Source organism: Bombus huntii, chromosome 10 (assembly GCF_024542735.1).
Source record: "Bombus huntii isolate Logan2020A chromosome 10, iyBomHunt1.1, whole genome shotgun sequence".
NCBI classification, from domain to species: Eukaryota; Metazoa; Arthropoda; class Insecta; order Hymenoptera; family Apidae; genus Bombus; species Bombus huntii.
In genome coordinates this window covers 9,480-76,229 of record NC_066247.1, presented here as the reverse complement: position 1 = coordinate 76,229, position 66,750 = coordinate 9,480, and the positions used below count along the sequence as shown (strand labels likewise).

The window sequence follows — 66,750 nt, the reverse complement described above, 5'->3', positions numbered from 1 at the left end:
GAGAAATCAGAAGCCATTTTTATGAATATAAAGTTATTCGAAATGTTGTTCTCTATAACGTATTTGAAAGTCATTGAAATCAACGAGACATACCCTTTTCGGTATATTTACCCGTATATCCTTCGCAACATCGGAAAATTAGAAACGCACGAACGTGCATATTATCTCAAAACCTTTGCGAAATGATGGAATTCACCATTTAGGACTTTAAAACTCTTAAAATAGTTTGGCGGATGAGACCAGAAACTAGCAACTGCGACTATGGCACGTTATACGCTAGTTTTCAAATCGAGCCGAACGCTGTTATGTTTGTGCTCGTGTGTGCTAGCTGGCCTATTTTAATCTTTCCATGTTTACTCATTTTCATTCTCCTTTCACAACTATCCGTCACTCGAAAAACTCTTTCAGAGAATACTCACGATCGATCTGTCTCGACAGCATACACTACACGTATACATATAGAAAATACTTGCCATGTATTAGCAGAAAATATCATAATTCGAAAGTTTTAAAAGCGAATGATATTATATTCATTTAGTAAATTCCGAATTCTAGTAGTTACATCGTGTATCTCTACTATTAGAGTAGTAGGGAACGGAAACACGGCATCATAAATATCACCAGTATTAGTAATTAATATTGACATCAACTGTTCAACATATATCAATATATACATAATTGTTCTTTTAAGACATTTCAACGAATAAACAAATATCAACTGATTGTTCATCATACTAAGTGCGAATTGAGATTTGCAGGGCAGTTAAAACGCTTATAAATAATCGTGTTCCTTTCTCCCTCGTAGAGAAATATTCCGGGCTTCTCGAGCTGAATTCGCGACACAAAGTACCCGATGTATTAGCCCGGATTCACTAAGATAATAAGATTTGTTACCATCCGACGACCAACCTTCGTCAAACTTCCGTGCTTCCAGGCATCCTGACGGGCCTCCGGCTAGAATACTTATACATCCTATAGCCTTTCGGCGATTCACTTCAATTAATTCGCCGATTCAATCCACGGCCGCAAGAAACGATACGCGTATACTATAAGTAACAACCTCCCCGTCACGGTTTACGAATCCGATCTTGGCTATAAATTTCACATATCGCGATTCTCGATAGCTGTTGCGCCAAATAGAAACCGCTGTTAAATAGTATTATTAACCAGTAGAATTAAATGTTTCTTAGTTATATGTACCTATTTCACGTGCTAAAGGCTATCAGTGATCTTTCACTACGTATCTAACGTATCTAATCCACTATATCTATCGTGGTCACTCGTGACCAAACCAGTCGCGAGATTAACATTCGTATTATTTTCCTTCAAATATTTCAATCACATTTACATGTTTAACCGCGTAGCGATTACGCGTCGCTTTTTAAGTAACATGCTACGAGATCGAATTTTCTAGCCTTCCATTCCTAAAATCTGAAGAACATCTTGAAAGTTGAACGTCTCGATCGTTCAACCTCTTAGCTCCTTCCAAATTTTCTATGCACTGACCAAAAATATTTTGGGAAATGTGCATTTTTCAAGTCACTTATCTATCAACTGACATATTTTTCTTAAAAATAATGAAAATTTCATTACTAAAGTAAAACATACAACATATCTCTGTTAGTTAGTCCAAAAGAAAAACTTATTTTATAGAAATAAAGTGTCGTTAAATTTGTTAAAATCTTATTAGAAATGAAAAAATATCAGACAAAGGTATTTTTCGGGAGAACCACAGAGTCACTGATGTACAATAGCGGCTCTGGGTTAGGTATTAACGGCAAGAGGGTTAAAAGAGACGAGTGGTAAAGAAAGCGATTATCGACTACGAGTATAGAAGATGTAAGACGTGACAAAACAAATTACAATTACAAATAAAACTGTAGTCACGCAATTATATTTAAGCATGATCTATGTTCTTCGCCCGTTAAAATACCCTGATTTTTGTACAACTTATGAAATCTTAGATATTAGATCCTAGTGAATATTTAAAAACGATACACATTCACTTACGACACAGGATGCAAACTTAATCGATGATTCTGGTAAACCACAATAATTATGTAGGAAATTGATAATTGTAACACGCTGTTTGCCCCATTGTCCTGATCAGTGGCGGTCAATTAAACGTTTTAATTAACACATAAATCGATATAATAATTGAACAGGACGATAATTTAATAAGAAATGGGGACAAGACGTGTCAAAATGTACATCTATGCAAACAATATTATATCACGCATAAAAAAACGTTAAGGACTATTTTTAGAGTATTAAATTCTTTTGTTGTAGGTAATGCATAGTACCCCAAGGTACAGAGATCCAAAGTATAATTTTAAAAGATCAGCCGTTTACAATAACAACCATAATAACGTACTAATCTCAGTATTGCAAGAATTTCACCAACGTCGAACGACAAACGGCACAATACTTTTTCCTGGATAAATACTCTTTCACATACCAGAATCTCCTCATTGCACTACACTTTTTATCTCTCTGATAGATAGATTTCGATCAAAGTATCTTTTCATTTCAGGCGTATCTCGAATGCATTACGCTTATACTCCGTCCATAAATCTGGTACTATTTCTCATCTTTCCAAGTCGGCCACATTTCACGTGCCTATTCTAACAATAACAATAAACTCTGTTTGGGCGGTCGATTAGAAGCGATATAGGAACGAAACGACAATAATTTCTTCAAAATGAAGAAATGTATCTGTTATTTAATCTGTCGACTCTTTTTGTCCTCTCATCTTTTCCGCTGACGAGACAGCAGGCAGTGGTCTCTTTCCGATATCACGTACAGTGGATAGTGCACTTGACAGAATGCTCGGTTTATCAGCGTTCCTCGATTGAAACTCGTGAACAATAATCAGTGAACTACAGTAGATTTGAACTGGATTTGATCAGAAATGTCCCTAGACTCGTGATTCTCGATCGCATTGTCCTTTGCAATGGCAGTGATCGACGCTCTCAACAGGATTCCGAAACTGTCAAACCATATGATTTCATCGACTTCTTGACAAGAATATCTGTCTCGGCGCCATCACCAATGTACATGTAACATATTACGACGATCAATATGAATCTTCGTTAGAATTTAGTCAATTTAATTTATTTGTCAATATTTAAATGTTTTGCTTACTCACTACTTACTACTTACTACTTGCTACTTACTGTTACGGTACGTTTCCACGTGGCAGAAAGTCATGATTTTTCTCTTTATGAAGGAGAAGGGCTGCAATTGAATACACTGTTGTAACATTCAGTGTCATCGCTGTAAAGTCACAACTTAGTGTCACGTGTATATATATATATGACAATGGCAATTATCAAATATATATGTATACCTGTAGATATATCATAAAATTTCAGTAGGTTCATAGATTGCATGATCTTTCTTACGCAATAGACATAGTCTACGTTTATAAACCATATGTGTTTATGAGTTTCATAGTAATAAAAATGCGATAAAAAATGAATAGAATTTCAAACTATAATCTCTCGTTCTTCTTCTTCTTTCGTTGCCGTGTTTTGTTAAGCAGTAACAGAAAACGTAGCGGTTAAATTGTTTATTCGTTTATTCTTTACTTTCCTCTTGGCTGGTTACTGGTTTCTATCGGAGAGATACCTTTCATTCTTGTTGTTCCTTTTACGGCATAACACCATCTTAACTAACACTATCAACCATCGGCGATGGTGATGGCGATTCAACGAAGAACCAACGAATTAACCGATTAAAAATGAATGGAAAACTTTTCTACGGTTCCAACTGACAGCGATATAGCGCTAGAATGTCCAACTACTGAAATGTTATTAAAAATTACAGCTACGTTCTATACGAAATAAGTAATATGTAAGAAAAATGTGTAAAAATGAAGCAAGTAAATTATCGAAAGAATTTCAAAATATCGTAGCAAATCGTAACAAGAACAGAATTCGATAAAATCATAGCGTGAATTTCCGATAACAGATTGTATAAATGATTGTATACATTACATTACCGTAGTTAGAATTCTGAGCTTGATAATATCTCAAATGAGAATGCATTTTGCATATGTATATTCCAGCACAGCAGCAGTTGGTTACTCGCGCTGTTTTATAATATTAATGTAGTAGGATGTGAATATGATTAATGTTTCGTAAGATGTATTTTTCACACATACATATGTATATTAAACTCATAAGTAGATTGTAATACTGCCAAAGTAATATGTATACAGATTATAATTTACAGCAAATATTGGCACAATCGTCGACGATGCGGGAAACGAGAAGAGATCTCGTGAAACAACGATTCTCCCACATGGAATTCTTTATTACATTTCCAAAGTTCATCAATATTTAAAATTAATATGTGTTATAATTAAAACTGTGATCTATATAAAACAGTTGACCGAATTGCAACGAAATTCGAATCGAAACTAGTATGTAATAAGCTTAGCATTCGAACAGTTAGAAAAAAGGCGAAGAATTAAATCTAATAGCTCGCCTTATGTTTGAATGCAACGTAAATTTATATCTTTATATTTATTTTACATTGATGTAGCAAGTTTAGTAATATGATTTTTTATGAAAAAGACGACCCACGTCGACGAATAGCATTTGCATCGAAATGCATAAAATAACCGTAAAAAGCTGAGGATGTCCTGTACAGAATTAGAATTAGCTAGTAACTATTCACATCACAGCATATCGCAGCTGTATTCATAGAGTTAGCGTGGTTATTAATCGGTATCTATAAAGTAAATTCTGTTGTCATTTAGAAACGATTAACTGTCATACAAAAGGATATTACAAGCTGACAACGAACCTTAGACGATCGAGAAAGTAGAGCGAAATATTATTGTGTTTCGTACAATCTTCAGGTCTGAACCCATTAACTTTAGAATGATATAAATCGACGTCGAAAAATATATTAACGTAAAGTATCTAAGTAAAATGCTTGTCGAGGAACGATAGAAAATTTCAATCGAGCATCGTCCACGTGTAATTTATTCAATGCCACATCGTTGTAAGAATCTTATTCGTCAAAAAGAAAGAGACACCGTCTTTTCCGAACAAATCTAGCCTGATTTTTGTCTTCTACCACAGTTGATAGATTCTTGCTTTCTTACGCAAACAAAGCTACCGTTATTGTTTGCGTTTTATCACCACTCGTTTATCACTTTCCCATTGCATTCGTTATTTCAGGAAAGGACATCGTTGCCATAGGTGTTATTCGATAAAATAACTTTCGAGCAGTAGCGAGTACGTTATTAGGCTCGATTGACGTCAAGTACAGAACGCGAGTATCGTGACAATCGATCGACGATCGATATTTGATACGATGATCGGCACACGGTCCCTCTTTTGCATAATAAAATTACTGGCTAATCGTAGCGATGATTTCTTTTTAATAAGCAATGTTATCGCGTTCCTTTGCGCTCGCGGACGCATCAAGATCGAGCCTCGACGACCCTCGGTAACATTAATTAGACGTATTTACAAGCTCGCCAACAACAATTACATTTGTTGGCCAACGATCATTTCCCCTTGAATCGTCGCGTCGCGCTTAACTTGACCGATAACCCCGTCGAATTCGGAATACACATACATATTACAGCGATGCGTATCAACTTTCCTTCCTCTGTTTAGCTCCATTTCACACGAAAAGGGGTTTTCATTGGGCCACGAATATAGAAGCACGCTGGCTTTTTTCTACGATACACTAAATATCAACTTCGATTTCTTTCTATTTCTTCAATTAAGCCTTACATCAGTGAAAAAACCATACAAGAGCATTTTTCCCAAAAACGAGACACATACGAAACATGTGTATATATGTGACATACGTATCTAAATCTAAATACGACTTTATCGTATATTTTTTCACTTTTACGAGTACAAAAGTCTATGTGTTTTAACGTTTAGAAACATGCAAACTTCTCTATTAAACCATTTTAAGATTAAACTATTTTAAGTTACGGTTTCCTCGAATTAAATATCGTTTAGTATCACTTGTATCACTTTTCCTACGAGTTTCTCGGTTTAGTGTGCAACAAATCTTTCAGATTGGCTACTAGGACAACACAAACATCGTAAAAATTTCAAGTTTTCAAAATCATTACATTTTATTTGAACGCGAATCAGCTGGTCGTGTATTTCGGAAAATTTAATTACACCCACGTGACATTGAATGTTATTAAATATAGTTTGAACAGATCGCGATCCGCTGGTGGTTGTTCATAAATTGTCGTAATTATGAAATCGCCGGTGGAACCGTCGAAACTCCCGCCTCGTCGCACACTGTCAGTTTTCATTACAGGATCGACGCGTACCCGGTTTTCCTCCGATGCGTGATTTTCCACCACAGATACGAATCCGTACGAGCACGTTCGTGCAAAATCTTTCAAACCTGCCGCGTCGTCCGCGTTTATTTTCATGGATCGGTAAAAGATTACGGAATATGTATGTACGTCGAGCACATACTACGAACAGACATCGTTGGAAAGACAATTAAACAACGGACGAGCCGTGCACATAATTTGTGATAAGATAAGTATGTACCTATCTGGTATAACAATGGCGGTGCGGCAGAAAGCTCCGAAACAAAGTGTTTCAGATCATAAAGTAGTCGCTGGTTGTCCGTTGGTTCTTCGCTGGACAGAAGGCAAACGATCGGAACATAGAAGTAAATTTTAGTTGGTTGGAGTTTCGCTACAACGTTTCTACGATTGGAAATGTAGCCAGGCATAATATTTACCACGGTAGACGATGCACAGTTTTCAACATCCGCTAGATATTAACGATGCAGTATGTAGGATCGTATACTCCGCTTAAAATGCATTTTACACCATTAATTTGCGAACCATTTGCAAACCATTGGGGTTCGACGAAAATTTCATTCGACCCAATTACGCGGAACCGTGTACCAGATGAGTTTATAGATCGTTCGTGATCGTCGATTCGCCGACGCGATGGGTGAATATCTTCATTTACGTTTCACCAAACTACTTCACCCTTACCACGCCGCAGATTGCACTCTTTGAAATTTCCTCGACTGCAGCACTCTCTTTTCGCTACTTGCGAACGCTTTAAATCAAAGTTTCGACGCTTCCAAGCTTTCCTCGATCTCGATACGAATATTCGATAACGTAACGACGAGAAACGCTAGAGATACCTGTGTAACAACGAGTTAACAAGTCTTCCAAGAACTTGGACCAAGGTATATTAAAGAACGGAACACGTCCAAGTTCTTCGTTTTACAACTCGTGACAACTTTCTCTCAATTTCTTTGAACAATTGAGTTTTATATTTTTACGTATGTACGTATAGTGTGCACGCATACACGCACGCATTTCGCCGATTCCATGACTCGAAGAATAGTTGGACAGTTTGTAGTCGCGAGGCGACACAACGTCGCGTTTCAATTTCACAAGCGCTTTGCTCCGGCAGCAATTCATCCGTTTCATCTATTTCAAGTTGTATTCGTTTATTTTTACAATGGTAAATCTCAGATCTCGTTTCACGGTATCCGTTAATGCGTCGACAATTTATCATTTTATCGTATACGATACGATAGAAAGAGAAATAACGAGAACAGTGTTACTTCTTCGAAATGATTAACTTGTCACGTATTTTACAATAAAAATTTCACCTGTACACATAGATCGCAGGTAACAAGTTTCAATTGCTCGCGAAAAAGTAAAGAATATACGTTGTTATAGATTCGACGCGATATGTTTATCAGCGATATTGGTTTCGCGAAGCAAGACCAGTCCGATACTCCCTATAACCTAGCATATTGTAACTTGGAAAACCAATTGTAAGTCTGCTCGATGTCACTGTTAATGGACGTGCTAAAGCCGAAGCTGTTTCTCACGGTCTACATTTTCATAACACTTTTTTCGCCGTATACTACCTACTTATCCTATACTTCCCTTCCATTTTTCTTAAGCACTTTTTCTTAAACATTATTCGTTCGTTTCCTACGCTCTTTCCTCTTTATTCTTTTTTTCTTGTGTTTTTATCAGTGGGAAGAAAAATTTTGCGACAAAAGACTCACCGGTATGTCAAGATCTCGGCGTAAACTCGATTCGTTCGCGAATAATTTCACACGTCAATGACGAAACGTCGTTCTTCGTGAAATGTTGCACGCGATTTAAGGGTTGCCCGAGCGGTACGGGACGCGCGCTTCCACGATACTGATCGACGACGTCTCGCAATACTCGCGCGTCCTGACGCGACGCGACGCGACGCTTGGACGCAGAGCGCGTACTCGAAACGCTAACCTCCTCTAGCCTATCCGTGACCAGCCACTGGAGCTCTATTGCCAACTTCTCTCTACTTCGAACATCGACTTTTCCTCCTTTTATACTTTATACCATTCTTCTCTTCATCTTTGTTACTATACTTGTATCTTCGTTTTTCTGCGAGACCCACTTATCGTAAGATAAGAGACCTACTTGTGTCTCGAGATTGTTCCTAGATAATTGTTCTCTTTCATAATGATATATTGATCATAGTTTCCTTTGTCTGTTCGACATTTAGAATAAATCAATGAGATACGCAATTAAAAAGAGAAAAGTGAATCTCCTTTAATCTGACTCCTCGATTAATAAAACCAGTCACTAGTGTTTTAAAATTAAACGTCTCTACGGTATTATATACCGGTTACACGTACATAATCATCGTTTTGTTGTCGAATATGTGTTTACGAAGACAAGCACGATACAATAAATCGAAACTTCTAATTGTATTTTGATATTTGCAAAGCCTTTAAACCAATGAAATGTCGACCGAAACGGTTATGCTGGTTATTAAGTGATTTCATTCCAAGAGGATTTATAAATTAATTAGAAACCTTTGCGACTTGGATCTATACCATACTTGAAAATCTTTCCTATCTTTTCGTCACACGACCAAAATTAATGATATTTCCTTCAATAATCGCACGTAAAAGCTTCAAGGGATTTTTATCAAAGCAAACACAAAGGAGAACGCACCAAAAGACAAAACGACGCAATGCCATTTCAATAACGGTTTTCTGGTTTCACGAACGTGAAAAATAATTTTTCTATGAAACAATTCGACCACGGCATTCGTTTCACCGTGGTTGTTTGATTGCTCACGTTATTTCCATTCGCACGGATCGAGTAACAATCGCCAACAGAAGCAAAGTTTTCTCTCTTGCTGTCATGCTTCTTGCAACTTTCAGCTAAAAATCACGCGCATCGCCATTCCTTCAAAATGAAAATGTCTTTTTCCTTTATGGCCCCTTTCCTGTAATACTAAATAATTTCTCAAAATTTCGTTTCATTCGCTATTCGCGATATTCTTCGCTTTCTCGAAAGCCGGACAAACATTTCAATCGGTTGTCATTTCAAATAGTTGTATGAATTGAAAGAAAATATCAAAAATCTATAATTTGCTTCAATTTTCAAAATGATGTTACGAAATAAATTTACGCGTAATTATATAATTACGTACTAACGCAAACAGAACATGCGAAATGGTTATAAACGTGTCTAGGTTTTAAGAACGCAGAGAGATAACAGATAAAATAGTAGACGCGTAAAGATAATGGATCTCTCGAACGATCTCGAGTATAAAAAGGTTTTCTGATGACTGTATTATATAGTAAAACGTATATACAGTATTCATCGATCTATTATCTGGTAGAAATTATAACAGCCGCATGTATCTCTCATTCTATGTCTGAGATTTAACATATATAGCTATATATACGTATACCCCTAGATTCTAATCCTTTTAATTATCCCAACTACTTTAATTGCTAATAGTATCAAATTTTTTTGCTTTAACTACATTTTTTTCGTTTACTACTTACTGCTAGGCATGTTACATTCCTATTTATTATTCATGCGAGCTATATCATTGATAATACACGTTCATAGCAGTGGCCTCCTGTTTCAAAATAATTAACTTAATCGAAAGGTCGTACGTGACAAGAGAGCTGGTTGGGTGGTAATGTTGAATCAACATACGAATCTGACGTCTTCGAGCCGGATAGCTCGATTATAACCATAACCGAATTGGCAGCGAGGAAGTTCCAATCAGGAATTATCGAGCTTTTGATCGACCGATATCGGTCGCATGGCAATATGTATGTAATTTTCAATTACTTGTGCATACGCTACGTTAGCCACACTTCAAATTTTCATTTTGTTCTTGATGAGTACTTGTAATTTAAGCTACAGTATTGTACTTATTATATAGTCATTAAAATTATATTATATTATATTATATTATATTATATATTATATTATATTATATATTATATTATATTGCGGGGAGAAAAATCAACTATTTTAACCGAGTTTTGCTCCCTAACTCAAGGAACCTTCAAACATATCTATCAGCGGGCATGTTTTATTTTAATCATTTAAATACAATACGAATCGAAACGTAACAAAAAAGAAAATATATAAATACATCTCTTTAACAATACATTTACATCTTATAAACAAATCTCTTAGCATCTCTTAGAAAGAGCTGAGCAAGTAAAGCTATCAATACTGCTGCTTTAGAGATTACACATTCTTTTAAAGTTAACTTACTTAATTTCTGCATTTTAGTATTATTACGGCAATCGATTTAAACATAGTTCACCAAAGACTTGTTTCGTGATTCATTTCAAAATAAAGAACAATGTACTTGAATATTCAGAAATTAATCACTTTTAAATCTTATGGGATTTTGTATGGAAATAACTCTTACAGGTACATACTTATACTTACTCCATACACTACATACTACATCGACATATATATACTTTCTTTTGCAATTCACAAACAATAACAACATTCAGGCTGAAAATTTTCGCATCAATTATACTGTTTATTATTATTAGAGCTAATAATCAAGGTGCTAATTGCCCGTTTATCTCGATATCATTAGGTTGTCCGAAAAGTTTCTTTCGTTTCATAAGGTGATAATAGACGAACAACAATTTCTGTTTTATATTATTTTATTGAATTAGATATGATCCATTTCGTTATATTTCTATTATTATGTTCGTGCATAATTACGTTAACGTACATTATTTCGGCCATTCAAGTTTACATATGTAAGCGTTCGAATACTTTCGTCAGCCACTGTACAGTGGACTGTCGTACAACGCGGTTAATGCATGAATTCGCGTTGTACGTGAATTTTTCTCGTATAACGCGCATAATCTAAAGTAATACGTTTGAACTGATTATTGCTATGCCAACTTCTATTTTCTGTGTTTCATCAAATAGGATAGTATTTTAAAAATAAATGGCACATATACGAAGTTGATTAAAAATAATATATTATTAATGTACGTAAAAATCGTATCTTTTACTTTTTCTCCACAATTCAGCTGATCTAACATTGCAACTTTTTCTTTAATAGAAATGCATTTCTGTTTTAACATTTTTTTTCTTTTTTAATTTCATCCATCATGTCCTTAAATTAACTTCCTTTATAAACGTAATTTACAAAATACTTCTGTATTATGTATACATACGTATTTTAAGTGTAAGCTATCTCGAATCATGAATACATGACACTGATACGTTAGTGATACGTTATAGGAATTCGCGACACTGGCACGTTATAGGAATTCGCGTTGTAAAAACTTACGTTATACGGGAGTCTACTGTAATTAAGGAAATTACTGTTTTATGGAAGGGTGATGAGATTAGTATATTATTTCAATTCTTTATTCTCAATAATTCCACTGCCAAGCATATAAAAATATATGGCACCAAATTATACGTTATTACTACTAGTAATAGAATTAACATTCAATACGTTTTTGTTATCTAAATTTGATGTAGTTATGTAATATTAGAATGAACATAATAAAAATGTATAAAATATATAGATAGATATCTTTACATAATATTCTATAAAAAGTACCAAAAGAATTGTACACATGGATGTATTAAAAGTCTATAACGGAATATGTGTACATGTATTGTATATTTCATGAAATGCGTAAAAATACTGCTGTTAAATAAGATATCGTCTATTTAAAAAAAATTGATTAGAATAAAGTTTTGTACTTTAAAAGTATATGTTTAAATAATTCAAAATGCCATTGCATTGTACAAAATATTCCATTTATACGTATTAAATCTCTCCAATATATGTTCATAACTCTATATGGTCTTGAATTCTATTTTGTTTTTTAAATTCAATCTTTTAAAAAATATATATGGGTCGATTAGATTTTTTAATTAAAATTATATAAGAGATTTCAGAAAATTAATGTTATTTTTTTTTTCTTTTTTCATTTCTTCTTTACTCTTACATTTGAGTTTATAAAAAGTAAGCTAATAGTGCAATCAATTTAGATACTTGATCCATTATTAACCATTGTTTTATTTCCTGGCGTAAAGTATATGGAATCTAAGAAACATTTTGCGAAATCGCCAACAATACTTCTGTCTGGTATGCTCTGACTCATTCCATAAATTGCAAACTGAAAAAGGATATTGTATATGGTATTTATATAAAAATTACTTAATAGTTATATTTACCTTCCCATCAACAGGAGCATCTGGATTTTTTAAGATTATACTTAATTCAGTTTCAACATCATTTAAAAATTGATCTGCTACACCTAATTGTGTATGGACATATGTAACACAAAGATGTATGCCACATGGGAACTGAAGTGTATTCAAGTTCCATCCTCTTACATTTAGAGCTTCCGAAAGTTTATAAATGTGAAAATCATTTGACCCTAATGCTATAACCGAGGTAGCCGGGGTACCAAAAATAAATATTCCATCCAACTTTCTCAATCTGCGATCAATTCCAAACATTCGATTATACAGTTTAACAGATTTGGCAAGAAATTCAAATACGTACCGTTGTTCAATATATTTAGTAGTTTCTATAATTTTCCTTGTCGATTCTATATATTCATTATAACCAAAATACAATAATGTAGCCCAACATGTTGCTATAATTCCACCAGCTCTTGAACCACTTACAGTTGGTGAACCATATATACCACCAGGCCAATCGGTTGTTATAGTATATTGATAATGTCTTAACTTTTTATTTCTATAAAGAATAAGCGAAGAACCTTTCGGAGCATATGCATACTGAAAGAAACAAAATAATATAAAACACCTGTATTATTAAATAAAATTAATCAACATTGTATGTATAATTGTAATATTATTTATGTACTTTATGCGTATCAACCGATATACTTGTAACTCCAGAAAGTCTGAAGTCACAAGGTGGTACATTAAAACCTGCATTTGGCATGAAACAAATTAAAAATCCACCGAGACAAGCATCAACATGAACCGGAATATTGTATTTTATTCCTAGATCAGAAATTGCTTTAATGTTATCCATTGTTCCATACGGAAAGTTTGGTGCTGACCCTATTAACTATTATAAATATTACATTAATTCTAATGCATCAATTTGAATCTAATTTGAAAGTTATTTCCTATATACCATTATTGTATTCCTTGTAATAGCTTTTTCCATAGATTTAATACAAGCAGTATAGCTATGTTGGTTGACAGGGACAGAACGTACTTTAAGTTTTAAGTACTGAGCAGCTTTATCAAAAGCGGAATGTGCTGTTATAGGCATTACTATTTCTGGATTTTTTATACCTTTTACATTCCTTGCATAATCCCTATATGTTTTACATGCCAATAAGATTGATTCTGTACCACCGCTGGTCATCTGAAAACATTTTATTACATCTTAAGTTAGTTCGATCGGTCAGCATTTTAAAATGAAAACAACTTACAGTGCCACAAGAATCTTCATCTCCATGGAACAAATTACAAACTATTCTCACCACTTCTGCTTCCATCTTACATATACCAGGAAAAATATCAGGATGTAATGGATTTGTATATGATGCAATGCTATAAATATCTCCCATTAATTGTAAAAGATTAATATCAACTCTATATATAGCTCCAGACACTTTACCATTTCTCCAATCATAATCACCTAAATAACAATTATATATATTGGTATACTATAATAAGTTTTTTTCAATTGCTTGTTACCTAACTGAACACATTTTTTTATTCTTTCTAATATTTCTTTCGGTTCTAAACTTTTCTCTGGAAGTTTCACAATGAAAGGAATATCTTTTATTCTCTGTAACGTTTCTTGTTCGAACGTTTGATTAATCTTATCTAATTCTTGATCAATTTTATTTCTAATAGCAGGTATAAAATTCCTTAAACTAAACAGTTGCTTCTTTGCTCTTTCTACCAGACCTAGAAAACAAAATTTGCTATTCATTGCAAATTTTTAAATGTTAGTATACATTACAAATAATCATACTCTCATCTTGAAAGACAAAATTCCATAACCAAACTGTGGCAAGGATGGTTGTACTGGTTATAGTCACTATTTGCCATGGTTCTTTGGCTTCAAAATAATTATTAATCAGTTGTTTCATATTATTAACACCAAGAAAATATACGTTCATCTAAAAGAAAGATAATATTATCTATATGTATTAGATGTCTTTCATCGTTTCTACATGTTTTTCTTCCAAATTATCATAAAAATTTGATCAGTAGATTCGATACATGTTAACGTAGATATTGTAATTAAATAATCTTCAATGCAAAACAAGTGCTAACACTCTTTCTTTATTTCATATGTATGTATATACATATGTATATACGGCATACACACACATTTATACACTTGATCTTTAGCTCTTATTCTTCCTCTTTCTCGACACATTTCATTCCCTGATACTGTCTTTATCACTTACTATGTATTCTCCTTTCTTTCGTTAACGATTTATTTATGCGATTTTTCCCATGCAACGCCCCGTTTCAGAAAATTGATGAGTGAAATTCGGCATATTTAAAAAGAACACTGGGAATTTTTAATACATACCTCAATTTTTGATTATATTATAAATATATTAAAGCGAAACGTAAGTGCACATCCCGAACAGTTTACGAGGGATTGTGAGATAAGTTATAATACTTCGATAATTCAGTGTATCAGAACATTAATAGATAGTAGCCCCCACCCTTGCTTCTGTTACAGATTACAGACGAGACGGTGGTCTGTGCTACCATTGACTAAATACAGGATAGACTTACCTGACGCTATGATAAATATGAGACTTTCGTGTTTCACATTCTGAAATACCGACATCGAAAAAGATTATTGTTCCTTACGCCCTCTGCGATTTGCTACGGCAGATATGAGAATTACATATGTAATATTAAAGTCAGTTGTCGAAAGCGATAGAAATGGATCTGGCATTTTAGACTTTGCTCATATAGGAGAGTGGCGCGCGCTAAGAACGACCAAACAAGTGACGACAAAGCAGCAGAAAATATATTAAACTTATAGATTTATATAAAATAAGCCACAAAGTAACTGAGAGTTGACGCGTTATTTGGGATTCCACGAGTGATTGATTTATTTTCTGCTGCGTTGTCATTCACTTGTGTGATCGCTCTTGCCGCTCGACGTTCTCGGCACGATCAAAGCCTTACATGATGTACCGTGTCTCATATTTCCTCATACCGTTTATTCTATACACGGTTTATCATCAACTAATCCTGTTATCATTAACTTTTCGTCGGTGCCTGTATGTCGACCATGGTTTGAGTGTGCTACATTTATTTAAACAAAAGCATAGTTCAGTCGAAATTTATATAAAAATAAAGAATAACAATCTTGTGTAGAATTTCATTCTTTATTTACAAATATTTGATAATCAATGAATTCGGTAACAAAATTGCATTGCACAGATGCAAAATGATCGTTTAGCGCTAACAATAAGAGCACAAATTAACAATATTATTATAGAAGGGACAAAAGAACTAATATTGATACGATTTTCATTATGACGTGTTGTTAATCAGTGCAATATAATAATTATTCAATTGCAAAGTTTTACACGTAGCACAGCATTTTTATCTCTATTTGTATGTGCATAATTTCAGGCATAATCTCAACGTTATGCTCATAGAGAAACCGGAATATATCAACAAAAGACAGAGGAGATATCACCATCAGTTAACGAACATGTAACATATAGCAAATATGATTTGTTGAGCTAGGCCGAACATTTTCGAACTCAGTCACGATTGTGGCGCGTGTAACTACATATATTACCTATAGATACAAACGCCTTAGACAGATTATGTGAATCTATAGTACGTTAAAATACACAATTGCTGTACAACGATAGAATATCAAGAACGATCCGCTGTGTGATGTTTCTGTTTTAGTTCGGTACTCAACTTTCGTATTTCGTAGGTCGTTCCGTTTGATTAATGTATACGTAGGCACTATTCATCGTCAGAAAGGTATGTCGATGAAGATTCAGTGATAATCCAAAAAATATTATATGACAATTTGTTATTCTTTTTTGTTGAACGCATGGATTTTCATTTATGCGTGAATATTGTCTCGTCAATGATGACGCAGGTCGTAAACGTTAATAGATCTTCAAGGAGAAACTAGTGCGTGGCGGAAATGACTAGTCATTGATATAGATGTTGTTTGTACGTAGCGTGACTCAAGTCCGTCTTGCTCGGCGGGTGTAATAAAAGTGTAACGTATGTGAAAGGTAAATAGGTCACATTGATGCGATTCTTTCCTTGATATCAAAAGTTCGTGCAGGTATGAAAAGTTAATTATCGCGAAGCTTTCACCGTAACGTGACGCAATATTCTTTTTCTCTTTCCTATGTACGGTTTCGTGTTTTCTTTCTAATCCCTTCACTGATGAAAACTCGTACATCGTGCGACCATACCGAAAAGTACAAACTGACTTATAATTGTTGCGATGACGCATGGTCGACAGCTATAATAAAATCTATCATATGGGGAGTACATATTAACCAATAAGTACGTAACCGTATACCTACGAAATAATATTTTTAAACATACAAAAACGAACTCATGAAGAATTTTAAGGAAACACTCGAAAGAACATCAAGAAACGATTGTATAATTCAATCGATCGATACTATTGTTTTGAACGCGTGTGTTCTGCATTTTTCTCGTTTTCAGATGTTCATTACTCCTCTATAAACACGAAATAAAAAAATTTTTTCACACGCGCTAAGCTCGTGGACGTACAGAGAGAAATAAGCGGTAGGCGATACAGCGATAAAACTAGTGACATGTGACGATAAAGGCAAAGCCGATACAAATGTTGACACTTACCGCTTACCGCTCTCTGTATGTACGTAGCCTAACGCATGCCGTTGTTTATTCCATGGATTAGCGTCTTGTATTTCACGGTGCAAATGCAACAGTGTATCAACGAAAAACCAACTTGTTGTTGATGATACATCACGTACTTTATAAGGTGCTATCTACTACTGGTGACGACAATATAATTCAACATACAGCGTTGTCTAGAAATCAAATCAACCGTACGATTTAGCGGTTCTATATGTATACCGACGATTACTGTCAATACGTGGCATAAATATTTGTATATTTATCGCTAACTCGTCAATACGGGGCGGCCTGACTATAATTAATTGTAAACATCGTCGAAAAAAAACCTGCCTTATTAAAATTGCTTGTATGTACATACATGTCTGCAAAAAATAGGGTTACAACCAGTATAACACACACCGTTTTGTAAGAAACCAAGTTGTTCTACACCTTCATTTGTCTTACGTATATTTACGTCAGCAAACGCCGTTTTAGACGCGCGCATGAATCACATATAAGAATATGGCAACAAAAATTACAATTATGTTATTGCACAGCTCGCATTCTCGTTTGCTATCGTTTCAGGCGCCCCACTCTCGAAATTTCGATTCGACGAAAAAATAACTATCCCTTAAGCGTTTTTCGTGTAGGCCTGAAATCGATATTTCTCTTTTTCTTTCCTTCTTCATTTCATCCTTCTGTCTTGTTCACATTACTTATAATTAGGCGAATGAAATACAACGATAATGGATTAAGTACAGACGACAGTTAGTTTGTTGCGTATACACACTGGCATACTGGCGGAATACTCTCCCTCTTGCACTGTCTAGTTACATTCTTTTAATTGGTCTTTTCTTTCTTCTTCAATTTGCCCTTTTCGTCTTCCGTGCTTCGGCGAGAACGAGCACAGATCGGACGTTATATCATTTAGCGTTATTTATTTTTTTTTTTGCTTTTTTCATTTTACAATACGCCTTAAGAAACATTTAATCGAACAACATGAAACACTCGCATGGTTATGCGAGCCCGTCTATATATATGTATATAAAATTCGAATATACTCGGCGGACCGCAAAAATGAACGAGACGAACTTTCAACAGCATCACTAGACTCCAACGTGTCGCATAAACTATACAAAAATCAGCGCTCGAAGTTGGGAGAAACGAAATATTTTGGACGGTACGACGAAGAAGCATTTCAACAAAATCTTATCCTTTTTACCACGGTTCCTTGTCACAAAATCTTTGTGTTCCGCTCAAATTCAAATCACTCTCAATTGTACATTTGCTAAAAAGAGATTCTGCGAACTGACGTATCGTGTTATTTTAATTTGAAGGTGTTGATTCGAGAGACTTTCGCGTAAGGCCTTCGGCAGGTTTTACGTTTCTATCTTTCTCTCCTTCTCCTTCTTCTTCTGCTTCTCCTTTCCCTTTTTCTTCTTCTTCTTCTTCTTCTTCTTCTTCTACTTCCCCCTTTATTTCTCCTTCTCCTTCATCCTTTTCCTTTTTCTCAAGTTTCTCTTTATATCTTTTCTGTCGCGTTACAAGGCGCTGCAAGGCTATGAGATTCCCTCAACTTTGAGATTTCCATAAAAAGATCTCTGTATCGCGATTGAACGCTTGTTCGTTTACTTAATGATTTATTCCAGTTCGTCACTAGTAGTCTTAATAATAGAAAGACATGTGGCTCTATAACGTGTTCAAAAGCTATATTTAAAAGTGTCTTTTGTATTCTCTTTTTTACTATGTGTAGCATATTGTTACAGTTTTTTTTTTTAGCCTTCCTAACACTCGCGCCATTTTTCTTCTCTTTCTTCTTTTGGTTTTATTTGGACGAATAATTTATGCAATTACAGCATACGTTCCAAGCGATATTCTTAGAATTCGCTTTTACAATGTCACACGCGAACCTGAAAAATAATCTTACTAATCAATTACGAAGCAAGAAATCAAGAAGTGACTCTCATACTTGAATTACCAAATGAATTACCGGTGACTAACGATTACTTGAGTCGTTGTGTAACATTAGCCAAGGCAACGGCAAATGCTTGTAACGCGCTGAAAGGATATTGAAAATCCAATGTATAGGCGTTTCCATCTATCCTTCCAAATTGCATGACCTAGTGTAATATCGAGGAAAATGTGTTATTTGATCACGTGAAACAGAACATTCAAATTTACTATTTCTATACCTGTCGCCCTTTGAATTCTATTTGAAAGTTTTTAGCGCTTTCCTGAGTTACTCTGCCACCAAAGTCAAGCTGATATACTTGACTGGATTCATTCCACATAGGTGCTTTATTGTGCATCACAAGCTCCCGCCGCACTGCTTCTGATTTGTTACCAGATATCCCTGCTCCTTTCTGCTTTAACTGTATATCGTAATTGAAAGTAGATTAGTCTTTGTGTAATCGATCGATTGTTTATTTAATAAACAATACAGCATAATTGAATGACAGTGTAATATATTTCGAATCTCCGAGACGAAATATTTTTATAGAATTTATGGTTGAATTGTAATGTGCAGGTATTAATATCTAGCCTCTTTTTGTTTACCTTTTGTCGTAACTGTGCTTTTTGAAACGTTTCGAGATCTCTGTAATTCGTTGACGAATCGTCTTGTAAAAGTCCTTCCTCGTCTGAACTCTCGCCTCGACTTTTTCGTGCTTTTCTACTTAACAAAGGACTCGATAAAAGTCTTCTTCTAATTGGCGAAGCAGATGCTGGTCTTTTACCTTTCTTCGAAGGCGCTGGGCTACTGGGCGAACTTCTGGGTAATCTAAGGAAAATGTTACTTGTCGGTGGAAGGTTGTTTTTTTTATCGAATAAATGATACAAATCTTATAATGTAATTTGCCTGGTGGATGGACGAGGTGACGGTGGTGGCAAAGAATGACTTTCATCGAAATCTCGAAGTCGAGCTGCAAGACCGTCTAAGGATGATGCCAATGAACCACTTGGACTGGATACTCTGGAATATTAGCACGCGTTATTAATGTGAAAACTTCAGTTTGCATGCATTCTAAATTCAACAAATTTAAATTAAAACAAATATTGGTAAGATTTTCCGTAAAGAACGAAATCGCCGAATAAAACCAATAGAACCTAACCCCAACCTAACCCCAACCTAACTCCAATCACAGAATAACGAGCCTCGGTAAGTGGTCCTAATATCGGCTCACCTGGCAGGAGAATTACAACTCTTCAACCGTGTAGATTTAACTTGAGCAGAATTAACTATACTGGCGGCTGTAACGTATTCTGTACACTCCCTAGGCATCTCTGTCGCGTCTGGTAATTTCTCCAAAGGTTTGTTACTTTTGTCTTCGACAGTCTCGATATTCGTAGCGCCTACAATCTCTTCAGCGTGTTCAGGCAATTTTGGTGGCAATGATATTTGTTCGTTAGGCGGAAATATGTCACTAGAGTCTAAACTTTTTGATTTGCCACAGTTACGAAGTCTCGGTGATTTTGAAGATTGCTGTCCAATCTCTTGTTGAGTTTTATTCTTTTTCCTCCTCTTGGTTTTTCTCGATACCAAAACCAACCTCTTATTGGGTGCCTCTTTTCTAAGCATTTTTAAGGCGATATCGCAAGGGACCAGTTGCGCGTCCACCATGTCCAAATAACCGACACTGCAACTTCTGACTATAGAGTCGTTGACGCAGAGTGGACCGATACTGACAACCGTCTGAGTTCTGTGAACTCCTCGCGACTGATCGAACGCTTCTGCTTCGCCGCGACACTCTTCGTCGATGAAGCGCATTTCATCGACCCGGTCGGTCGTAGAATTACAAGTATTCGATTGACTTGCGTTTGTTTTACCGCACGATTCTGAGTGAAACTTTGTGGGATCTTTTAATCTCGTAATGCAGTATGAACAAGACTGTCCGATACATTGATCGATGTTTTCTGGGAATTGATAAGAACAGGCCGGCGAATGATTGCTCGACAAGTGTATACCATTCTTGCCCAAAGGACCATTATTCGTTCCGTGTTGATTGCTCGAGTTCGCCTGATACGGTGTTTGACTAATGTTTGTCGAACTGCTGACGTTATGGTTATTTTTACCCTGAGTTTCGTTCACGTTGCTCGAACATGCGATATTGTGCAGTCCATTAAGAAATATTGTTTGCGACTGAGGAGGACAGCTGTTGTTTGTGCTCAGACCATTTACGATGACACCTCCCTGAGAATGACTGCTCGATGCTTCTGTATTCGAGGCCTGTCCATTGTGCATTGGCATGGGAATGATAGTCGATGGACAGTTAGACGTTAAAACAGTTTTATCGTCCTGAGAAATCTGATTAAATTTGTTATTCTCGAGCTCCTTCTTCGAGACGAGTCCTGGCTGATCGGCAAGGGCGGTTTTCATCCTCTGAATGTTATTCGAGTAATCGGTACCCGGGTTCGACGTTGCGATTATAGTCTGCGTGGGCGCGACCGCATTTTTCGGAGATTGAAGAGCCGGTACGTCGCAACATCTCGGTGGATTGTGCCTGGGTGGAGTTCGGTAAGTGTTTGTGGACGCAGTTCTCAAGTTCTCGTACAGATTGCCCATTTCTTGTAAGTCCACGTAAGGTAACTCGTTTTCGAAATTGTCAACTCTGGACAAAGCGGTTGGTAAAGACTCGTTGGTCATAAATTGATTGGAAATTTGTGATTTCGGGCGATTGGAATTAAGTCGCGTGTTTCGGGGCGTCATTGGTGCGATTGGAGGAGGCTGCGCTTCGGACGTGTTTCTCGAGGCAGCTTGAAATTCCTGAAACGATTCTTCTTCGTCTTCGGAGAACAAATTCGGGTTGAACGTTGGATCTGGGCCTAACCGAGAAAATCGATCATCGAGTTTTGTCATCAACGAACTTTATTTTTGTTTGTGATCACGGAAATGGTATAGACGTACCTGCAGGCACGTCATCTCGCAGCTCCGTCATCACCAAAGTCATTTGTCGTGGTTGTAGATGGAGCAACGACGTTCGATAAGTAACCTGACCCAAGTTGGCGGGCACCGAATCCGCCAGACCGTGAAACTTGAATTTCGTGCCCCAAATATTGGACGTTACTTCGACCAACCTCGCGTGCTGCAAACAGATACGTCTTGCAACACTGATTGTCACACGACTGATTTTCCAACACCTTGAGGCTCAAAGGGCTCGTTAAACTTTGCTACATCACGCAATTCGTTAATGCTCGAGTTTAAGTGCATTGCACCGTACCAGTGTTGAAATGAGTTAGAAGTACTCGTGCGCGGTGTATGGGGCACCAACAGAGGAGTAAAACGTGTTAAGAGGTGTCACAAATAACAGTGAAGCTACGTTGATTACAATATCCTAACCTCAATATGGATAACTGGTATTACACATCAACTGACAAGGACAAGTGTTAACAAAAAAAAAAAAAAAAAGAAAAAAAAAGGTATAAAGACTCGTTTGCGTTTTATCTCGCAAGTATCTTGCGTATCTTTTAGACTCGTATGCCGCGCCGCGCTGTACTGTGCTGTGCACTCCTAAATCGTTCCATTTTCACAAAGATCATCGACCATGATTCGTCGTCGTGAAACGCGAAATTCCAAGAAATATTGCAACTATACTTTACCTCGGGTAAGGTATCCACGTAGGTAAGATCGTCGGTTTCTTCGTTCGATTTTTCTTCTTTTTTTCTCCTGCTTTTCCTTTTGTTCCTGGGTGATCCACACAGGTCGGCCGTGTCTTTCTCTGTATCGGAACCATCGCTAAACGATGGACACTGTGACGTGTCTTCCACGACTTGAAGAGTATCTTGGTTTTGTGGATCGAATATCACGAATTCTGGCCTGATTTTGCTTGTCCTTCTGCCCTTTAGAAGAGGCACTAGACCACCTAGATACTCCAAATATAGCGTATAACATGGTACCGGTTCCACGGCGTGTCTGAGCATGGTGCAATGTAATCTTCCACCCCCTGGAGGTGGACGTGACACGAAACGTCTTAATTCCTTTGGTTCTGGCACGGAACATCTGCAAATGCATATTATTAGACTGTTTTATTTATGTTTTATTAACTGCGTAAAGCTGTTGTCTTTCAATTACGACTATTAAAATATATAAAACGACTGTTATGTATGAACTATTACGTATGACTGTGTAATAAAATATTTCATTAGAAATAGAACAAGGCTCTATAAAAATTAAATTTGTTAAGATCATAGTTGGACACGTTCATGTTTCATCGAGGTTAAATTACAATTTGCAATTTTTAAAATTTGACGATGAACACATTTAGTCTGGATGATATAGTAAAACTGCCGTTTATTGCCGTTTATTGTTGTTTCTCGACACGAGGAACAATATATACGTGTAAACATTCTAAAAAGTATTCTTTCATATGATCAGTTTACATTTTACAGAGATGGAATAGCGTTTTACCTTATTGTGCTGGCGAAGAGAGCAGCCACTGATGCTCTTAATCTCGGTGGCAATGGAAGTTGCTGAACATTCGATTCCCTTGTCAAAGACGCTCTTACAGCTAAACGAGACAGCAATTGCAGAGAACCTACTCGTCTGTAGAACGTGTGCATCGTATATCAAACACTTGAGTATGAAAGACAATTAGCTAGAGTAATAGTGCTCTTCTGTGAAAAGAAATGGAGTATTACCTTGACACCCATGCTGCGTGAACGCGTGCCCCGGTCGCAACGAAAAGTCTTCTATCGTTATGACCCCATGTGAGCGCCGATACTGCACACTATGATATAAATATGAAACAGACGAGTAGAAATAACGCGTATACCATCGTAATGTCTCGGTTAGATAAGCGCGGCTGCCGTTCTGAAAAGATACGTACCTGCGTGTATGGTATCGCAGCGGTGTACACAAGGGTACCGGCCACTGAATAAAACTTTAAGAGATTCGTGTATTCGTGCGGGCTATTCTGACCGTTATCCGTATCCTTCGTTCCCGCGATTGCCAACAATTTTCTAGAATTGCTCCATTCCGCGTGCAAGGGAGCTTTCAGCTTTGTACGTATCGTGATAGGCGAGACGTCGTCGAATGAACGCAGCATAACGATGCTCCCGTCAGCCAGGCAAACCGCCAGAACGTAATTTCGATCGTCTATAAACATAGTAATTTGCGCTTCATATTTTTACTCTGCGTTATAAGATATAGTCACAGATGCGACTCGGTAATAATTTTAAGCTATAAGAGTTAAACTTTATTAACAGAGCGCTTCGATACGGTATACGAAATTTGTAAATTGATTAATTCTAAATATAATATGCACTATACAATATGCGCAACTCTATTTCTTTGAACTCAACAACGAACAAACGACTTTCGAAGTTTATCGATTATCATTTTTCGTACAAGTAATCTTATTACTTAACTCTTAAGTGAAACTCTTAAGTTTCAGTTCAGATAAATGAATTCAATCGTTTAATTATTCGGAAGATCGTTTAATTAGGGACCTAATTATTACAATTTCGTTCTAATAAATTGCGGCCCAAGCAGAAGTGAAATTTTACATTATTAAGATTTATAAAATAGATTAATTCCTCTCATCAAAATCTATAGTGTTTTTTTTTTTTAATTGATAGTGAAAGTGCGAGGTTGTCAACGTTCTTTTCCTCATTAAAAGAAAAATCTTTATGTACGTTATGTATATAAAAATTAAAACTACGCATATAATATAAAAGTGTTTGTACGTATGTATAATACATACCATAATATAATACATATAAGTGTATATAACTCGTTAGAATGCAACAATTCGCACATATTAAGCTGATAAAATATACCGATTCTAATAGTTGAAACACATTATTTTATAGGCTACACCGCGCCGTCGTACCTTTATGAGGTCTATCATTCGTTAAATCGTCATCTCCTTCTTCCATCGTAAACTTCTCGGCACTCCAAGCCATCGAGGTGACACCCGCTGCCAATTGTACTTCGGACACCATTGCTCCGTGCACGTCCATTACTATTAATTGTCCAGCCGTTGTCCCGAAATATACCTATGAATATCAACATCAATATCGTATGCGTTAAAAAGAGAATCTAATTTGTGTAATAATTTTATCCACTGACAAACTGGATGGAAACTATTTAGCCATTCGGCTTTGTCGATATTTGATCGCCTCAACTTAAATATTGGTGATGATTGGTAACACGGTCTGAACTTTTATCATCATTAAGAAAGCTTTTTTCACATTTCTAGTTTACACTGATTTCGAGAAAAAATTACACAATATATGCGTAATGTGATAATTGCACAAAAATCAGGACCCAAATGTTGCAAATTATGCGGAGGTGGAAATGTTTCAATTCCTCGAAACGGAGATCTTAGACGTGCCGTACAGAAGGACAACGCGAGTGACAGAGAAAGCGGCACTGAGAATGGAAGCATTTGGCAAACATTATTGCTCACGACTTAAAGCCGAGACCTTTAAATCAAAAGACAACATTTTTTATTTTCGATTTGTGATCAATCAAGTTTTTACCAACATGTTTGTTACATTCTTCTAATTAAAATGACACCAAACACGATTTAATTCGGAGCATATTTGCGCACTTAATAAACGATAATTTAAATGCATATCAGTAAGTAAATATAATTCAAATTATATCACGTTTTGGTCTCATTTTAACCTGAAAGATCGTACAAATGCGTTACTAAAAGTTCAAAAGTAAAAACATTATATTTTTTGAATTGGTACTTGGATACATTGTTTCAGACATATATAACATTGGATCATGTTACACTACTCGATCGCAGCGGGCCGTCGTGCTTCTCGATGCGTCAAAGGAACCTTCCCCCCGTAGTAAAACGACGAATGTGCAATTGTAAATGCAGAAGATCTTTTTGTACAATTATCGAACTTTTGTTGTATTTTTTTTTTTTTTTTAATTGTATTAGTCCCTCAGCAGGGTCGCCCTGATGATTTTAAATGAGTCTGAATTCTATAAAGAACATATGTACACGTTAGGGGCAATGCACCTTCGTGATATAATATAATGGTAGATATAGTCTGCCGCTATTTAACCTTACCACAATTTATGATTGGGGCGTGGGCTTAATAAGAACCTCGGCAGGGTGCTTCAGCGAATGTTTGGAAAGTGGATAGCCGGCGACACCAAGTCGCGTATGAAATGTCAATGATATGACATATTATCATATTATCAAACCATTGACATGGATTTAGGGCATGCGTGAAATAGTTTAGCGATGGAAAGTGACATAACGTTCCATTGTCAATGAATAGTAACTTTGTCTAAAATACTAAAAGATCTTCTTCTATAAGCGGACTGTGACTGTGACACTGTGAGAGACCACACATCACTTACCCTAGAATCTCGAAAGAGTAAAGAGTCTTTCCTACAAAAAGTTCTAACATACATAATAATGTAATCCTTTATTTACCTGTTGATCGTCAGGCGTCCAAATACCACAGGTGATGGTAGCTTTGTCGTTCAACATTGATGACCAATACCTTTGACCAGCAACGCTGCCAACCAACACGAAACCATCCTGTAGGAGAAGAGCTTTATTCGTTTTCTATCTTAAATTAAATGTTGAAAGAAAAACAGGAAAGAATAATGTACCGCAATTGTGATTATTCTTTCTCGTCAAAAGCATTTTATAATATTTTGATAAAAATATTACAAGATATTATGAGATATAATGAGATTGTTTCGCAAGAAGAAGAAATATGGAGAAATATTGCAATAGCTAAAACTAATTATTGTAAAACAAACCTTGAAGAACTGTTTATAGATCTTATAATTCATGGCAGTTACTTATTATAGAATTTTAGAAGTAAGATCAGAAGTAAACGAAATTGATATTTTCTATTGATAGTCTTTTCTAACTTTAATTCGAATGTTCCAACGAGTGTTTCACATGAACAATCATTTTTCAAAAGCTAGTAACTTAATTACAAGGAAAAGGAGCAGAATATGTCAGTCAACAATTCATAAGTATGTATGTAAGTAAGTCAATTCATAAGAGCTAAACCTTAAGCCTTCTACTTTTAATCTTCGAAGGCCGAAGCTTTGTACTTTATACGATGTTTGTCTTCAAAACGCACACTCAGCTTTTAAAGTTGATCCTTGAAGCTTCGAAAACTCGAGATCTATACAACGTTAATTCACAGCATTTACATCGAATCTCCTATTACTTTGTGATTTCAAAGTACCGGATATGCAATACGTTGGTTTTATTATTTATATGAATGAAAGTTACGAATCAGATCAGATTCAGTTATCGTATGAATTTCGGGTCCTTTGTTTCATGTCTAAGGAAAGTTTTCCATGCATCTTTTAACTTTCTTTCGACAAAAGGTTCAACAATGGACATTTCATAAAACGAATTACCCTGTAGCATATAAGAGCCATTCGTCCGTCGTGAGACCATGAGAAATGAGTAACTGGGGTGCTTCTATCGTTGATCAGTTCTATGCTCCATCTTCCCTCGTACTTGATCCACACGAAGATCACGCCGGAACTATCACACGAGGCTAACTTTTGATATGGCTCGTTCCATTTCACTAGTATTACCTGCAACACAAAGTTCATTAATGTACATGTATAATAATAAACAACATTTCGTTAAAGTCATCTGTCACCTAAACATCGACGGTAATGAATCGTATTATTCACTCTCTTTTGTATTTTTTCCTTTCTTAGTCCTTTCTTTTCTATCGAGTTAGCAAAGTTTTGCTCTCGGCGATTCGGTATTCCAAAAGTGAAAATCTTTAATCCGAACCAAGTTCTGGGTCAGTTCGTTCTACATAGCCTGAAAACACCAAGGCCTCGTCATTCATAGTGTAATTTGCCTTGAGCGACTGGTTTTACTCACTATCAATCACCGTTTGTAGCAAGCGTGAAATCGCCGCGGCATAGGCAAATTAAGATCAAGCCTTCAAATATAAACTCTCAAAATTAAAATTCTATTTTAATAGGCAATATTAGAACTATGATTGCCGAAAAATTTTATTTTAATATCGCCTATTGCAGGAGAAACAAGTGAAAAGGTTTAAGAATTTCAAAACTTTTAATTTTTTGCTTTTCTATTCTACAAAGCATATATCTAACGAACCTTTTGTCTCATCTTAAAAGTAGCTTACAAACAATGAACAATCGTTCTTTATTTCGTTTTGTTATTTCTATTTGTTTCTTCGTTAGAGAGGTGTATTACATTCGTAAGATGAAAGATAATCCGAATGTCGGGATCAGTGTCTCGCGAAAAGATTTCAACTGCAGTCAAGATTTCAATTCGGTCTCTGCATTTTTCGCCATTGAAGTAAAAAATCATTGGACGGAAACGCGAGGTTTGCTTTCTCAACCTTCTTTTCTTCTCCTTATTGCGACGTCTAATTTCAAGCCCTGCGACAGCCAAACCGCTGTGTTCTCACCTAATTGTATTTCCACCAACAGCTCATAGATTCGCACTACCATTCTCAATATTCTCACGAGCGTGGGCTCCGAGTTACAGTGGACAATCCTGTATAATTAGTATTTTAATAATCTATTAAAAAGTGGTGTCAAAGTCGGTTATCAGTTTGCGACGAGCCCTCGAGTTTGCGACGCAAACGCAATTTCTTTGATACCTTCGAGATTCGAAGTGAGTAATGTATACATACGTATACATATGTATATTAGACATTTTTATATCGGAATATAAAAAGCAGCGGTCGAACGAGTTACTCAGGCATTCGTTCAATACCATGAACTTTGCTTAGATATATGTTGCATAATCCTTTGTGGACACTCCGCGAGTAGTTAAATATGTCCTCTGCATCTTGTTTTCTTTTTCGTCGGGTATGTCGCATTCCCCCGATTGTGTGATTACCACCTATTCCCTTCAATTTTTCCTAAGAAATTAGTTAACTAGGCATGCGTCGTATCGTCAATTAACACTCGTCGCGTCCCTCGATGAAAAGGGAAAGAAAAGGAACGAAAGTGCATAAATCCGTGGTACCATTCCATGATCTTTTCTCAATCTTCACCAGCATTCTGTTTGTATCGCATGCTAGACATAATGCAACTCTGGATCTTTTCTACCTCTCCTTCTTTGTTTTTTCATTCTTTTGTCATCTTGCAAGCTGAAGATGTCTGCTGTATAACGCTCGAAACGTCTAATGCATTGCAGTAAAAACTGCGGCAATCTAAGGCGGCGGTATTTAATATTTCTCAGCCAAGCATGTTTCGTTAAATCAATGATGTTCCTTTTCACACAGTCAGTCTTTTTCAATGTCAAGGTAAACGTATGCGCCACATATTTGGAAGGAGAAGATCTCTCTACTCTTTTTGGCTTGATTTCCATATTGCGTGATATATTTTCTGTCCCGGCGTTCACGTCTCAGCAGGTCCAAATATGACCTCGCGTCGTAGCCTGACGCGACGCCAGGCACGCCACACCATGTCAAGTTCCGAGTGTCCAGATTTATAAGATTTATTCACGATCGGCACATGCCAGTGATCCAATTATCGTGCTGCGTCACTTCGCTTTTTCAAATAAATTAAAATAAATATAAATAGTTTGAAAGTGGAACGATCTGTCTGCTAGATCTGCAGTCAGCAGTAGTCGGACGAAAAAACTAAAATGATTTGGACGTCCTGCGTAAGTACGTATTTCGCGTCATGTGTACATTTCGTGTCATGGGCATAATCCATTCACCCATGTTTGAACTTTGGACGCTCCTCGTAATTAATTACTTCAGAACGGCGTATTCTTTTGATAGAATTCGTTAACCGAGTTCCTTGCATCCAATGCTTACCAATGTTCGTTTAACATTCCGCCTAGTCGTCCCTTTATTACAAAAGTTGAAGTTGACGATTTTACGACAAGATCCCATCAGAAAGTTAACAAATACCTATTTTTACCTCTGTGGTTAAGCATTTTTATGGCAAAAATCGACTATATACATTAAATATTCTAATTGAACAATTCGTATTTTGCTGACTAATCTTACTGATTTAACTAATTTTTAAATATTTATTTAAATAACGTGCACATAGTATATGCTTAACTAAAATTATTAGGGGGTAATAATTATTATTTCCTCCATACGATTAATTCGGTTTGCAAAAGTCGTATGAAAAAAGGAAAGGAAGATAGAAAATAAAGAAAATTGCAATTTAACGATTGCAAGGTAGCTGTGAAATTAGAAATAAGAGAATGTGAAAATTGCAAGCTGTGATTAATGAGCTATGATGGCAAAACTAGCACGTATAATCGTGGTATTGATTCGTAAAGGTTTGAACCGTAGTTGGTACGGCCTAGAACAGAAATAACTGACAATACATGCATGTGCCTGTGAGTGTCCGCTTATACATGAAACTATCTGCAGAATAATATGATTCTGTTGCACGATTGCTTTCTTCGGCCTGGTTAGCTAAAATTCGATTCTCTTCCTATCGATCACCGCCTGGGGTTCGTTTGTCTAGAAGTCTAGATGTCTAGATAGATTTAGGTTTTGACGTTGCGCGCGATGTTTACTTACATTTTACATTCCTCGAGAAATTTATCGAAATAATTACGTGTCCTATCGCATTTCTTCTTTTTTATTGTACAATAAGATTGTGTAGTCCAATCCTGGTGGGCAACAGCTCAGTAGAAACGGTTTCTGTTCGTGTTACGAATGAACGACGGATGTTTCGACGGAATGTCAAATGTGGAAATAAGTAACCCGTCAAATACCGCTTAAAATTGCTGTGTCAAATTAGCTTAGATTGCCGGTGGATTCCTCCAGGTTTACGGCTCGATCATATTGACAAGACACACGGTGAAAGATACAGGTGGGTTTCACGTTTCTTCGTTCGTTTGCTCGATATAATAGAATTTATTGTGAAAACGATTTTAAAGCGTATTGTGCACTGACATAGAACCCATAGTTGTCCATCAAAGTTTTGCGAAATCGAAACGGAATTTCTATTGAGCAACAGGTGAAAACAATAAGGTGGTTATGTAGGTAAAGGAGTTATTAACATTAGCGATACTTTTTATGTACTATTAGATTTATTATTATTTGCTTTCCACTTTCCAAACGTTTATAATATTCATAACGTATCGCATATGTTTCATAAGTAGATCGATTAATTGTGTGTAATTATAAGCGAATAGATGAGTCAAATATTTAAACCTGTTTAAACTTGTTTTGGAGTTTGGAGTCAAAAAAGGAATGATCAGTTAATAATAGAGGTAAATATAGCATAATAAATAAAATCAATAAATGGTATTATATCGTCTGGTCCTGTAGTTTTCATTAATAAATTACGAGCATATACACAATGTGTATGCATGCCATTCTGTACACTTGTAAAACAGAGTGAGGAAACTGAAATTAACGTGTTCAATAAATATGTACAAAGTAAAAATCACAATATGTATATATCGTTACTTACTACATAAGTAGATACATATATTAAAATAACGCTACAAATCAATAAAGTTGGCCATGTGCATACAGAAAATAAATATAACTCGATGTATTTAATATTTTATTATTTACATTTAATATTTCTTTTATTCTGAAACATAATTTCAAAGGGAATAATCTTTTAAGATTAGAAGTCAAATAGAAATAGTAAATAGAACATAACAAGTAATTATCATCTTCTGGGCTTAAAATATACATTCTTCAAGACATTATCTCAAGTACTTTTTCACAATAATATATCGTTTGATCTTCCAAAAATTTTTAATTTCAATTATAATATTTTTACAGATACACACGTACTATGTATAGGTAAATGCAAACTGTTCAAAGTATATAAACTCGAGCAAATCATTGAAATTTAACGTATAAACATAATTAGGTAGCCGTTATTTGCGATTGTTGAACTGACCAATCGAGCGGCGAACTAGGTAATGACGTTAGATGATACACACTGACATTGAGTCAACTCGGCATACACAGGAACAATGAAAGAAGGCCATTTCGATTTTAATCAAGGCGCTTGAAATTGGAATATCTTTGAAGACAGGATTGAGAACCACTATCCTGAAACAGCACTGCGTGCCAGATCGATACCACGTTGGCTACCCTTAAACTCTGAAATGTAGACCGAAGTGAATGAAAAGGACACGTTCTAGTCCTTTGCTATGATTCACGAAAAGCACGAAACTGAAATTCATGTAAATAGTGTTATTCACATTTAAAAAGGATGTGGAGGACGCGGTGTGTTATATTATTACATTATGCTATGAATAAAATGCTACTGAACGACGCATAATGAAATCTAAAAATATTACAATGAAAATGTAGTAGAGACAATTTTTACCAAGGATATTAAAGTATTAAAGTTAAAAAGGTTTCCTTCCGTAAAAAGTGGTGAACGCTATAATAACCGGGACAATACTGATAAGAACGGTGAGACATTCGTCGCTTTGGCGCGATGTTCAGTCACCGGGAATCATTGTCAGACCAAAACTTCGATTGCCCGTTTCCCGAAGGAGTAAACGTATCGAACAGTCACAGCCGTCTTCCTTTGCATCTGTAAAGCACGGTAAAGACCACGAGACAAGATAAATGGTAGAATGGGGGTGCGTATGATGTGCTTATCTTTAATACTCCCTCCAGGTGTGTATGTACATATGTACATATATAATTCTAAGTAGGTTCTCGAGTATCTACGAAAATAAAGACGCGATCAAAAAATATGATTTCACGACGAAAAGATGATTAAATGTTATATGAATGGTGAAATACGTTCTAATAACATGTAAAAATGGGACAAGAAATGGATGCGTGGAAAGTGAAAATCCAGTGGATTGCACGTTGGCAATATTGATAAATATCGTATGTGACGAGCTGATGGAAGATTTGAAATACATGTGCCGCTGCCGTCGCGTTGCAGCGCTGTGAACCTATCGCGAAATATGTATTTCATGTAATTGCACGACATTGAGCTGCGAAACAGTTGCAGTTCGTTAAAACAGCCTACTGAGCCTACGGCTTAATATCGATTTACTGACATCACCTAGCCCAAAATATTCCGTACGAGTCGAAAATATTTTTTATCCAATATTATTTATTGTTTATTGGTATTATTCATGGCTCGCATCCTTTCAATTTCTTTCTCGATTTAACGCGCTCGCGCATCATCTAATCTAATGGGCTGCCATGCAACCGACTGGCTTCTGTATACGCTAGCACAATGTTCTATAGCTCCTCATGGGTTTCGTTCTGTAGCGTCACAAAATGGTTCGCCGATTGAAAATTGTTGGGTACTCGTATCACGACTGTACCTGTCAACGTGTTCTACCAGTGACTTAGTGTATTGAGAGGCCGTGGTTGAAACATAAAATCGAACCTCCTTTGGCTGCAAAGTACCGATACGTTGGTTCATATAGTAATAGATTAATAGGAAGAAATTGTATGAAAACACAGAAGGACTACATTACCGTTGATAAAACCCATACAGCAATATATGTATATGCTGTATAGAACATAAATACGGCGTTTTTATCGCTGACTCGTTATCATTCTCTATTTTGTTCCGTATGTTCTGGTTCTGTTTCATTCTACATAAACGTGAAATAATCGGAATTGCACGGCATGTTTCGGACAAGACATATTCGTATTAGACCGCGCTAGGATGGCTACACTCTCATATACACCTCATGGACAAACACGAAGCGTATAGCACGATTAAAAACAAAACTCGGATACGTCGGCTAGAGTAATAGGAGATTCGTTGGTAGCTGTTATATTCACGCGCAGTTTGAATTATTCGAGGACTATTCCATCTTTGTTCTTTTATTTTCTTGGCAATATATCGTTCCAATTTTCCAAAATATGTATGCCCATATTTAACACGTACAATTTAATCAATAATTTACTTATTTTAGCTGTTCATATAAACAATAAGCTGGGCCAAATGTGCCTATTTCAAGATCTATACTTTTCATGGATCTATACCTCAGACTACCCATACCTTCCGCTATACATATAAATGTTCGTTGTTACGCTCGTCGTGACTTTTTATATGGTTTCGATAATATGATTGACAGACATACACGACGATGTGTAGTATACCGGGTACATCAACGTAGTTAACTTACTGATCATCTCAGTTACTTTTGTTAGCGGTTGTTAGTGGACTGATTAAAAATATTTTAAACATATTAAACATCTTAAAACATCATAGCTAGTAGGATTTCTTGCGTTGTTGACGTTTATCACCTTTAAGACTAACTTGGAAAGACTTGATTTTTTTTATTCTATTACGCTGCGTTTTCACTCTTGATTATACCAAAAACGTATATAAAATACAACGTATATTGGTTAGAGAAAATTGTTTCGTTATTCGCTATAAACAAGAAACTATTGTATCAAGTTTCAGTTGAGGAGCCTCTGTTATAACAATGAGAATCAATAGTAATTAAGCAGAATTAACTGCGGTTCTAACTGAAAGTCTTCGAACGTGAGCCGAGCTAAGTTTGATTCTTGGACAGGGAAGCACTTGCGACCTTGACTCGGAAACATTTTAAATCAATATTCTCACAGGCTGACATCGTTTCCACAGAGATCGTAAGAATATGCCAGGAATTAAAAAGGTCAACGCTTTTTATTAACCGCTTGAGTAGCTCGGAAACGGGGTACAGAGAAAATGAAATTACACTTTGTTGTGAACATCGCACTTTCATTGTGTTCACTACGGTCGCGTGGATCAGAAAAAAGAGAGAGGGGAAAAATAAAATGTATATACGCGAGCGAGACGAAACAAAACTTACCTCGCTACGGTGGCCTCGAAGGTTGTAATTTGCCCTTAGCGGAAGTTCTGTGGCTCTCGTTCGACAATGGGATGTAGTAAAAGTCACTCCCACCAGACCACGAGCATTACCAGTGGCCAGCCATCCTTCCTGGTAGTAATTTGTACGGTCCAGTTTCCATCCGTCGTCCTGGTAAATACAAGAGAAACCGCCATTATTGCCGTTTACTTCGTGTTTATCGGAAGATCTAAATCATAGATATAGATCTAATTTATAATTTTTAAACACTGTTAACACACTATTGGACTAATACACTTATCATTAATAAATTAATATGTATGTTTTATATCGAATAAATCCTTTGAAGGATATATTACACTTTTAATCGCATATAGCAGGTTTTGATGGTTTCTTAATATTTGTTACTCTGCGTTGATATTTCTGAAAACATCATAGAAGTAGAGTGCACGTTGGTAATGTAATTCAATATTTTGAAACGATCGTCCAAGAAACTGAAAACGTTAAAATAGTGGATTAAATTATTAAATGAAACAAGTTTTTATTTCAAACTTCTGATTCAACATACGATCCACACGATTGTATACATACATAACCTATTTTGTACATACGTGTACATGATATACATTCTGTACAATGCGTACACTACGAAGCGTACGAAGAGAAGATTCGAGCGAGCATCGATTTTCACACCTACCGGTATCGGAATTAGGAATTGTAAAGTGTTTTAAGCGATATGTCGCTGCATTATATATTCCAAGCAGTTCTAACATAGACACTATTTAATGGCCATTATCGCGCGACGAGGTTATAACAAGAAATTAGTGTTGGATGAAAGTAAATTCACAAGAAACATCATCTTTTTGGTGTAGGAAAATGGACGAAATGTTAAAACATGTAGTGATGCATGCACCGACAACTCTAGGTTTCATGAGATCGTAATTTGTGGTGTTGTCGTATCAATACGTGTTGAAACACGTGTTCCCAAATGTCTGATTATTTTCCGACTTCAGTATTATTACCTACCACAACGATAGGAGGTATGTTGATTATAAAAAATGCAAAATTAAAGACAAAAACTAATGAATAAAGAGATGGTCAATTGAGAGAAATAGATTTTCTAATTCCGCCTTATTAAAAGAACTAAAAACGAACGAATAGAGTGATTACAGAAATATTTATATATGAATGGTTCTACTTTTCAGCATCTATTAATCTATTGGACAAAGTTCGCCCAAGAATTGAAACACAAAATACAATGACGAGAGTTTACTATAAATTACATTCGGTATTGGTACCACCCTCTATAGCAGTGTCCATGGTACAGATTCGCGCGCCTGCCTTTCCTTCTACCCGTTGTATTGCGCAACGCGTCCATTTGTAATCCGCATCAAAGAGACCGCACGATGCTATGAAGTGAACCATGAGAGGCTCACGTTTCCATAGTCTAAAAATCCATCGTAGTCTAAAAGTCTAAAAGCATAAAAGATGTATGCATCGCAACATGTTTCAACGTGTGTATAGGGGCTTTTATGAATTCATTATGCATAAATTCAAACAAGCACGTACTGATCCACGCGTATATATTTATGTATATAAATGAATAATTTGAAATCAACATATGTCATGCAATAAATTGAATTTATAAATACCAGAAGATCCGAACTTTGGAATTAATTTACATACTTGCTGTAATACAAAATTTTCCTTCAAAACATATCTTTTGTTTTATAACATGGATTAGTCATTTTTAGTTAAGAGTATCGTAATTCATAAATTACGACATATCGCATATATACTAAGCATTGTATTAGGTCATCCCATAAGTTCGTGCTGTTTTTCGAGCGGTTATATTACTTAGGTATATATGACATTAATTACGTAAACATTTCTACTAATTATCAAGTGTCTACATTGTAATTTGTATCGAAATTTTATTCGAATAGAGAGTTTATTTTCTTAAGCTGAACGCGAAATTATTTTTTACTTCTGCTTAACAAAGGCATAGAATCTCAAATCAACAGTGTAACGATAATTAAAGAGAATAAAAGAGGAAAGAGGGAACTCGACATACATGTCGTAAAATAGGAGCATGAAATTCTGGTATACATTTTACGGACCGTTAAAAAATACTATTAAACAAGCACACGTTCAAGTTTATATGTATCTTACCCCATTCGCAGTTTCTAATAATAATATAGAACGTAGTTTATCATGTCATATAACAGTACATGATATGTATGTATGTACGTATGTACGTACGTATGTATATCATTGCCTTTTATTACTATCAAGGCAATCGTATAAGCAAAGTTTAGCTCTTAATCAATGAAACGTCAACAAATTCGTTCATGATATCATCTATTTGATAATGATGATAATAGTAATCGAACAGTTCAATTCGGGCAAAAACACTTACAAGACACTCTTTCTACTGTTTCGTGTCTGAATAGATATTATACAATAAAAACAAAAATATACGAACATTAATATGCGGCTTATGCTTTGTTACTGACAATTAAAGTAAAATAAATAGATATCGACATAAGCACATAACCGCGTATTTGCATCGCTAAATTTTCTATCCAATTCGTATCAGGCTCTAGTTCGTTATTCAATAACAATGGCCATGTTCTTCACTGGCTTTCATTCATTGGCGTTCGCATTCCTTAAACTGAAACGGGAATAATAATCTTCACGATCGATCAGCAAGCCAGAAAAATTTGCGTTCGGCCAGCTCTCGCCACTCCTCTCGATATTGGATGGATTTACACTCACGCCACCACCGTATTGCGTGAACTCGCACACAGCTCTACATTCTACGTGTCTACTAACACAATCTACTTACTATAGCTTGGTATGTATTACTATTCGTTGGCACGTAACCCTTCCGCTTAAGCGCGGCTGCGTTAGGTGACGGGGTATTCAATGTTACAAGGGTTTCACCCTCGGACCTGTCATTATGTACATGTAATTACTCCAACCAGCGCGAATCCTTACAAAAAATAAGAAGAAAATAAGGGCCGTCGCGTCGTCGAGACAGATTTCAACCAACTATAACCATTCAGACCGTTCACTAGCCGGACAAAGAATCGCTCCAACTTTTAAACACCATTTTCCAACACTGAATTGCTAATTTTTTATTATATGCTCCAAGATTAGGAACTTGGCAAAACATTAACATCTCTTTTCTTTTCCACACGTCTTTCATCTTTTTTTATTACTCTTATTGACATACGACGAATTTAATCAATTATTCTTTAAAGTAATTATGCAGTTAAATGCTAGCCGACCGCCTGACAACGGCCGAATTAGTACCACTACCAATCCAATCCAGTTTAAAAACTATATTTTTGCGTATAGCTCGAATACTAAGACCGACTGTCGGTTATATTGATAGGAAGAAGTTGTTCGGTATGCTGAGCTTCATAACGTATTTCAAAATCATCAAATTCAGAGAATACGTGACACATCAACAGGTTGGCCACATTCCTTAACTAATTAAAGCTAATGAATTTAATTAATTAGTTAATTATAATAAACGATATTAAAACTTATGTTTCCTTGATAATCAATTGATTAAAAATCAATTAATAATCAAATTAGTAATTACAAGTAATTTAATCTAGTTGGATGATTCTATCCTGACTGTTCTGATATTTAACTAACCAATCGATTAACAATCAACTACCTAACGAACTTAATTATTACGATCGTGATTATTAAACTTTGATAATATCTTTCCGGAAGTCTTTCTCTCATTTTCGCTGTCTTTACTCCTATGTTTTGCGTACCATCATCACTGCGATTATAACAATCAAATAATCGCTTCAATATTCTCGATTTCCCATCATTATCACAAGTATACTCGAATAAAACCATACAAAATTCTCCACGTCCCTTAATATTTTTCTACCTGCGAAGAAACTTATCAGTCTTCTATCAACCCACAATGAAAACCGCATCCGATATACGATATCCTTTTAATCGATAGGATAAACTAGATCCGAGTAACTCACAATAGTTTACGAAGTACATATGTATCTAATTAGGGGGCGATCAACACTCTTCAAATGAAACGCGATTGCGCTTTCTATTCCATTCATAATCTTCAGCATTTCTTCGCTATCATGAAATTGTGAATCGTTTTGTCGAAAAGAACATTTTGTTGTGGAAATGTCAATTTGTTCGCGCAGAAAGCAGCAATTTTGGGGGAAAAAGAATCAGGCTGGCTTAAGGCTTAAGACGAAGAGCAATAGAACCACATGTCTTAATGGATTTCCAAAAGGAATTGGGTCAATAAATTTTCGATAGTGTTAAGAACGACTCGTGGTTTCATATTCGCGTTACATTAATTGTAAATGCAAGAGCAAGTATGCAAGTTCTGTGTTACTTCTATCGAAGAACGAAACTATCGAAAACGGAAAAGATCGAATGGTTTATTTAAACGATTTTTCGATCTGACCCGATGAAATCCCTCCGACAAGTAGAGTACACTTTTACACTCACTATATATTTTCCGTCGCTTTCCATACATTGGAAATTCATCGGTAACTGCATGACAGTGACAGCGTATTCGTTAGTTTGGTTGAAGGGCAGCCCATGGTGGACGGATAAAATGACACTTAACCTATACATATAAACTATAAGCAAAAAATAAGAATTACATTTGGGTTAAGCGTTATTTTATCCGATAGCCGCGCCGTTGCGCTGCTCCAAGGGGCATACTCTACAACGGACGCACAATTATTGGCAGCATTCACTGCAGTGGTACCAAAAGTTTTTTGCAAAAATTTCGGAAACTAAGGCCCAGCGATGGTTATACGTATAGGGAAAAGTTGTTCAGAATCATGCTCCTGACAATATATTCGAAAATCATTGAAATCGGCGAGGTATATGAACTCAATAATTACCTATGTTTTGTTTAATGTTGAAATTATTAACTTAATCAACTTAATCAATTAAAAAACAACGATGTCGATACATGTACCGAGTTCGTCATCAAAGAATGAATTAATTAAATGAAGACACAAATTAGGTCTGTATTATAAGAATAACACACGAGATTTAATTACCGATCCGTTTCTGGAGGCAAACGCAGTAGAAACAGTAGTTGACAAGTAGACATTGTAGAAACAAAACAGAGATCGTTGGAAGATGATTAGAAGGCGATAGGAGATCTAGCATAAAGATCTATAGCGGCCGTCGCCCGGTCGTAGGCCGCTTGATACATATATGTTCCAACTTCATTACACAAGCGCATCTTCCGCTCGATACATATATCGATCTCGCACTGAACGTGTTAAGAAATGTCTTTCGACGATTATAGTTTTTTTTTTTATATCTGATTTAACCGCTACAAATAATTAATTACAGAGTGTGTCCTTGCAGTTGTGGGGAGTGACTTTTCTAAAAAAATAAGTCGAAAATTCAGTACAGAAACTGTATCTTTACCGTAATTTTTTTCCATGGATTCCATCGAAGCTAATATTTGTATAAAAAGGTAATAATTTAATTAAAGATATTAATTTAATTAATTAGGAAGAAAGTCATACAGGAAAAAACGAATAAAGAGATCCGACTTTCTTTCACTTACTTCCAACACAAGCATTTCACTTTCCATAAATATTGTATCGCTTAAGTTAGAAACGTTTCGTAGTTTGTGATTGATGATTCCATCACGCGTCCTTTCAAGAATTGCTCGTATGTGTCAAATTACGTTTGTGAAAAAGAGAGAAATGGCTGTTTTGTTGAATCGCAGAGAGATCTACTATTCGAGACACGAAGCACAAACTTCATCTTTGCCTGGTCGATTTGATTACATACGAATATACACATGTATGTGTGTTTCGTCACCCCTTCGAACTTCCCGCTCCCTTGACCAACTTAAGCCGTTTCTATGTGACGTACGCGTCTCCGCTCTGTCGCGACGAATTCCAATTTCTTCGACTACGCTGTGATGCCATGTCCCAAAATCCTCGCTGGTATCATTATATAGGATCGTAAAGCAACGAGGTCTCTCTACACTTATACATTCTTTTAAAATCGAAGGAAATATTCTTTCCTACTAACCGGATGGCGAAAGAGTTAGGCTTCGCACGGAATCTATGACTTTCACTCACGTGTATCATTTGAAAATATTGCATGCAACGTTAATGAATATGTCGATGGCCTTCCGTTGAAAGCTGTATCGGTCCAAATCAACAAAGCAACTCCAATAAAATAGTCAATCACATGTTATACACATACTGATATATCATTTTACTTATCATTTTACAAAAATTTCGAAATAATCTTGATCCATTTCATATCTATCGGTCAACAATTTGGCTAAAAGATTGAAACAGGACGCTGAAAACTGCTGCATAACTAGCCAGTTTTATATTGGTAGGTCTAAGATCTTTTATCATTAAAATATATTTTTAGAGAATGCACAAACAAACAAACCAAATAACACGTACATACAAACGGGCGTAAGGTGATTCCTTATGGAAAAATAAGAAGAAAATATAGAAGAACATTTTTTCGTTCGAGATTTAGTTTTTAAGAAAGCCGAGTATGAAAATTGATCATAAACCGTTTCTTACATGGAGAATAGTTGTTGAATGTTCCATTTATTATTTCAAGTTTCTATTTACATATAAAGTGTTGAACAGAAGTATTGTCGCACCCCTCGAAAAGGAATAACTTCTTTAGAAACGAACAACGGTGTGACGCGTAAAAAATATTTATTTTGAAAGAATTGTAATTGCTCGGAATCGCGAGAAAAATAATAAAGGACGCTTTTTACAAACTTTTTTTCTGAACCTGTAATGAAAATTTATTCAATACAACGAAACAATGAAAATTTCATCGAAATTTGTCGATGCAGAAACAATTGGTGGATGCCGATAGATGTAAAAATCTTTAAACATAATAGTACAGTTATAGGTCGAAAGTCGTGGAAAACTGCAATTTTCATCATTTTTCATCATTTTTATAGCTCACGGTAACATTAACCGATTGTGATAAAATTTTCGGGATAACTTTCGACATATTTTTAATTTTCATTACAGACTCAGCCAAAAAATTTCACCTCTACTATTTCCTCCACGATTCCGAGCAGTTACAATTCTTTCAAAATTTTTCACGCAGCATTAAATAAACTAATCCTTGTAACTTCTCAAAAAGACATCAAATCGTTTGATCCAATCTTAAAAAAGTTATTTTGTTTTAAAGGGTATGCTAATGCTTACCTATAAGTTATGTTCATCACTATGTGCCAGGCAAATAATTGAAATATACGTTTTTAATCTTGTTCTTCGCAGTCACTCGTAAAAATAAAATATCACTAAGCAATTATTTTTTAAAACAAAAATTACCGCTGCAAACAATCAAGTATTTTGATCTCTAATTATATATTGTAGTCTTAAGAATAGGCTTAGAGATGATGAATTTAAGTATGTATGTATGTACCTGATAAAGATTGAAATTATCTATTATGTAATTATACTTAAATTATCTGTAACGAAGTAATATCATATTTGAATTTAATATATCCTAATATTTTTTCCTGTATAGTCAGTCGTAACTAAGAATCAATTTATCCGCAATATAAATACCTATTATTATTTAACGTATCTCCCTCTTTTATTTTAATTATTATTCAAATCATCAAAGTGAGTTTCTTGCAAAATTATAATTGTCCAAGAAAATCCATACCACCCTCTTTTCCTAATAAAAGTATAATCATCGAATCACAAGACTTTCATCTTGAAAACACTTTAAAAAGATGCGAGACGGGGTAAATTCGATCTGATGCTCTTGTCGAGGAAACTCGATCGAAAGACGCAACAGCCTAGGAACGAATCGGTACGATAATTTCATGCCGCGTCCAATGTCAGTTAACCGGTTTACACAGAACAAATAATGATAAATTGATTCGACGTTTCTACGTACGGTAGCAGAACGCGGTTCTTATAACTGCTATGTTTATCCTGTGTGATATGTATCTTTGAGACGCTGCCATAACTACTGTAGTTAATTGCTAATCATATTTCGTCTCACGTTAGTTGAAAACAGGGAAAGTAGAAGTAGGAAGTAAATGATGAATCGAATGGTCTGCTTACATTCAACGCAAAGACCATATTACCTAGAGTTTTAATGACGCCAATCATAGTGAAAAGTGATACTTATCAGTTTGTGTTTAATGACTCGCGTTTGGTGTGTTGCCAAAACTAGAGCTGATATTGGCGAATTTGGTAGTTTTAAAATCAATAAATAAAAAACAATTGAAGAAAATTACCATAGTGAAAACACAATATATCGGCTTTTATAGCATTTGCTGATACTGAGTGTGACCGTTGGCATAATCTTATCGTGTCATATTGAGATTATTGACTCGATTCGGCTATATAGCTATATGTAGCAGTATATATGTTAGTATATATATACATGTTAGAACGATATTTTAGGCTAGGCTTCATTCTGTCGGTATGGTACACATCTTTTAGCAGGAAGAATAAAATAATTTTCTATTTGGAGCTCATGAAGTTTACTAGTTTTTACGCTATATAGAATAAACATGAAACGTTGCTTCAAATAAACGTATCTACCTCTTGTTGTCTAATCCATCTTTTTCTTTTTGTTTATGTCCAGTAAAAAGAATTTACTATCAATTCTGGAATGATGAAAATCTTTTATGCTTAATCGAACCTTTTGATCATTTTCTTCACTCAATCTAATTATTCTCGTACTTTGTTATGAAAATAAAATATTTAAATCTCTCTCTTGAACAGTTTTAGTCTCATTATCAATTCACTTTGCATACAACAGATACACAGTGTGATTTCGATACTTTCCTACGTAATTTAAATCAAATCCATAATATATCAATTATTATAGTATGAACCTCTTTTACATCATTGTAATGTATCAGGTAATGTATTATTTCCAATTAACACTGAAAAATACACGGAATCGTTGAAAGAGTAAGTCACGTACCTCCGGTGACTCGTCCGGCACCTTGCCCATCCAGCTGAGCGACAAGATGTTACAATCGCACTTGGCATTGTTATTCCTTTCAAAGTACAAATGCATTATCGCGTTAACAGTTGCGAAAGTTTATCAAGCCATCGAAGCAGGCATCGATCAATGCAATCGTCACTCAGCTAAGAAATGAAGAACACCTCATGCGAGCTTTTAATACCATTAGTCCATTCTACAGATATCCATTCTCAAGCTCGAGTCGATTGTTGGTCGACAATCGAATTCCAGTCTAAATCCGTCACTCGTTCTCCAGCAAGTACGCGACCAAACTGTCAAGTTTTCCCATATTGATCAGATTATACCAGTCATGTCTATCGGCTCCTTTCCTTCCAACTCTCTTGAAACATCTCTATAAGGGAAGGACGAGTTTTCATGAAAAATCAAACGAGTGTCCTAGACACGGGCAATATTTTCGTCCGAAATCATCTTATTCGATAACCGATTTAGTCTTCCGAGAACTCCGTGGTCCCCATGTTTCAAATGAATCACGCCAGGCTTACACGATTGAGTTTTCGTCCAAAGTCATTTATATCGCATCACGGTCGCCATTTTCCCACTTGCTGTAGGTCCACCACCACGTAGCCTGGCCACGACGACGACGACGACGACGACGACGACGACGGCGACGACGACGACGACGACGACGACGACGACGACGACGACGACGACGATGACGACGACGACGACGACGACGACGACGACGACGACGACGACGATGACGACGACGACGACGACGACGACGACGACGACGACGACGACGACGACGACAACGACAACGACGACGACGACGACGACGATCCGATGTAACGCGGCAAGATGCGCGCGAGCAAGCGAACGAGCAATCAAACAACCAGCAAACGAACTTCGTGAACTTTCAACGCGGCCGAACGTCCGACTGAAAGCTCAGTCGAAGCTGCCGCGCACGAGGCATAGCCGCACCGCGTTTTGCAGGCTTATTGATTGCGCGCCGCGCTTCCTTGCCTTTCTGGCCACCTACCGGCCTTTCGCTGTGTTAGATCTGCTGCAAAAGCTTTTGCGCGCTCTCATCACCATTTTACAGCCTCGAAATCATACGAGGCGTTGATAGTCATTTCGCCCGCAGTTGCACACTGGGGTAACCCTTAGCTATGGCGGCAACATTCTTCTTTCAACATCTAAGCCATCAATTTGTAATATTTAAGCTATTAATTTATACTTTTAAGCCATTAATTTATAACATTTAAGCTATTAATTTATAATATTTAAGCCATTAATTTATAACAGTCAAACCATTTTTCAAGGAATAAATTAGTCTCTCGCTAATAGCCTAATAGATCCTTTGATAGATCTTACGAAGAAATACCTAACCGTGATTACAGCCAATCATATTATTCGCTACATAATTAATATCTGTATCACGTATAGCGATGCAGGCGGTATTGAAGGAAAAAAGCCATTTTATGTTACAATTATAACGAGTAAATTTACTCGTTTAACTTGAGAGGAATTAAAAAGGTACCTGACTTTTAAATAAGCATTAAATAAGAATTTTAAATATCGCAGACAGTGATGTAGGTGTTATTCTAGAAGTAGAACATTTTATTTCGCAATTAGCTCGAGTAAATGAATGAATATCGATGATGTAACACAACGCTTAATATGAATTTTATCTAACTGATTATTTAATACTTTAACTTATTTCACAGTAACGTCATCGTCTGCCGTTAGGCTTTTTTTCCCTTTTTGTTCAAACTAATTAATAGTCGAACAGTTATATTAAAGAAGTGTGAATTTAGTCTTAGTTTGCAGAAACTATTAAAATGATAAAAATGGATATCGTATTAAATCGTTAAAGATGTTAATTTACGATAAACATTAAGAAATCGTTCAATTTGATTTTGTTATAATGGAAAAACCGTCTCTTGCTATGTCAAAAAATCGTTACCGTTTGATTAACAAACCGGCATCTTGTCAAGGTATATAAGGAACACGGAAGTCGCGCGCGAGCTCTTTTGTGCCTGAAATTCCGGAGAGTGAACATCGAAGAAGATTTTAAATATAAGATAAATAAAAAAAAATCAAATAACAACATTGCAACCAGTAATTTATAACGTCTAAACTATTAATTTACAACACTTAAGCTATAAATTTATAACATTTAAGCAATTAATTTATAACATTTAAGCAATTAATTTATAACATTTAAGCCATTAATTTATAACATTTAAGCAATTAATTTAGAACTTCTAAACTATTAATTTATAACATTTAAACTATCAATTTACAACATTTAAACTGTTATTTTATACATTTAAGCTATTAATTTATAACATTTAACCTATTAATTTATAACATTCAAGCCATTTATTTGTAACACTTTAGCTATTAATTTATAACATTTAAGCCATTAATTTATAACATTTAAACTGTTAATTTATAACATTTAAGGAATTAATTTATAATGTCTAAACTATTAATTTATAACATTTACGCTATTAAATTATAATATTAAGGCCATTAATTTATAACATTTAAGCAATTAATTTATAACATTTAAACTATTAATTTATAACATTTATGCTATTAATTTATAACATTTAAACTATTAATTTATAACATTCAAGCCATTTATTTGTAACACTTTAGCTATTAATTTATAACATTTCAGCAATTAATTTCTAACATTTAAACTGTTAATTTATAACATTTAAGCTATTAATTTATACATTTAAACCATTAATTTCTAACATTAAAGCTATTGGTTTATAACGTCTAAGCCATTAATTTATAACATTTAAGCAAACAATTAATAACGTTTAAACTATTAATTTATAACAATTGAAACATTAATTGGTAACATTTAAAACATTAATTTATAAGAATCAAACCATTCTTCAAGTAATCAATAAGTCTCTCGCTAATAGCCTAATAGATCGATAGATTTAACGAAGAAGCACCTAACCGTGATTACAGCCAATTAGTTCGTATTATTCGCTACATAATTAATAACTGTATCACGTACAGCGATGCAAGCGGTATTGAAGAAAAAAAGCCATTTTATCTTACAACTGTAACTATAATTACTTATATATCGATAATTACTATAATTTACTTGTTTAACTTGAGAGGAATCAAAGAAGTACCTGACTTTTAAGTAAACATTAAATAAGAATTTTTAATATCGCAGACAGTGATGTAGGTGTTATTCAAGAAAAAAGAACATTTTATTTCGCAATTAGCACGAGTAAATGAATGAATATCGATGATGTAACACAACGCTTAGTATGAACTTTATCTGCCTGATTATTTAATGCCTCAACTTATTTCACAGTAACGTCATCGTCTGCCGTTAGACTTTTTTTCCCTTTTTGTTCAAATTGATTGATAGTCGAAAACCAGTACCAAAGAAATGTGAATTTAGTCTTAGTTTATAGAAACCATTAAAATGATAAAAATGGATATCGTATTAAATCGTTGAAGGCGCCAATTTACGATAAAAATTAAGAAATCGTTCAATTTGATTTTGTTACAATGGAAAAACCGTCTCCTGCTATGTCAAAAAATCGTTACCGTTTGATTAACAAACTGGCATCTTGTCAAGGTATATAAGGAAAACGGAAGTCGCGCGCGAGCTCTTTTGTGCCTGAAATTCCGGAGAGTGAACATCGAAGAAGATTTTAAATATAAGGTAAACAAAAAAAAAATATCAAATAACAACATTGCAACTAGCAATTTATAACGTCTAAACCATTAATTTACAACACTTAAGCTATAAATTTATATCATTTAAGCAATTAATTTATAACATTTAAACTATTAATTTATAACATTTATGCTATTAATTTATAACATTTAAGCTATTAATTTATGACATTCAAGCCATTTATTTGTAACACTTTAGCTATTAATTTATAACATTGCAGCAATTAATTTCTAACATTTAAACTGTTAATTTATAACATTTAAGGAATTAATTTATAATGTCTAAACTATTAATTTATAACATTTACGCTATTAAATTATAATATTAAGGCCATTAATTTATAACATTTAAGCAATTAATTTATAACATTTAAACTATTAATTTATAACATTTATGCTATTAATTTATAACATTTAAGCTATTAATTTATAACATTCAAGCCATTTATTTGTAACACTTTAGCTATTAATTTATAACATTTCAGCAATTAATTTCTAACATTTAAACTATTAATTTATAACATTTATGCTATTAATTTATAACATTTAAGCTATTAATTTATGACATTCAAGCCATTTATTTGTAACACTTTAGCTATTAATTTATAACATTGCAGCAATTAATTTCTAACATTTAAACTGTTAATTTATAACATTTAAGGAATTAATTTATAATGTCTAAACTATTAATTTATAACATTTACGCTATTAAATTATAATATTAAGGCCATTAATTTATAACATTTAAGCAATTAATTTAGAACTTCTAAACTATTAATTTATAACATTTAAACTATTAATTTACAACATTTAAGCTATTAATTTATAACATTCAAGCCATTTATTTGTAACACTTTAGCTATTAATTTATAACATTTCAGCAATTAATTTCTAACATTTAAACTCTTAATTTATAACATTTAAGGAATTAATTTATAACGTCTAAACTATTAATTTATAACATTTACGCTATTAAATTATAACATTTAAGCCATTAATTTATAACATTTAAGGAATTAATTTATAACGTCTAAACTATTAATTTATAACATTTATGCTATTAAATTATAACATTTAAGCTATTAATTGACAACATCTAAACCATTAATTTACAACATGTAAACTGTTATTTTATATATTTAAGCTACTAATTTATAGCATTTAAGCTAACAATTTACAACATCTAAGCCACTAATTTACAATATTTGAACTGTTATTTTATACATTTATGCCATTAATTTATAACATTTAAACTATTAATTTACAACATTTAAGCTATTAATTTATAACATTCAAGCCATTTATTTGTAACACTTTAGCTATTAATTTATAACATTTCAGCAATTAATTTCTAACATTTAAACTCTTAATTTATAACATTTAAGGAATTAATTTATAACGTCTAAACTATTAATTTATCACATTTCAGCAATTAATTTCTAACATTTAAACTGTTAATTTATAACATTTAAGGAATTAATTTATAACGTCTAAACTATTAATTTATAACATTTACGCTATTAAATTATAACATTTAAGCCATTAATTTATAACATTTAAGGAATTAATTTATAACGTCTAAACTATTAATTTATAACATTTATGCTATTAAATTATAACATTTAAGCTATTAATTTACAACATCTAAACCATTAATTTACAACATGTAAACTGTTATTTTATACATTTAAGCTACTAATTTATAGCATTTAAGCTAACAATTTACAACATCTAAGCCACTAATTTACAATATTTGAACTGTTATTTTATACATTTATGCCATTAATTTATAACATTTAAACTATTAATTTACAACATTTAAGCTATTAATTTATAACATTCAAGCCATTTATTTGTAACACTTTAGCTATTAATTTATAACATTTCAGCAATTAATTTCTAACATTTAAACTCTTAATTTATAACATTTAAGGAATTAATTTATAACGTCTAAACTATTAATTTATCACATTTCAGCAATTAATTTCTAACATTTAAACTGTTAATTTATAACATTTAAGGAATTAATTTATAACGTCTAAACTATTAATTTATAACATTTACGCTATTAAATTATAACATTTAAGCCATTAATTTATAACATTTAAGGAATTAATTTATAACGTCTAAACTATTAATTTATAACATTTATGCTATTAAATTATAACATTTAAGCTATTAATTTACAACATCTAAACCATTAATTTACAACATGTAAACTGTTATTTTATACATTTAAGCTACTAATTTATAGCATTTAAGCTAACAATTTACAACATCTAAGCCACTAATTTACAATATTTGAACTGTTATTTTATACATTTATGCCATTAATTTATAACATTTAAACTATTAATTTTTAACATTTGTGCTATTATTTTATACAATTACACCATTAATTTCTAACATTTAAATTATTAATTTATAACATTTAAGCCATTAATTTATAAAATTTAAGCTATTAATTTACAACATCTAAGCCATTAATTTATAACATTTAAGCTATTAATTTACAACATCTAAGCCATTAATTTGTAACTTTTGAACTGTTATTTTATACATTTAGCTATTAATTTATAACATTTAAACTAATAATTTATATCATCTGAGCCATTAATTTGTAACATTTAAGCCATTAATCTAAAACAATTACTCCATTAATTCTTAACAGTTATACCAATAGTTTATAACCACATTCTACCATTAATTCAAAGTAATGATGCTCTTAATTTATAACAGTTGTACCGTTAATCGGGAGTAACTCTACATTCATTGATTTAAATCAATACCATTAATTCGTAGTGAGTGAATTATTGATTTATTTTGTTTCATTTTATTAACGAAATCTATCGAGTCTTTGAAGCACTATTTTATTTCTATATAGCATTATTTTTTAATTTTAAATACAGTATTTAATTTCTCATTTCACTATTTCGTATAAAACCTGTGTTAACACAGAGTGTAATTTTAAGATGTAATTTTTCATGTCTGCTCAAAACCAAGGAAATAACACCATATTCATGGAATCAAGGAAGCAAGTACAATTTAACCGAAGGCAACGACATCTTATCATTTATCCATACGCGCTACAATTGTTACCTCGCATGGTTTCGTTTCTTCGATGATAAGTTCTATATTCAAGTATGATTATGCGTATCCACGTACTACAGCTATTCTAATTAATAAATTTCAATATACTACTACTTCTATATACTACTACTATACTACTATTACTATATGCTACTTTTTTAGTGTAAAATAATTTTACATCTCTGCTCCCAATGCTTAAAAACTCTTTACGTAAATGGGACCCGAGCGTAGTTACCTCCTCGTGGTGGGTCCCGGTAATTGGTATCGTTTCCCAAATAATAATACACCAAGTACTATTTTGAATATTAGTATTATTATTTGAGAAACGATATCAAGCTAAAAACTACTTGAACATAGTCTGGTCTAGATCATCCAAAATAATTTTGGTGATCTCGACCGGACTAAGACCCCCCGCGGGAGCGCCGTGGGACATCGTGGGACACCGTGGGACATCGCGGGACACCGTGGGATGCGTACGCTTTAGTCTTAATTAATCGTAAGGTAGATGCCTATGTTAAGTGCATTATGAGCTCATTCTGTACAACGACATTTATCCACCTTAGAACGAAAAAAAGGAAAATCTCGTCTCCCTTCACTCGCTTACCACACAGTACTTATTGTACTCGCGATTTATCGATTCGCGATCACTCAGTTCTTTCAAACCGTAGCGTGACGTACTCGCTCGCGCGTATTCCGGGTACGTGCGGGTCAACGTGCACTGGACAACTCTTTGGATTCGTAAGTCGCCCCAAGCACACCTCTGTCTTGATGACTACTAGACGACTGCTCGTCGTTTGCCTCGAATCACGGTGATACCTGCGATCAGCAATACTGTCCGATTGGTACTTCGGTACTCGAGCAGAGACCTGCATTTCACGTTCTCCGTAATCCTGTTCAAGTGACGAACCCACGGGGGTGGACCCCACTGTTCAGTTGGGGCCTTGCATTCGTAATCCTGTTCAGCGGCCCCTCCCCGGGCCTTCATTTGTTCAGTTGGAGTGTGTTAAATTGCAGGCCTATTTGCTGGATTACTAGTATCATCGGTCGGTGCCATCGACCGTGATAAGGTCCAGACGACGTGACAGGAATCGGGCGAAGGTCAATGCTTGGGCTTTCCGCTGAACCTTAGGGTTATCTGGTGCACGGGGATACGCCATTTAGGTTTGTTAGTTCTTTCGAGTGACCGCGATTTCGTTCGTTCCGAGCGCGCCGCGGTTTTTCTTTCATCGTCTGATTGTTGGAGCTCCTTTTCCATAATAGCCCCATCTTTTTCTTTCGCTCCAAGTTAGACAAATGTGTCTTTGATACGGAATATTGCGGATAGGGTTGCGAATTATTGTACGATGTTTGTACTGATCGATGTAAGCGTTGTATGGAAGATGAATGCTGCGTTGCGTGGGAGATAGATATTGCGTCGTTTTACGTTTGTAAAGGTGTTTCGCGGTTAGGCTACGAAATAACTATCTCTTTACGCAGGCCCATGAAGTAGAGTCAGAACTCGACATTCTTGCCAGTAGGTTGAATATCGAGACCGATGCATAATGTTAAATAACTCATGGGCGGGTCTCGTGCGTAGTCACCTCCTCGTGGTGGGACCTGGTAATTGGCATCCTTTTCCAAAAATTAATCAGTTGATTAATCTTTGGAAAACGATGCCAAGCTAAGAACTACGCAACAGCCCAGTTTGGATCACCAAAAGCCTCTAAGAGAATTTTGGATGATCTAGACTGGACTGCACCGTGGGACATCGTTGGACACCGTGGGACGTCGTCGGTCCAGTGTGGGTCACCGAATGCCGCGAAAAGAATTTTGGATGATCTACACTGGACTGCAACGTGGGACATCGTCGGTCCAGTGTGGGTCACCAAATGCCGCCAAAAGAATTTTGGATGATCTACACTGGACTGCAACGTGGGACATCGTCGGTCCAGTGTGGGTCACCAAATGCCGCCAAAAGAATTTTGGATGATCTACACTGGACTGCAACGTGGGACATCGTCGGTCCAGTGTGGGTCACCAAATGCCGCGAAAAGAATTTTGGATGATTTACACTGGACTGCAACGTGGGACATCGTCGGTCCAGTGTGGGTCACCAAATGCCGCGAAAAGAATTTTGGATGATCTACACTGGACTGCAACGTGGGACATCGTCGGTTCAGTGTGGGTCACCAAATGCCGCCAAAAGAATTTTGGATGATCTACACTGGACTGCAACGTGGGACATCGTCGATCCAGTGTGGGTCACCAAGTGCCGCGAAAAGAATTTTGGATGATCTACACTGGACTGCAACGTTGGACGCCGTGGGACAACGTTGGACACCGTGGGACACCGTGGGACACCGTGGGACACCGAGGGACACCGTGGGACACCGTGGGACACCGTGGGACACCGTGGGACACCGTGGGACACCGTGGGACACCGTGGGACACCGTGGGACACCGTGGGACACAGCGGGACACGGTGGGATATGTCTTGGCTATGTCGAATTCATTCTGAGCTCATTCTGTACAATGATACTTATCTGACTTGGAACGAGATATAAAAATCTATTCTTTTTTCCCACTGAATCTTGCGGTTATTTTGTGCACAGGGGTGCGTCGCGTGAGTCCATTGATTCTTCTGAAAGATCCCGATGTATGAAATCATTCTCTTATTTCAAACCAATTTTTAACGAATTATCTTATTGTTTCAAATTGAGTTATAACGTCATAAACTTGCAAATTAGTAACAGGTAGATTCAAATACCTCAAAACAAGGTTTCGCGCGCGTTTGCACAGTATTCTTTAAATATATTTAGTGGCGGACTTTTGAATTCTTGCAAATATTTTCCATTATTTAAAACACGCGACTGTAGTGTATTATTGGAATGTATATTTCGTATTCTAATAATGAAAATTCACAGTATATATTCTAATTGCGAACAATATAATTCTTGCAAACGATTGCATTGTATTTACGTTATTCATGAGCATTTGTTTGCTATCGAAAAGTATCTAACAATTTTCAACTAAATAATATTTTTCAAACTTGTTCCAATTTCTTAATAATAATTTTTAAGCGTACAAAAATAGCAGTATTTTCTAAATAAACGATCGATAGGAAAAAGAAGAAAATTGTCGAAACGACGTTTCGCTTCTTCCTCTCACCCCCCCCCCCCCCGCCCTTAAACAACCACCATTTCCATCACTGGACTTTACACGGTTCCTGCCTGATGTTAGTCTCCCTGATGACATTCGCTGGGGTGGCGCAGCATCCATGGTACGTCCTCTGTTTCTCCGCATCGAACGGTGAGTCGCATGCATTTTTGTTCCTCCGGTCACTCAATCATGTCGTAGGATGAAAGGTCCGAATCGGCACGGGTGACCGGTTGTATTACGTAGAATTTTGTTGCGAGCATAGTGACCGCGGGTATTTCTTATACCCGTGAGTAGTAACATTCTTTTTTTAAATTTATTAGTTTAGGATAGGTCTTCTTGCACAGCGCGATTATAATAATTAGTTTAAATACATACACTTGAGAATATATTCATGTTATTTCTAAATATGCATGTTAACATTCCGTATAAATATTTGCAAATGGCAAATATATACACGAATATACCTGTTTAACATAAACATACTTGATTTTAAACAATGAATTAATCGTGATAATATCAAGTCACGTCAGTTTATTTCATTTCGGTTAGAATTTAAAATATGAGTCAAAATTCATTTTTTTCCCTTACAAGAATGTGTGAAATTTTACGTGCAAGAAGACACTTCGCGACAGGCAGATTTTTGAATCAAAGCAATAATTTTGAACACTGCTTCTGCACTTTCGAGTATATGCTTTGATAAAGAGATCGCCTGAGATTATTTCTTTCTTAGTAATATATTTAGAGTCAATTATTCCATTTGATCGAGCCTCAGTCTTTTTCAATTAACGCTACCTTTTTTGCAATATTAGTTTTGTTCTGATTTATTAAATTAATAAAGTAGAGTTACTTAGTTACTATTAAATCAATAAATCAGAAACGATGTAGTAAAATATAAAATCAGAGAACGTTAGTCCGTTAAATAAAAATTACACAAACTAATAATTTTTTTAGATCAGGATTTTCAGGTTTAACCCTTTCCGTGCCCATTGTCAGGACCTCATTCACGTGCCCAGGTGCTACTTGAATGGGAGAAAGACACTGGGCACGATGATCTAGAATTAAGTAATGTAATAATTTGTCAGCGACTGACGATGTGTTAGTGTACCGTGCACGACGTATTTTCCACGTTATGTGTGTGTGTTGTTAGGCCGTGGAACTGCGTCGCTTTTTTTCATTCGTTAAAACATCAAATATTAAAAATGTCGAAACATATATCGATTCAATTTACGTCTCGATACAATCACAATTTGTGATAATATCGCCCACGCGATTAAGTGTAACCACGCTTTAAATGTTGCCGTAAATTAGAATTATAATTCCAAGTTTACTTACATTTATTTTAACGATATCATTTCCTCAGACGTGTTTTATCACGTTTTACGCAATGGTCACTAGCCTTCGTCAGTCGATTTCAGGAAAACGGTACGTACCTTAGAGTGTGCATGGTGTGTGTTAAGCTCGGGTGTCGGAGGCGTCCCGGGACGTCCTCTCTAGTGTAGGACCTTTGCGCCCGAGCGTTTGTGTGAGAACCGTGGAACGAGTGTGTTGGTGTGCCTGTTTTGCCATTTTTAAATATAGCGCTAGGTAGGATAGGTAGTATACTTTCTGGTATGTCTGTTAATTATAAGTAGGTAGGGCCGGGCAGGTTGGCACAGTCTCTGGTCGGGTAGGCGCGTTTTCGTGTAGCCAACTTGTTTCTGGACATATTTGGAAAATCGACGGTGAAACTGGCACGAGTAGAGCATGCACTCGTCTCTGGTTTTGCCTTTCGATTTTTCGAATTTCGCGGTCGCGGTCGCGAGTGGGCTCGAAACGAACGTATATTGCTCGAGCACGCACATGCGAGTGGGCAACGATCACTGCTGTGATCGTTGGTCAGTCCATGTGCACTTCAATCAGCTTCCGCGGTTTATATTTTTATTTTACCTTGGTAAGTTTTTTTTTTGTTTGCGATTTAGAAGTCTCGAGCTTAGATTTAAGTTTCAGCGGGCATTGCGCCCGAAGAAAGAAGAGGCTATAAGCCGAAGAGGCCCGGCAAACTGCCACTCAAGAGGGCAACTACTAATGGCTGCCCATCCTCTGGGTCATCCAGAGCATGGGAAGTCATTATTGTTACTACTTTGTCACTATGCTCGATTTTAGTATTTGTAGTAGTAGTAGTAGTAGTTTGCTTTTTTGGCCGATGTATATATCGGTCCATCGTCCCATTGGGCAAATCGCGATTTTTCCTATTAGTGTTGCGACAAATTAATTACGGGTTGTATTAGAGTTGCGAAATAACATCGCGGCTTTTCATTAGTGTGGCGAGAAAATGATTACGGTTTGAGTTAGAGTTGCGATAAAATGATAATCGCGTTTGCTTTAGAGTTGCGAATTACGATATCGCGATTGTCTTTTGCAATTTTTAGAATTTTTCCTGTTTTCTATTGTTTAAAATTAGATTATAAAAGTGTTAGTTTTCAATTAATTTTATAGTATTGCAAGTAGCAATACCAGAATATTTAAAGTAGCTTTTTTATATAGTAAATAGTAATTTTTATTAAATTCACTATAAGAGTTAGCGTTGCGATAATGTTCCATCGCGAGTTCTGCTAATTTTTCCTGTTAGCGTTGCGATAATGAATGATCGCGTTTTGTTGAATAGAGTTGCGTTCATAAACTGCCCAAACCCTCCGACTGCAATTGTCGGACACTGTTCCTGGATCACACGTACAGCTGCAAGAGCTGTACAAGTGTGATCATTCATCGGCAACCTCCTACATGGTTGCACTGCGATATGTCAGCCCTCCACTCGCGATTTTTCCTATTAGTGTTGCGACAAATTAATTACGGGTTGTATTAGAGTTGCGAAATAACATCGCGGCTTTTCATTAGTGTGGCGAGAAAATGATTACGGTTTGCATTAGAGTTGTGATAAAATGATAATCGCGTTTGCTTTAGAGTTGCGAATTGCGATATCGCGATTGTCTTTTGCAATTTTTAGAATTTTTCCTGTTTTCTATTGTTTAAAATTAGATTGTAAAAGTGTTAGTTTTCAATTAATTTTATAGTATTGCAAGTAGCAATACCAGAATATTTAAAGTATCTTTTTTATATAGTAAATAGTAATTTTTATTAAATTCACTATAAGAGTTAGCGTTGCGATATTGTTCCATCGCGAGTTCTATTAATTTTTCCCTTTAGCGTTGCGATAATGAATGATCGCGTTTTGTTCACTAGAGTTGCGTTTACAAAATGCCCAAACCCTCCGACTGCATTTGTCGGACACTGCTCCTGGATCACACGTACAGCTGCAAGAGCTGTGCAAATGTGATCGTTCATCGGCAACCTCTTAAATGGTTGCACTTCTATCTCTCGCTATTAGTGTTGCGTATTGCTTAAATACGAGTGCGTAGATTTATACTTATTAGCGTTGCGTACCAAATATCGGGAATTTTCAGACTTTTCTTTTTTTTTTTTTTAATGGTAGATTAGATATAACGAAGCACTCATCGCGTTTGATTTTGAGAATTTTCTGTTTCATAAATATTAGTAGTAAATTAGTGTTGCGAAATAAGAATATTCAGTTCCACTCTCGGCGTGTTGATCGGGTTTATATAGAGTGGAAGACGATTGAATTTTAGTAGCCCTTCTGGCTACTGCTTTGTTTCCTTTTCAGCTCCCCTTATTACCACGTTTATTACTGAAAATACTGCTATAAGACATATTTCTTTGTCAGCGTTAACGTTAACATAACTGCTAAAATACAGAAATTTATTACGAATGTATATTATATATAGATTTACATATTTGAAACTGTGAGCGATTTCATGCGCAACAAAGTATTATAATGAAATATCTTAAAGTTGCTATAAAGGCTTCAAATATTTTTTAAAATTTAATTCATTGCAATTGGAATTTCCGCTGGTGATTGTTCGTTCTTAGAACCATAACTTTTAACATTTCTTGGATCGCGATATTTTCAATCTTTTAACAGTAATGTAGAATTTTATAAATATTCGAATTTCATAGTGAATTTTTAATTCAGATTAAATTCAATTACTTAAAATTCTTGTTTTCAACGTAACCCTAGTTTCGATTAAAAAGATACAAATGATTCTCTATATTTGCTAAAATTTAATCAATAGTAATTTGATCTATAATTAACCATTATTAGTAGTTTATTTTTCATGTATAAAATGTTCTCGTTTTAAAAATACCTGTTTCTTTCATATACCACATCAAGTAAATGAGTTTGCTTCAAATTTATCAATTAGCAGAAAGTAGATTTCAATTACATATATGAACATTTCATAGCATATTAAATATGTATGCTAGATACCCAAATGATTTTTCTTCCATTGTCTAATTGTTCAGGCTTCTTCCCGTTTCCCCATTTTTAAAAGAAGCATATTGCGGTAACGTTGGAGTATATAACTTTTCGATATTTTCATAAGTATAGTACAACGAGTCGTATGTCTCTTTTGCAAGACTCAAAATTGTATACGCAATGTCAATAGTTTCATTTCCATTCTTTCGTTCCAAGTTAGACAAATGTATCTTTGATACCGAATGTTGCCAGTACGGTTGCGAATTACTGTACAATGTCTGTACTGATCGATGTAATCGTTTTCGCAAATTAATCAGTTGATTAACTTTTGGAAAACCACAACATCGATAAGTACAAACATTGCACAATAATTCAATACCAAGCTAAGAACCACGCTAATACAGTCCAGTTTGGATTACGAAAAGCCACGAAGAGAATTTTGGATAATCTAAACTGGACTGCAACGTGGGACGCCGTTGGACGCCGTTGGACGCCGTTGGACACCGTTGGACGCCGTGGGATACCGTCGGTAAAGTTTGGGTCTCCAAAAGCCTCCAACAGAATTTTGGATGATCTAGACTGGACTGCACCGTGGGACACCGTGGGATACCGTCGGTCCAGTTTGGGTCTCCAAAAGCCTCCAACAGAATTTTGGACGATCTAGACTGGACTGCAACGTGGGACACCGTGGGATACCGTCGGTCCAGTTTGGATCTCCAAAAGCCTCCAACAGAATTTTGGATGATCTAGACTGGACTGCAACGTGGGACACCGTGGGATACCGTCGGTCCAGTTTGGGTCTCCAAAAGCCTCCAACAGAATTTTGGATGATCTAGACTGGACTGCAACGTGGGACACCGTGGAATACCGTCGGTCCAGTTTGGATCTCCAAAAGCCTCCAACAGAATTTTGGATGATCTAGACTGGACTGCAACGTGGGATACCGTCGGTCCAGTTTGGGTCTCCAAAAGCCTCCAACAGAATTTTGGATGATCTAGACTGGACTGCAACGTGGGACACCGTGGGATACCGTCGGTCCAGTTTGGGTCTCCAAAAGCCTCCAACAGAATTTTGGATGATCTAGACTGGACTGCAACGCGGGACACCGTGGGATACCGTCGGTCCAGTTTGGATCTCCAAAAGCCTCCAACAGAATTTTGGATGATCTAGACTGGACTGCAACGTGGGACACCGTGGGATACCGTCGGTCCAGTTTGGGTCTCCAAAAGCCTCCAACAGAATTTTGGATGATCTAGACTGGACTGCACCGTGGGACACCGGGGGATACCGTCGGTCCAGTTTGGGTCTCCAAAAGCCTCCAACAGAATTTTGGATGATCTAGACTGGACTGCAACGTGGGACACCGTGGGATACCGTCGGTCCAGTTTGGATCTCCAAAAGCCTCCAACAGAATTTTGGATGATCTAGACTGGACTGCAACGTGGGATACCGTCGGTCCAGTTTGGGTCTCCAAAAGCCTCCAACAGAATTTTGGGTGATCTAGACTGGACTGCAACGTGGGACACCGTGGGATACCGTCGGTCCAGTTTGGGTCTCCAAAAGCCTCCAACAGAATTTTGGATGATCTAGACTGGACTGCAACGTGGGACACCGTGGGATAACGTCGGTCCAGTTTGGATCTCCAAAAGCCTCCAACAGAATTTTGGATGATCTAGACTGGACTGCAACGTGGGACACCGTGGGATACCGTCGGTCCAGTTTGGGTCTCCAAAAGCCTCCAACAGAATTTTGGATGATCTAGACTGGACTGCAACGTGGGACATCGTCGGTCCAGTGTGGGTCACCAAATGCCGCGAAAAGAATTTTGGATGATCTACACTGGACTACAACGTTGGATACCGTGGGACGACGTTGGACACCGTTGGACAACGTGGGACATCGTTGGACACCGTTGGACACCGTTGGACGCCGTTGGACGCCGTTGGACGCCGTTGGACAACGTGGGACATCGTTGGACACCGTTGGACACCGTTGGACACCGTTGGACACCGTTGGACACCGTTGGACACCGTTGGACACCGTTGGACACCGTTGGACATCGTTGGACACCGTTGGACGCCGTTGGACGCCGTTGGACGCCGTTGGACGTCGTGGGACACCGTTGGACAACGTGGGACACCGTGGGACACCGTTGGACACCGTGGGACACCGTTGGACACCGTGGGACATCGTTGGACAACGTGGGACACCGTTGGACACCGTGGGACACCGTTGGACATCGTGGGACATCGCGGGACATCGCGGGATGCGTTCGTTTTAGTCTTACTTAATCGTTAGGTAGATACCTATGTTAAGTGCATTGTGAGCTCATTCTGTACAACGATATTTATCCATCTTAGAACGAAAAAAGGAAAATCTCGTCTCCCTCCACTCGCTTACCACACAGTACTTATTGTACTCGCGATTTATCGGCTCGCGATCACTCAGTTCTTTCAAACTGTCGCGTGGCGTACTCGCTTGCGCGTATTTGGAGTGCGTGCGGGTCAACGTGCACGAGACAACTCTTGAGATTCGTAAGTCGCCCCAAGGAGACCTCTGTCTTGGTGACTGCTCGACGACTGCTCGACGTTCGCATCGGATCGCGGGAGTTGTCGTCGCGCCGGTGATGCTTGCGAATCTGTTGGGGATTCAGTCGTGGATCTGCAGTCCTGTCCGATTGGTACTTCGGTACTCGGTCAGGGACCTGCAATTTCACGTCCTCCGTAATTCTGTTCGGGCCCGCGGGTGTGGACCCCACTGTTCAGTTGAGGACAATGCCTTCGTAATCCTGTTCAGCGGTCCCTCCCCGTGAGTGGACCCCACTGTTCAGTTGAGGCCTCTTGCCTTCGCAATCCTGTTCAGCGGTCCATCCCCGGGTTCCACGTGTTCAGTTGGAGTGTGTTAAGTTGCTGGCCTATGTGCTGGATCCACGGCTGAATTACCCGTGGATCACTGGCATCATCGGTCGGCGGCATCGACCGCGACTCGTGTAAGTTTCGAACGGCGAAACAGGAATCGAGTTACGGTCAATTCTTGGGCTTTCCGCTGAACCTCGGGGTTATCTCGTGCACGGGGGTACGTCGCGTAGGTTTGTTAGTTCTTTCGAGAGATCGCGATCTCGTTCGTTCCGGGCGCGCCGCGATTTTTTTTTTTTTTTTTTTTTTTTTTTTTTTTTTTTTTTTTTTTTTTTTTTTTTTTTTTCCCATTTTTAAGGGATACTTATTGAGATCACGTTAGAGTTTATAACTATTCAGTATCTTCAATATCTTACAGTGTCGCAAAAATAGAACGATAACTAGTTTAGTACAGCGACTCGTATGTCCCTTCTGCGAGACACGAAATGGTATATACAGTGTCAGTAGCTACATTTTCTTCTTTTCATTTCAAGTTAGATAAATGTGTGTTTGATACTGAATGATGCCAGTAGGGATGCGAATTATTGTACGATATTTGTACTGATCGATGTAATCGCTGTGTGGGAGATGGATGTTGCGTTACGTAGGCTTTGTTCTACGTTTGTAAAGATTCATGTAAGCGCTGCGTTGGAGATATGTCTTTCGCGGTTAGGCTACGAAATAACTATCTCTTTACGCAGGCCCATGAAGTAGAGTCAGAACTCGACATTCTTGCCAGTAGGTTGAATGTCGAGACCGATGCATAATGTTAAATAACTCATGGGCGGGTCTCGTGCGTAGTCACCTCCTCGTGGTGAGACCTGGTAATTGGCATCCTTTTCCAAAAATTAATCAGTTAATCAGTTGATTAATCTTTGGAAAACGATGCCAAGCCAAGAACTACGCAACAGTCCAGTTTGGATCACCAAAAGCCTCTAAGAGAATTTTGGATGATCTAGACTGGACTGCACCGTGGGACATCGTTGGACACCGTGGGACGTCGTTGGTCCAGTATGGATCACCAAAAGCCACGAAAGAATTTTGGATGATCTATGCTGGACTGCAACGTGGGACATCGTCGGTCCAGTGTGGGTCACCAAATGCCGCGAAAAGAATTTTGGATGATCTAGACTGGACTGCACCGTGGGACACCGCGGGACACCGTCGGTCCAGTTTGGGGTTAGGTTGGGGTTAGGTTGGGGTTAGGTTGGGGTTAGGTTGGGGTTAGGTTGGGGTTAGGTTGGGGTTAGGTTGGGGTTAGGTTGGGGTTAGGTTGGGGTTAGGTTGGGGTTAGGTTGGGGTTAGGTTGGGGTTAGGTTGGGGTTAGGTTGGGGTTAGGTTGGGGTTAGGTTCCGGGGGGTGGACGAGACCGGGGAACGTACTGGTGGACCCCGGAGATCGCCGAGATGCGAGAGAACTGCGTTCGGGCCCGCAGGAGATTCCTAAGGGCCCGTCGTCGCAGACTGACGCGCGACGAGGAGGAGATCTCCCGCCGTTACGAGGAGTACAGGGAGGCGAGACGGACTCTTCAGCGGGAGATCAAGACCGCGAAATCTCGGTGCTGGACGGAGCTGATCGAGGAGGTCGAATCCGACCCGTGGGGACGGCCGTACAAAGTGGTCACCAAGAAGCTACGACCCTCGGCGCCCCCGCTGACCTCGGACATGGAGCCGACGCTGTTGGACAACGTCGTCGGGACGCTGTTCCCGCCGGAAGACGCGAACGCGAGCCAACCGGCGCCATCCTCCCCCTCCTCCGTCGACGACGACGACGACGACGACGAGGAGACGGCGACGACGACCGCGACGGGATGGAGCGAGGAACTGCGAGTCAGCGACGAGGAGCTCTTCGAAGCGGCCAGGAGGACGGCGTCCCGCGACGTGGCGCCAGGCCCCGACGGAATACCGGGCCGAGCGTGGGCGGAGTCGATCGTCACCATGGCTCCCCGCCTGCGACACCTGTTCGACAGATGCCTGGAGGAGGGCGTCTACCCCCGGACATGGCGGACGGCCAGGCTGGTGCTGCTACGAAAGGAGGGACGCCCGCCGGACTCGCCGTCCGCGTACAGGCCGATATGCCTGCTGGACGAGGTGGGCAAGATGCTGGAGAGGATCGTCGCCGCCCGACTGGAGGCTCACATCACCGAGAGGACGCCCGGATGGCACGACAGCCAGTACGGATTCCGCCGCGGCCGCTCGACCGTGGACGCGGTGAAGAGGCTGAGGGCCATGGCCGAGGACAGGGTCTCCCGGGAGGGGGTGGCGGTGGCGGTGTCGCTCGACGTCACCAACGCCTTCAACTCCATCCCCTGGGGCAGGATCCTGGAAGCCCTGCGCCACTTCGAGGTCCCGGCGTACCTGGTGGGGATCGTTCGAGCGTACCTCGCCGACAGGTACATCGTCTACGCCGGCAGGGACGGAGAGGAGAGAAGACGGATCGAGCGCGGCGTTCCGCAGGGGTCGGTGCTGGGACCGTTGCTCTGGATCACGGCCTACGACTCGGTCCTCCGATGTCCGATGCCCCCGGGAGCGGGAACGGTGTGCTACGCCGACGACACCCTGGTCCTGGCCGGGGGACGGTGGTGGCACGACACGGCGAACCGCACGGAGGACGCAGTGGCGTGCGCGGTGAGCGCCATTCGGAGGCTCGGCCTGACGGTGTCGCCGGCCAAGTCGGAGGCGCTGTGGTTCTTCGACCAGCGGCGAAGAGGAACGCCTCCCCCCGGGCTGACGGTGAACATCGGCGGAGAAGAGGTCCCGGTGGGACGACAGATGAGGTACCTGGGCCTCACGATCGACAGCGGATGGACCTTCGGACCGCATTTCGAGCAACTGGTCCCGAAGGCGACGGCCGCGGCCAACGCCCTGTGCGGCCTCCTACCGAACATCGGCGGAGCGGGATCGAGAGTCCGCCGCCTCTACGAGGGAGTGGTTCGGTCCCGAGTTCTCTACGGGGCACCCGTCTGGGCCAGAAGCCTGGCGACCAGCCGCCGCAGCCTGACCTTGCTGCGGAGGCTGCAGAGGACGACCGCTATCCGCATAGCGAGAGGCTACAGGACGACATCGTACGCGTCGGCGACCGTGCTGGCGGCCTCCCCGCCGTTCGAGCTGCAAGCCTTGGCGCTCGAACGCGTATACGAACACCAGAGGAATCCGACGCCGTCGACCGCCGGCCAGCCGGCCCCGAACATCCGGGAGGAGGCGAGGAAGGAGACCTGGGAACGATGGCGCTCGCAGCTGATCCAGGAGGACGCCGTGCGGCCGCACCGGGCCGTTCGCGCCGTGCTTCCCAACTGGGAGGCGTGGAGGGATCGAGGCGGGGCACCGCTGACCTTCAGGATGACGCAGCTGCTCACCGGCCACGGAGTGTTCGGCGAGTACCTGCTAAGGATTCGGCGAGAGACGACGTCCGTCTGTCACCACTGCGAGGAAGAGGAGGACACGGCGCAGCACACGCTGGAGTTCTGCCCGGCGTGGGCGGAACCACGACGCGTCCTGCGGCTCGAAATCGGCGAGAGCTTAGCCCCCGAAGCGGTCGTCGCGGCCATGCTCAGAGGGCGCCAGGAGTACTCCGCTGTCCGCACCTACTGCGAGCAGGTCATGCTGGCGAAGGAGCGGGCGGAACGTAGCAGGGAACGAGATCGCGACCCGTCCAGGAGGTCGCAGCGCCCTAGGAATACAACGCGCTACAGGGGCGCGACGCCGCCACCGGCGCCGCCGCGGCCGCCGTAGGAGCGCGTGGAAACCAGGAAGAGGCGTCAGGGGGACGGGGTCCCCAGAACGACGCAATAGGAGCGAGGCGCTAGGGGGCGTGGTCCCCCCCTAGCGTTCCAAGAAGATCAAGGACGCCTCCCTTCGACGTAAGGAGAGATAGACGCCCGGGGGTAACCGGTAGTAATTCGGGAGAGATCCCGGGTGCATCTCGACTCAGGCGTCAGGACAGGCCACCGTGGAGTTTTAGTCGGTAAGAGTCCGACACTACCCGCCTAGCGGGTGTCCATGAGGATTTCTCCACGAAAAAAAAAAAAAAAAAAAAAAAAAAAAGGTTGGGGTTAGGTTGGGGTTAGGTTGGGGTTAGGTTGGGGTTAGGTTGGGGTTAGGTTGGGGTTAGGTTGGGGTTAGGTTGGGGTTAGGTTGGGGTTAGGTTGGGGTTAGGTTGGGGTTAGGTTGGGGAGCACGAGGCGGGCATGGGTTCCCGGGGCATAGGACCATGCCCTGGGAAACCCCGATGGATCTGATGTTCTCTTACAGTCGGGTGGCGGCCGATCGGTGCCCTTGGCACCCGTCGGTTCGCCGATCCGGTGCGGAGAACTTCGGAGAAGTTGGCGGGCCCATGCCTGTCAAGACCACTCACCTCACCTTCTCGCGGGGCTCCCTGTCGCCCTGCACCGGCTTCGACCGGGGCAGGGCGCGAAAGAGTGAGTGGCACCAGGACGGAGACTTCGACGACGACCTCGGCGAAAAACGAACAACAATATGGAAATGGAGAACATAAACGACAAAGTTTACGGTGCAGGGGAGGGATACCCCAGTACCGGCGCAGTCGCGGGTAGTGAAGTGGGCCCCGCTGCGTCGATATCTCGCGACCACGGCCGTTCGAGGGTGGACCGCCAGGCCCCCGGACGCGTTTCTACGACTGGCGATGAAACAACGGGAGAGAGGAGGAGGATAACGGTAGGAGGACATTCAGAGGACGACAGGATGGAGACCGCGGAGGAGCCTCCGAGGAAGGCGACGAGACGTTCGCTGAGAGCCGCGAACAGGTCCGAGTACGTTTTTCTCGCGCCGGCCACGATGGACGACGGTACGTCATCGATGGCGGGGGGATCGCGGGGGCGGGCGAGGTCCGACGACGAGGAGTCGGTCGCCTCGATCGCCTCGCGGTCGTCGCTGGCTTCGATGGCGTCCAGGGGTAAGAGGAAGAGAACGGCAGCCGCGACAACACCGGTGGTGTCCGAAGAGTTGGAGGTGCAGATGAGGACGAGTTCTCCGGCGGAAATCAGCGCGGGCCTGACGATGCACGTGTCTGAAATCATGCACGTCGCGACGACGTCGTCGAACCTGAAGGGGACCTACATCAGGTCCCTGAAGAACGCGGCGAGCTATATCACCGCCGCCTGGAACGAGGAATCCGCGAGGAGGGAAAGGCCAGCGCGTGCCACCGACGACGTGGACGCGAGGCTGTCCGTGCTGGAGGGGGAGAACGCAGCCCTCCGCCAGGAGCTGAGGAGACTGGCCGCTCGCATCAACGAGTGCCCGCGATGCTCCGACGCGGCTGCCGAATACGCCCGCCCCGCGTGGGAAGGCGGAACCGACAACAGGACGCGTCTGGACGCCCTGGAGAGAGCGGTCCGAGAACTGGGACCCTCCATTCTCAGGACCATCGAAGAACGATTCGGGGACGCTCGAAGTCAACGCACCCCCGAAGCACGACCCAGCGGGGACCGCCCCGTCGACCCTCCCGCCGCCCAACCGACGCCGCCCCGAAGGGAACGGGAGGACGGCGGATGGGAGCTGGTGGAGACGACGAAGAAAAGGAGGAGAAACAGGAAGAAGGCGAGCGAGGCGAAGGCAGCCGCCGCCGCCGCCGGAGGAGAGGCGGCGAGGAAAGGTCCGACCGCGCCACCACCGACGCGGGTACGGCAGCAACAACAGCGGCAACCCCAGGCCGGCAGGACGACGGGCGCACCGAAGGCGAGCGCCCCCGCTACGCAGAGAGGAC

At 38.1% G+C, this 66,750-nt stretch overlaps 2 protein-coding genes across 9 annotated transcripts; both read right to left on the bottom strand.

Annotated features, from left to right (window-relative positions):
- Positions 1 to 11,676: 11,676 nt before the first annotated feature.
- On the bottom strand, positions 11,677 to 15,584 carry LOC126870593 (sphingosine-1-phosphate lyase). 4 transcript variants are annotated; one of them, XM_050628416.1, is made up of 9 exons: positions 15,092 to 15,584; positions 14,310 to 14,457; positions 14,027 to 14,242; positions 13,759 to 13,967; positions 13,455 to 13,691; positions 13,176 to 13,385; positions 12,849 to 13,087; positions 12,515 to 12,782; positions 11,677 to 12,456 (listed from the first exon to the last, which is right to left on the bottom strand). In XM_050628416.1, the coding sequence occupies exons 2-9, from the start codon at positions 14,455 to 14,457 to the stop codon at positions 12,325 to 12,327; spliced, it is 1,659 nt and encodes a 552-aa protein (XP_050484373.1). In that variant the 5' UTR covers positions 15,092 to 15,584; the 3' UTR covers positions 11,677 to 12,324. The 4 variants fall into 4 exon arrangements, with proteins under 4 accessions (XP_050484373.1, XP_050484370.1, XP_050484371.1 ...); XM_050628413.1 differs by lacking the exon at positions 15,092 to 15,584 and adding an exon at positions 14,670 to 15,084; XM_050628414.1 differs by lacking the exon at positions 15,092 to 15,584 and adding an exon at positions 14,880 to 15,083.
- Positions 15,585 to 18,576: 2,992 nt separating this feature from the next.
- LOC126870592 (tubby-related protein 4) lies at positions 18,577 to 44,876 on the bottom strand. 5 transcript variants are annotated; one of them, XM_050628412.1, is made up of 18 exons: positions 43,873 to 44,873; positions 36,192 to 36,363; positions 34,894 to 35,061; positions 27,779 to 27,948; positions 27,528 to 27,710; positions 26,575 to 26,682; positions 25,003 to 25,168; positions 23,998 to 24,266; positions 23,810 to 23,898; positions 23,580 to 23,714; positions 22,772 to 23,171; positions 22,080 to 22,257; positions 20,359 to 21,997; positions 20,034 to 20,147; positions 19,733 to 19,955; positions 19,369 to 19,548; positions 19,167 to 19,296; positions 18,577 to 19,086 (listed from the first exon to the last, which is right to left on the bottom strand). In XM_050628412.1, exons 5-17 carry the CDS (start codon positions 27,546 to 27,548, stop codon positions 19,180 to 19,182), a joined length of 3,639 nt encoding a protein of 1,212 aa, XP_050484369.1. In that variant the 5' UTR covers positions 27,549 to 27,710; positions 27,779 to 27,948; positions 34,894 to 35,061; positions 36,192 to 36,363; positions 43,873 to 44,873; the 3' UTR covers positions 18,577 to 19,086; positions 19,167 to 19,179. The 5 variants fall into 5 exon arrangements, with proteins under 5 accessions (XP_050484369.1, XP_050484367.1, XP_050484366.1 ...); XM_050628410.1 differs by lacking the exons at positions 27,779 to 27,948; positions 36,192 to 36,363 and having other exon boundaries at positions 19,146 to 19,296; positions 43,873 to 44,874; XM_050628409.1 differs by lacking the exons at positions 27,779 to 27,948; positions 36,192 to 36,363 and having other exon boundaries at positions 19,155 to 19,296; positions 43,873 to 44,874.
- Between the last annotated feature and the right edge of the window lie 21,874 nt (positions 44,877 to 66,750).

Bases quoted from the DNA above. Each gene is read 5' to 3' on its own strand.
- LOC126870593 (XM_050628413.1), bottom strand. From the start codon at position 14,720: ATGTGTCGAGAAAGAGGAAGAATAAGAGCTAAAGATCAAGTGTATAAA. The intron at 14,243-14,309 runs GTATGATTATTT...TTTGTTTTCTAG, and splicing joins TTTTGTCTTTCAAGATGAGA to GTCTGGTAGAAAGAGCAAAG. The intron at 12,783-12,848 runs GTACGTATTTGA...AATTGATCGCAG, and splicing joins ACTAAATATATTGAACAACG to ATTGAGAAAGTTGGATGGAA.
- LOC126870592 (XM_050628410.1), bottom strand. From the start codon at position 43,968: ATGCATTTGTACTTTGAAAGGAATAACAATGCCAAGTGCGATTGTAAC. The intron at 20,148-20,358 runs GTGAGCCGATAT...CTAATATTCCAG, and splicing joins AGTTGTAATTCTCCTGCCAG to AGTATCCAGTCCAAGTGGTT. The intron at 19,297-19,368 runs GTATAGAAATAG...ATATTACACTAG, and splicing joins TAGAATTCAAAGGGCGACAG to GTCATGCAATTTGGAAGGAT.